Here is a 72,089-nt window from a genome sequence, read left to right as displayed (position 1 = left end):
TCTTTCTTTCTTTCTTTCTTTCTTTCTTTCCTTTCTTTCTTTCTTTCTTTCTTTCTTTCTTTTCTTTCTTTCTTTCTTTCTTTCTTCTTCTTTCTTTCTTTCTTTCTTTCTTTCTTTCTTTCTTTCTTTCTTTCTTTCTTTTTCTTTCTTTCTTTCTTTCTTTCTTTCTTTCTTTCTTTCTTTCTTTCTTTCTTTCTTTCTTTCTTTCTTTCTTTCTTTCTTTCTTTCTTTCTTTCTTTCTTTCTTTCTTTCTTCTTTCTTTCATTTTCTTTCTTTTTTGTTTTGGTTTTGGGGTCACACCAGCAGCACTCAGGTGTTACTCCTGGCTCTATGCTCAAAAATCGCACCTGGTAGGCTCCGGGGACCATATGAGATGCCGGAATTTGAACCATCGTCCTTCTGCATGCAAGGCAAAAGCCCTACCTCCATGCTATCTCTCTGGCCCCCCCAAAAACTTTTTTTCCAAAGTGTCTGACTCAAAATAAACTTCTACATCTATTATCCTCCATTCATCTTTATAAGAAATTTTCTGGTTTTGCATGAATTAAGTCCAAGTAATTTCTGTTTTCAATTTAACACTACATACAAAACTAAGGATCTCAAACTTTTGTCTCTCTGAAATAATGCAGAGAGGGGTTGCAAATAAGCTGCTGAAATTCTGTATACTAAGATTTTTGTGGGGGACCACACCCGGTGATGCTCAGGGCTTACTCCTGGCTATGCACTCAGAAATCGCTCCTGGCTTGGGGAACCATATGGGACACCTGGGGATAGAACCTAGGTTAGTCCTAGGTCAGCCGTGTGCAAGCAAATGCCCTACCGATTCGCCATCACTTGGCCCCAATTCTGGCTACTAAGAATTTTACTTTCTACCTTACTTTGAGTGATATGATGGGGATAAAGTGTCGTGAAGTTTTCAAATATTTTTGTATTTATTTTTTAAAATTAAATGTACACATTGGTTTTAAAAAAAGAACTTATCAGAGAAAAATCGAACATTGATGGGATATAGTCATGAAACAGTTAATTTTAAGATCTGATTGTGGTAATGTTATTCTGTTCTATTTTTGTTTTTGAGGGTACATCCAGAAGTGTTCAGGGCTTACTCTTAGTTCTCTAATCAAGTATCACTCTGGTGTGTCAGGGATCAAGCTTAGGTCACCTGGGAGAAAGGAAAGTACCCATAGAACTACCTCCCTGCCCTGATTACTGTCCATTTTAAAATATTAATGGATAGTATATAAAATATTTTAAAAGCATGGGTGGAGGTCCAGAGGAATTAGTAAGATTTCTCAAAAGATTGGTAACATATTGACAAGTGCTGAAACTGGTCATGTATATATTGAAGTTTCTTGTGCCTCTTTTCATTTTTGTGTGAATTTTTTCATAATAGAATATTAATTTTTTGCCTTCTTTTTATTTTAGTCAACTTCCTAGAGGATATGAACTTGTGTTTTCTTTTTATATTAATTTAACTCTAGTTGCCATAATAAACTGTTTCAAACTAAAGAGAAACAACTAAAATACTAATATATCATAATTTGGCGGCTAACCATCTAGAATCAATGAGTTAGAATACTAGTTTCTAAAGTCTATTCAGGAAGGATTTTTAAGGACATTCATTTGTGTGTATTTATTTTTTCTTTGGTGCCTTCATAGCTTCCCCCTGTCAAAGTTGATACTCAAATTATTTTTCATTTTATCTTTTTTTTTTCTCTTTGGTTGTTGAACTACACCAGGCCTTGCTCAGTATATTCAGGAATTAGTCCTGGTTCTGTACTCACGGATCACTCCTGGTCAGGTAGGGGGCATTACATGAGATGTCAGCAATCAAACTCAGGCCAGCTGTATGTAAAGTAAGCACCCTACCTGCTATATTATTATTCTAACCCACCCATAAATATTTAATTACTTATAAGAACAGCAGTTATATTGAATTAATCTCCATCCTAATAACCTTATTTAACTAATTTATTCTAATCTATTGAAACATTGTAAAGTACTGGAAATTGACTTCAGCAAGTGAATTAAGTCCAGAACACTATCATATTGCTAGTGCTTAGTACAAAGCCTAAAAATTAGAAGGTTTAAACAACTCTTCACTGTTTAGCTGCTTAGTAGCAAGGCTCTTCTCCCTGAATCCTTTAATATTGTCACTTTGCTTTAGTTTTAATAATGAGAATTCTTTAATTAAACCTTGTAGTTCAGAGCTGTGGCTATGAGAGAGATGATGGTAGGAAAACTGAAATGCATAGAGTTGTTTTATGGCCATACAGATCTAAGAGGCTATCTTACTTTCTGACTTCTAGGAACTTGATTTTATTAAAAATCAAAGCTATGAGGGCCAGAGTGATGATGCGTTTGCCTTTCATGCAGCTGATCCAGGACAGGTCTGGGTTCGATCCCACATCCCTTATGGTTTCCCAAGCCAGGAATAATTTCTGAGTGCATAGCCAGGAGTCAGCCCTGAGCATCACTGGGTGTGGCTTCCAAACCAAAAATAAATAAATAAATAAATAAATAAATAAATAAATAAATAAATAAATAAAGACTCAAAGCCATGAGAGAAGATTTGTGCATTACTCCGGGAAGGGTCCAATGAACAAAGAACCTAATAATTGTTATTCGGTAGGAAACATACCACTTGAAGGGCTAATGGATAGGACAGGGAAGGAAGCATAGGGTTTTCTTCTCTTACTTGAAAGCAAAAGCAAGAAACATGTAAATTTAAAAAAGAAGGCAAATAACCACTGTGATCTTTTTTATTATTAAGTGTAGCTATTCCAATAAAAATTTAGATAAAATGAATAAATAACTCAAAAGAATCCACAGATAAAATTAATGTTGAAATTGTGTCAACCTTTATGTGATCACTTTTCTCTTAATATCTTCTGCTTACTGGTAGCATTAAACCTGTATGTGGCTTGAATAGCAATGTTCTTTTGGTATAAGTAAAATGGTCAGTGCAATAAAAAGGATAATATTATGCCAATCCATTATATATATGGTTAAATTCTAAAAAATTATGAAGTCCATACTGTTGTAAAATTTTACATAGAATTCTATTTATCTTTACTATTTCTTAATTTTAATAATTTCTTTAACATACAGTACTCCATGAAACACATTTAATGTACTTAATGCACACATAACACACTGACATATATTAATATCCCTTTCACCAATAATTGTTTTTTGATTACAGAATATAATACTAAAATATAAACAAAAGTATATGATTTTTAACAAAAACAAACTATTTCTAAAATAAGAAGCATGTGACTATATGTAGGTCTTAATGTGAAATACTTATTTTAAAAAACAAATTCTCCAATCCCAATCCTTGATTTAAAGTTTTGAACTTACTGTGAGATATTATACTGAAATATCTGCACATTTACTGAGGTAGTTTTTTCAGGTAAATCTGTGAACTACAGTTTGAGAGACATTAACTGATTGTATTATAATTTCTTCTCATGTATCTATGAAATAAGCCAACGTTGATATAGAGCATTGATTTTTACATTCTCTTGCTGCTTGATATTCTATAAATTGTTATCTACACTAGGAAACACCATTACACCTCCCAACACCATCTTATTAAGAGCTCCAATAGACAAGCATCTACCTGATTTTTATTACTGGAGCCATGGTGAGGGAAAGTCCATTTAATTGCATAGTAATATATACTTGCTACACTAGCCCAAGTCACTAGAAGAACTTTATTACCTAGTAGTTTTGAAAGTGGACCAGTTCAGTTCAGGTCAAGTAATAGTTGAAAGTTTTATAATAACAAGTAAGTTTAGAGGGTATAAAAGCTGTAGAGTATCAATAGCAGCTCTCAGGTCAACATACTATATTTCTTTTGTTTCTGTTGTGTTTAATTTTATTTGTGTGCTTTTTATTTTTTGGGCCATGTCTATCCATGTGAAAGGAGTACCCCTGGCTTTTTACTCAGTAATCTCTCCTGGTAATATTTGAAAGTCTTCTGTGTTCCCACAAATTGAACTCTAGTTGGCTATTTGCAAAGCATGCAATTATTATTTTTCTGTTCCAACAACATACTATTTAATAAAATAATTTAAGTGTTATCACAAGTTCATCATTATTTATGTGTACAAAAATTTAGAAATTTGTGTGCATTGTTCTTTTATAAGTAAAACAATATTGTAATATTCAGAGTCCATGCATTCCTGATTTAATCCTTTCTGAATTGGTTTAGGAGAATTATACAATGTTGGTTCTAAAAAATTGATATCAAACATCTGAAAGGAAATGGAAAGAAAGGAAATTTTTTTCATCCAAAGAACAAACAATAATGTATGGTATTAATTTATTTTTATCTTCAAATAACATTATTTTGTCATGTAGTTAAAAGTTTTAAAAAAATTACATAATTAGTAAAGAAATATATTTTAATAGGCCTTGAATTTCATTTTGCACACAAATTAAATGAAGTCCTAATTATGTAAACATAGGAGAATAAAAATATATATGTATAACATTATATTTGAAGCAAAGAGTGATGTAGTCAATGTGTAATGCATGAGACATTCTTTTTTATTAAATATAATTTTTATTTTAATCATAGTGGCTTACATATCATTGACAATAATATTTTAGGTACATATTAACATAAAATCAGGGGAATTCCCATCACCGAACTGTCCTCCCTCCACCTCCATTCCTGTCCTTCTTTCCATATCCTCTTCCCTTACCCCCGGGGCTGCTAGAATAAGTGGTCCCCTCTGTGCCTAGCTTACTACTTAGTGGTCTTACACATATTTGGTCTTGGTACCTCCCTTATTCCGCCCCCCCACCATTGGGAGGCAGGACTAGATAGTTCAAGTTATGCGGTTCTGTTTGAAGAAAAGTAATAACCTGGAGGAAAAAAAAGAAGAAAGAATCAGATACTCCGGAAATGGGCAGAGTCCTTCTAGAGGCTTTCATCCTTGGTTTGAGAGACAAAGGGGAAAAAGAAGGTGAAACACCACAACAGTACATAAAAAACGGTCAAATAAAATACCCAGTGAGCGGGCCGGGCGGTGGCGCTAAAGGTAAGGTGCCTGCCTTGCCTGCGCTAACCTTGGACGGACCGCGGTTCGATCCCCCGGTGTCCCATATGGTCCCCCAAGCCAGGAGCAACTTCTGAGCACATAGCCAGGAGTAACCCCTGAGCGTTACCGGGTGTGGCCCAAAAACCAAAAAAAAAAAAAAAAATACCCAGTGAGCATTCCAAAAACAAACAAACAAACAAAACAAAACAAAAGGGTAAGCACCATATAAAAGCCATGGTATTGAGATGAAAAAATGTGGCAGAGCACATAAGAAAAGAAAAGAAGAAAATAAATAAATATAAATGGAGACATCCACTTCAATAGCCAAACCACAACAATGAAATCAACAAAAATAGATAAGTAAATAATAATAAAAAATTGTTTTGTGCTTTTTTTTTCCCTCCTGCACATGCACAGTAAATATTGGGGTCATTCGAAAAGGAATTTCCTTTGCCTAAGAGATACAGGATTTCTCCACCCTTGAAGTATTTTGTCATGGGATTAACTATAGACTCCGTTCAGGTTCATTTACTCTCCCCTTGGTGCTTTTGTGGTGTATGGAAGACTTCTGCTTCGTCCTGAGTGATAACATCAGACCTCTGTATCTAGAGGTCTTGGTATCTGCACGAGTCAAGGAGTTGAATTTATGATTATGTATTTCTTTGTGGATCTATTCTAGAAGTTCTGTTCCCTCAATGTCATTTTAATCCATCTTCTGTGGTTGGCGGCCCTGGTCTTTGCACTGATCCTAGGAAGGAGCCTGGGATAGCATCTTCCGTTATGTTTCCAGAGGTCCCTTCTGTTGCAATAGTCTCAGACAGACCTCTGGAACTAGGGATCATAGTTGTTATGCAGGTCGTAGCTCACACCCTAGACTAGGGCTTTTTTATTGGTCCCAGGATACATACAGTCTGGTCATGGTTCTGTCAGTCAGTCATCTGTAAATCGCAATCTTGGCATTTGGACAGACCAAAGGGTAACAAGTCTTCTGATTTTGTCTTATCGTTAGCTGGTGAGATAGGATAACTTTCTCTTAGGTCAAGTTGTTCCCATTTTCCTCATTACCTCAGGGTATCATATTAGGGCTGGCACTTGTTGGTGTCCGAGCACTATTAAGGATGTCTCAGTTGGGATTTGTTTTCTGTGGCTGTTGTGAAGAAGTGTGTCATTTCTATGTCTGTGGTCCTGGGTTCAAGGCTGGACGGTTGGTGTCTAATCACCTGGCAACTAAGTTGGGTCCACGTGACATATTTTCAAGGTGGAGAGATATCCCTGTATTGTAAACAAGTATGAGTTCTTATCCCTAATAAATAAGGGCTCGTTTTTATATGTAAGATTTTCCCCCATTTTTAGTGTGCCTTTGCGGGGAGAAATGGTGCTACATTATATTGCCGGTGCATTTGAGGGTGGAGAGAGAAGAAAACAAAAACATGTCACACACCCAAAAAAGATAAAAATAGAAATAAAAAATATGTGCTCATGTATATATATGACAAAAAAAAAGATTTTTAAGAAATGAAGTAAAAAAATCAATTAAAGGAACAAGGTGATGCAAGAAAGTTCTTGCATTTGGGGAAAAGCAGGTAAAGAGGTAGTGTGATACAGGTCTTATACTTATGATGGTAGTATAGGTTTCCCCATTGTCTTTTGAGATTTTTTTGTGGTGTGTGGGTTCCCGGGCGCCTTTTCTTCTCCCAACCTGACCTTCTTGAGATTGGCAAAAGATTTGCAACAGGGAGGACTTGGGAAGAGTTCATGCATTGGGAGATACTTGTAGAACTAAGTCTGGTTTCAAGTAACAGTCCACGTTAGGAAGGGTTGGTAAGGAGGACCACGCAGCATGAGTCAGCAGGGGAGTTGGTTGCCTTTTCTTGTAGGGGACGAGGTGTGGGTTTGACTGGTTGTCCCTTCTCTTGGGTGCTGGGTACTGGTTCGCTGGGTAGGAGGTCATTCTTGATGCCTAATGGAATAGGAATTGAGGGTGAAGAGTTTTAATGTGGGGAATCTGGATGGGATTGCGGGATGAAGGGATAGTCGAGTTTTCAAAGGGGTGAAAGGGGAAAGAATATGGAAGGGGCAAGAAATAAAAGAGAAAATAAATTAAAAATAAAAGAAGAGAAAAAGAAAAAAGAAAAAAAACAGTAATGAGACGAGTAGAGAAAAGAGTGAGGGAATGCTAGTTTGTTTGAGTGTGTTCGATGAGTGGGGCCTGTAGTATAAATCTATAGGTCACAGTTGCTGCTTCGGTGGTTTGGGTGGTCACATGCTTCAAGTCCTAAATGAAGGTATTACCTAGGGATAAAGGAAATGTTAAAGAGTTTTATTGGGACATTCTCATAGTGCAAGCTGGGTATGGTATATCGTGTGATTGAGCCCCGAAATGCAATCTTATTTTGTCCACACTTTGTAACCAGGGACGCCTGTAGACAGAAAAGCTGAGAGGTTATTTTAAGTATAAAAAGATTAAGGCATTAAAACATATTTTTATGACATGCTTCTATTGGAGTCAGTGGTTTCCCATGGTATCCTTTACCTGTAATTCTGTATAAGATCCCTAAAGGCTTATTAAGGGCCTTTGTAGTAGAAGGCTGATTAATTACCTGGTCTTTCTATGCTGCTGTTTCTGCTGTTGCTGGTTTTATTGTGGTATAGTGTGTAGTCAAGAGTTTGTGTTGTTCCTCTTTTATGTGTTTTGCGCACTGCTCTCCGGTATATGTTGACTGTTACAGTGTTTGGGGTTTCAACCCTGTTAAACCCTGTTATTAGATTGTTGAGTATTAGTTGTATATAAGGTGTATGTTCTAGGTGCTTCAGAATAGTGCTATCATTCTGTGCTTATCTTTTATCTTCTGGCTTACTTCATTTAACATAATATGTTCTAGGTCCATCCACGTTGCTGCAAAGTCTGTGACTGTATCATTTCTGACTGCCATGTAGTATTCCATTGTGTATAGATACCACATCTTAATGATCCATTCATCTGTTGTTGGACATCGAGGTTGGTTCCAAGACTTGGCTATTATACTGAGTGCTGCGATAAATAGTGGGGTGTGCACATACTTTGTAATGAATGTCCTTCCAACTTGGGGGTAGATACCTAGGAGAGCAATTGCTGGGTCAAATGGTAGCTCAATTCTGAGTTCTTTGAGAACTCTCAGACTGTTCTCCATAGGTGTTGGACTAGGGGGCATTCCCACCAACAGTGGATGAGAGTGCCTTTCATGCCGCATCCTCGGCAACATAGATTGTTCCTATTATTTTTGATGTGAGCCATCTTCACTGGTGTAAGATGGTACCTCATTGTTGTCTTGATTTGGATTTCCCTAATGATGAGTGAAGGTGAGCATGTTTTCATGTTTTTGTTGGCCATCTTTTGGTCTTCCTCAGAGAAGTGTCTATTCATTTGATCTTCCCATTTTTTATGGCTTTATTTGGTTTTGGGGGGCTCAGCTTTCTGAGTGTTTTTTATATTCTGGATATCAGCCCTTTATCTAATATGATGGGTGAAAAGATTTTTTTCCCCAGTCAGTTAACTGTCTTCTTGTGTTAAGTAGGGTTTCTTTTGCCATGCAGAAGCTTTTTAGTTTGATGTAGTCCCATTTGTTTATGTTTGACACTAAAGTACGTGTCATTGGTGCTCCATACTCAAAGACCTTTTTGATATGTAGGTCTTCGAGTGTTCTACCTATTTTCTTTTCTATAAACGTTATAGATTCGGGTCTAATTTTGAGGTCTTTGACCCATTTTGAGTTGATTTTTGTATAAGGAATGAGGTATGGGTCAATTTTGAATTTCTTGCATGTGGTTTTCCAGTTATACCAACACTATTTGTTGAAAAGACTTTCTTTGTCCCATTTCAATTTCTTGGCTCTTTTGTCAAATATCAGTTGACTGTATATCTTGGGGCTTATGTCTGGAAATTCTGTTCTAACCCACTATTCTGTGGCTCTGTCTTTGTACCAGTACCATGCTGTTTTGATCATTATGGCTTTATAGTATAGCTTCAGGTTAGGTAAGGAGATGCCACCCAGCTTCCTGTTTTTTAGTATGTGTTTGGCTATCCTGGGTCTTTTGTGGTTCCAGATAAATTTTATGATTGATAGTTTTAAGTCTTTAAAGAATGATGTCTGAATTTGGATGGGGATTGCGTTATCTATGTAGGAGTTTGGGTAGGATGGTCATTTTGACTATGTTGATTCCACCTACCCATGAGCATGGGATGTTCTTCCATTTACCAAGATACTCTTCAATTTCTTTCTGAACTGTTTTGAAGCTTGCCAGATATAAGTCCTTCACTTCCCTTGTAAGGTTGATTCCTAGGTACTTGATGTTTTTGATACTATTTTAAATGGAGTTGTATTCTTAATCTCTCTCTCCTCTACTTTGTTATTTGTATAGAGAAATGCTATTGTCTTTTGTGTATTGACTTTGTAACCAGCCACTTTGCTGTATTGGTTTATTGTTTCTAGGAGTTTTACTGTGGACTCTTTAAGTTTTTCCATGTATATCATCATGTCATCTGCAAAAAGAGAAAGTTATAATTCCTCTTTCCCTATTTGAATTTCTTTGATTCTCTTCTCTTGTCTGATTGCTATTGCTAGGACTTCTAAGACTATGTTAAATAAGAGTGGAGAGAGTGAACATCCTTGCCTAGTTCCTGACCTTAGTGGGAATGCTTTCAGTTTTTCACCATTAAGGATAATGTCAGCTGTGGGCTTTTTATAGATAGCTGTAACTATCTTGAAAAATCCTCCTTCCAGACCTATTTTGCTTAGTGTTTTCAACGTGAATGGGTGTTGAATTTTGTCAAATGCCTTCTCTGCATCAATCGATATTATCATGTGGTTCTTGTCTTTTTTATTATTAATGTGGTGTATGATGGTGATTGATTTGCACATGTTGAACCAGCCTTGCATCCCTGGGATGAAACCCACTTGGTCATGGTGTATAATCTTTTTGATGTAGTGCTGGATTCGGTTCGCTAATATTTTGTCGAGGATTTTTGCGTCTATGCTCATTAGTGAGATTGGTCTGTAGTTTTCTTTCTTGGTGGTATCTTTGCCCTCTTTGGGAATCAGAGTGATATTGGCCTCATAAAAGGACTTGGGGAGGATTCCTGTCTTTTCAATGGTTTGGAAGAGCCTGTGGATCAGTGGAAGTAATTCTTCTTGGAATGTTTGATAGAATTTACCTGAAAAAAACATCTGAACCTGGACTTTTGTTCTTGGTGAGTTTCTTAATTACTGTTTTAATTTCCTCGACGTGATTGGCTTGTTTATGCTTTCTACATCCTCCTTTTCTAGTCTTGGAAGCTGGTATTTTTCCAAGAATCTATCACTTTCTTCTGGGTTCTCTAGCCTAACTGCATATAGTTGTAACGCATAATAATTAAGATGGAATTATCCATAAATAATTTTATATTATTCCTGAATATTAGTTAATCATAAATTGTCCTTAAGAATATCTAGCAGAGCCCATTAATTTTGGCTATTTTTTATTCAAGGTATCTACAGACCATAAACTAGAAGTCACTCTATACATATGAACATATATTCACTTTTCTCAAATGAGATGTAAATCAAGCCATAAGTAATTATGGCTACACTGGTTCAGATAGCACTAATTTGGCCATCTTGAGCTGAGAATTTGAGCCAAGCCCTACCCTGCTAAAACTATATTTTCTTCCTCTATCACTCAGAATTACCATTTCACAAATGGCCCTGACTCATCGCGAACTCTCTAAAATTCACTAATTTGACCATACTTCAGGTATGCCTGTTTGAGAGCTATTATAATCAGGGCTTTTGAGATAGGGGAGACATTCTTTCCTATATCTTCCTTCTTCCAGGAGGCTAGGCAGCTGAGAACATGCCCTTAAAAGTTGTAGTATAGGAGAAATAGCATGGAGGTAAGGCATTTGCCTTGCATGCAGAAGGACGGTGGTTCAAATCCTGGCATCCCTATGGTCCCCAGAGCCTGCCAGTAGCAACCCCAGAGCCCTGCTGGGTGTGACCCAAAAACCAAATATAAAAAATAAATAAGTTGTAGCATCAGAAATAGTACTTTGAATTTTTAGAAAATTTTATTTGTTTGATATTGTCATGCCTATAGGAATACTTCCAATTGAACAGAATGGACAATAACAATAAGCGATTACTAAAACTTCTTCCATCATAATAATGACTTCAATGGTGATACAATAAATTTCACAAAAGTGCTTAAAACTATACTTTTTCTTTATTTACTTTTATTTCTATTCCATTTTCTTTTTACTTCCTATACTTTTTCAATAAATTTACTTTCAAATATTTAGAAACAAGTGTCATGAAAAAGTATGTCAAGTGTGTGAAAAAAATTTAAAATAAATAAAAATAAGTTTTAAAATGAATTAAAATTAAATATAAAACTACTTCTGTGTCAATACTGGTTTATTTAATTTCAAAATATCCTTTAAATCAGACAGGTTTTAATGTGTTATGTAGCAAATAAATTATTTTAGTTTTTATAATTAATATCTTTATTGAAGCACCATGATTACAAATATATTTGTAGTTGAGTGTTAGTTAAAAAAAAAAGAACACCCACTCACCAGTGCAACATTCCTACCAACAATGCCTTCCATCTCCCTCTTCCTAAACCCCCTGCCTATATTCAAGACAGGAATTCTATTTCTCTCACTCATCACCATTTTCATCATAGTTGTCACTGTAGTTATTTCTCTAACTGAAATCACCACTATTTGTGTTAAGCTTCGTACCATGGGCTAGTCCTTTCCCCCTCATCACTATGGTCTTAATGTATAATTACAATAATGCATTTTATTTTTCTGAAATTTTATAGACAAATGAGACTATTCTGTGTTTATCTCTCTCCCTCTGACTTATTTCACTCAGCATAAAAGTTTTCTTATCCATCCATGTATAGGAAAATTACATGACTTTATTTTTTTTGATGACTGCATAGTGTTACATTGTGTATATATACTTTTTTAAGCTACTCATCTGTTGAAGGGCATCTAGGTTGTTTACAGAGTCTATTTATTGTAAATAGCACTGCAATAAATATAAGTGTATAAAAGGCCTTTTTGGGCTGTGTTTTTGTGGTCCTGTGGTATATCTCTAGGAGTTATATAGCTGGATTGTACAGGAGCTCAATTTACAGTTTTTTGAGGAATCTCTATATTATTTCTCATAAAGGCTAGACTAAATGGCTTTCTCACCAGCAGTGAATGAGAGTTCCTTTCTCCACACATCCCCAGCAGCACTAATTATTCTTGTTAATTGTGATATATGCTAGTCTTGTGGCTTGAGATGGTGATACCTCATTGTTTTTTTATTTGCATCATCCTAATTATTAGTAATATGAAACATTTTTTCACTTGTCTTTTGGCCATTTGAGAGAAATAAACAAGGAAAAATCATCTAACCCCATCAAAAAAATGAGGAGAAGAAATGAACAGACACTTTCTCAAGTAAGAAATACAAATGGCCAATAGACACATGAAAGAATGCTCCACATCACATAACCAGAGAAGCAAATAGACCACAGAAAGCAGACTCATCTCTTCTTAGGCTGCAGAGTAACTTTCTACAAATTTACTAAATGGGTGATCAGAAAACACTATTGCAAGTTCCCTGAGTAAACCCTGAGCATCACCAGGTGTGGCCCAAAAACCAAAAGTAAAAAAGACACAAAATCCCATGACAATTATCTCTGAATGTCAATGGACTTAAATGCACACAGATGTATTAAATGTTACACAGAGTCACAAAATGAAAAAAAAAAAAACAACCGAATTCAACATTCTGCTGCCTACAAGAAACAGATCTAAATAGTCAGTACAAATATGGACTCAAAATCAAAGTTTGGAGTACAATCATCCAAGCAAACAATTCCCTTAAAAAAGCTGAAGTGGTCATGTTAATATCAGAAGACATAAACTTAGACTTAGAAAACTTATAAAGTACACAGATGGACATTTCATAATAATCCAGGGATATGTACAACTGGAAGAAATCTCACTCCTATACATATATGCATATAAACATATATGAGGTTTTATTCCTGGCATGCAAGGATGGTGTAACATATGTAAATCAGTCAAAATAATACACCATATCAACAAAAAGAAAAATTAAACCATATGATCGATCAATAGATGTGAAGAAAGTATTTGAAAATTTCCAGCACCCATTCAAGGTAAAATCTCTCAAAGGTTTAATAGAAGAAACTTTTCTCAATATAGTCAAGGCCACCTAGCACAAGCCAATGACAAATATTATTCTCAATTAATATAAATTAAAGACTTTCCTCTAAAATCTGGTATAAGACAAGTCTGCCCCCTCTCAACACTCCTATTCAACATAGTACTAGAAGTACTTGCCATAGCAATTAGACAAGAAAAACTATCAATGGACTCCAGATAGAAAGGAATAAGTTAAGCTCTCATTGTTCTCAGATGACATATACTATATTTATAAAACCCTAAAGACTCTACCAGAAAGTTCTAGAAACAATAGATTCATATAGCAAAGTGGCAAGCCACAAAATTAACATGCAAAAATCATAGCTTTCTTATACTCAAATAATGTAGAGAAGAAATTTATATTAAAAACATTCATTTTAATGCCTCAGAAACTCAAATACTTGGAGTCAAGTTAACTAAAGTGGTGAAGGACTTATATAAATAAATCTACAAAACATTGCTTCAATAAATAAAAGAGGACAAAAGGAAATGGAGACACATAACCTGCTCATGGAAGGGAAGGATTAACATAATTAAAATGGCAATATTCCCAAAAGTTTTGACATTTTTTATCCAATTACTCGCAAGGGTCTCAAACTCGCGGCCCGCAGGCCACAAATGGCCCTCCGTACAACATTTTGTGGCACTGCCCTAGAGGAATCTTTTTTTTTTGTTTTGTTTTGTTTTAGTTGTTTGGGTCACACCCCCCAATGTTCAAGGCTTACTACTGACTTTGTACTCAAGGATCACCCAACTTTGCCTCCTGTGGCCCCCAGGTAAATTGAGTTTGAGACCCCTGCAAAGAATACCCATGACATTCTTCAAAGAACGGATCAAACACTCCTAAATTTAATTTGAAATAATAAACACCCATGACTAGCAAGAGAAACCCTTGAGAAAAGGAATAGGAAGCATCAGTTCCTCAACTGCAAATTAATAGTCATTAATATTGCATTGTTTGGGGGTAAAGACAGAACCTCAAATACATGGAATAGACTTGAATATTCAGAGAATGTTTCCCATATATATTATCAATTAATCTTTGGTAAAGGGGCAATAATTGCAAAATAGAGCAAGGAAAGCCTCTTCAACAAGTTGTGATGGGCACCATAGTGGGAGTCCAGTGTTTCCAAACTCATTACGTAACTCTTTCTGTGGAAAAAAATCAATAGAATATTAATATAGAGGCCCGCCCCAGAGCCAGGGACCCCAAACCCAGCGGAGAGTGGACTGGTTGAGTGCCCCGCTCCCACGTGAATGCCCGCCCCAGAGCCAGGGACCCCAAACCCAGCGGAGAGCGGACCGGGGGAGTGCCCCGCTCCCACGTGGACGCCCATCCCAGAGACAGGGACCCCAAACCTCAGCGGAGAATGGACTGGGAGAGTGCCCCGCTCCCAATGGTGCAGCAATCCAAGCAAGCTGCCCCAGGGACCCCAAGCCCTAGTGGAAGGTAGGAAGGGGGAGGAGAATCCTTCACCTGCGCCGCTGGGACAGGCTAGCACCAACAGACGGGGTGAGATTGGGTCGGCCACTTGGACCCTTGGGTGACCTAGAGCAGTCCACCACACGCCCTGAGCCCTGGAACGGACCTGGGACTCCCCAAGGCTGAGGGCAGAGCCTGTGGGGTTTGGCCGAGGGAATTTTTTTCAGCAGAGGCTTGGAGGGGGCGGAGCTCCATAAACTCCCAGAGAGAGGAGGGAGGACAGAGAGCTAGGCTCAACAGCGCCAGCAACCATTGTGGCCAGGAGTGGAACTGCACCACTGACAGAAATAAGGAGCAGAAAAGTGACAAGGCTGAACTCTAAGTAGCAAAGGGGAAAAGAAAGAGCTAGGTTCAACAAGCTCACCCAACAGCCCCCTCTAGAACCACCCTCAGGAAAGGGACCCATCTTCACACCACAGGGGACCAAAGCAGGCCGAAATTAGAAGCCACAGCAGTCCAAAGCACACCATTAAATACAAAGAAATATGCGTAAATCAAGGAGAACCCTAATATCTGGAGACACCGTGACAAACTCTAGCAAGTTTCCAAGTCCACCAAAACGCACAGATCCATGGGAAGAAGACCTAAAAGCAGCCATGAAGAAGGAAATGCAAGAATTAATTAAAAAAAATCAAAGAAACCCTAGCTACCGAATATAAGAAATCCATGGATGAACGAATCAGCCAAATTAAAGAAGAAATGTCAAAGAACATGAGAGAGTCCATACAAAAAGAAATGAAGGAATTAAAAGACAAAGTAACAAGCCTTACGAGCAGAAACACAGAGTTGGAGAAGCACATTGAAGAATTCGAAGGAAAATTGCAAACAAAAAATGATCAAGAAACCAACAAAGAAATAAAAGGCAAAGCACTGGAAGGAAAAATCCAATATCTAATGAACAAGGACAAAAGAAACAATCTAAGAATTGTGGGTATACCAGAAGGGGAGGAAATAGGGAAAGGGGAAGAACAGGTAGTCAGGGAGATAATATCAGAGAACTTCCCCACCCTCTGGAAAGAAACTTCAGGACAAATCCAGGAAGCCAAGAGAATCCCTAATAAAATAAACCCTAATAAACCAACACCAAGACATATAATAATCCAAATGGCAAAAAAAAAAAAAAAAAAAAAAAAAAAAAACGAGAGAGAGAGAGAGAGGAACTCCTTAAAGCAATAAGAGAAAAAAAAAACCTCAAGTACAAGGAAAGGACATAAGAATCAAACCAGATCTCCCATTTGAAATAATTCAAGCAAGAAGACAGTGGAATGACATACTTAAACGACTGAATGAAAGAAATTTCCAACCCAGGGTCCAATACCCAGCAAAACTATCATTCATATGGGAGGGCAGACTAAAAATATTCTCAAACATGAAGGAACTTGAACTATTTGTGCAAACTAAGCCGATTTTAAACAACCTACTCAGAGACAAATTACACAATCCAAACCCCTGATTGTAACATCAACCACTCCACACAATACAACTGCACAACAGTCCTCTCTATCAATAATTTCCCTAAAGGTTAATGGACTAAACTCTCCAATTAAAAGACACATAGCAGAGAACTGGGTTAGGAAAAATAAACCAGACTTCTGCTGTCGCCAAGAAGCACACCTACAAATACAGGATAAGCACCGGCTTAGAATAAAGGGATGGAAAGTAATTATACAGGCCAATGGAAAACAAAAAAGAGCAGGAACAGCCATTCTTGTATCAGACCAAATTGCATTCAATCTCAAGAAAGTGATCAAAGACAAAGAGGGTCACTACCTACTGATCAGGGGAACATTAGATCAAGAAGTACTAACCCTGGTCAATATCTATGCACCTAATATAGAGCCAGCAAAATATGTGAGGCAACTGCTTGCAAACCTGGAGAAACACATGAAGGGAAATGTGATAATAGTAGGGGACCTCAATACTCCACTTTCACCACTGGACAGATCCACCAAACAGAAAAATAGCAAAGCAATAAGAGCCCTAAATGAAAAATTAGAATATCTAGGGCTAATAGACTTATATAGAGTCCTCCATCCCCAGAAAGCAGAATACACATTCTTCTCAAGTCCACATGGATCCTTCTCCAGAATAGACCATGTCTTAGGATACAAAGCCAACCTATATAAGACCACAAATGTAAGGATCATTAGAAGTACCCTATCAGATCACTATGCAATAGAGGTCAAAATTGACTTCAAGAAGAAACAATGGAGAAAAACTAATACCTGGAGATCAAACAACATGCTGCTCAACAACAGCTGGATCAAAGAACAACTCACGGAAGAAATAAAAATATTCCTTGAGACAAATGATAATGAGGAGACAACTTGTCAAAATTTGTGGGACACAGCAAAAGCAATAATTAGGGGGAAATTCATAACGATACAGGCCTATGTCAAGAAACAGGAAAACAATAAAATCATCAGTTTAAGCAATCACCTCAAGGAATTGGAACAGCAGCAGCAGAGAAACCCAACCAGGACCAGAAGGCAAGAAATAATAAAAACCAGAGCAGAAATAAACAACATAGAAACTAAGAAAACAATACAAAAAATCAATGAGATTAGGAGTTGGTTTTTCGAAAAAATAAACAAGATAGACAAACCACTGGCAAAACTCACCAAAAAAAAGAGGGAAAACACCCAAATCAGTAGGATCACAAATGAAAGAGGAGAGATTACAACAGAACCCCAAGAAATACAACATATCATGAGATCAAACTATGAACAACTATACTCAACTAAGCTAGAGAACCCAGCAGAAATCGACAGATTCCTAGAAAAATACCACCTTCCAAGACTGCAAAAGGAAGAAATAGAAAGCCTAAATAGACCAATCACCTCAGAGGAAATTGAAGATGTAATTAAGAAACTCCCTAAGAACAAAAGTCCAGGCCCAGATGGATTTACAGGTGAATTCTAACAAATATTTTGAGAAGACCTACTACCACTTTGTCATAGGCTCTTCCAAACCATAGAGAAAACTGGAATCCTCCCCAATTCCTTTTATGAGGCCTATATCACACTAATTCCCAAAGATGGCAAAGACACCAACAAAAAAGAAAAACTACAGACCAATCTCACTAATGAACAAAGATGCAAAGATACTCAACAAAATCTTAGCAAACCGAATCCAGCACTTCATCAAAAAGATCATACATCATGACCAAGTGGGATTTATACCAGGAATGCAAGGTTGGTTCAACATATGCAAATCAATCAACATTATACATCACATCAACAACAAGAAAGACAAAAACCACATGATCATATCAATCGATGCAGAGAAGGCGTTTGGCAAAATCCAACACCCTTTCATGTTAAAGACACTCAGCAAAATAGGCTTAGAAGGATCCTTCCTCAAGATAGTTACAGCTATCTATGAAAAATCGACAGCCAACATTATTCTTAATGGCGAGAAACTAGAAGCATTCCCACTAAGATCAGGAACTAGGCAAGGCTGTCCACTCTCTCCGCTCTTATTCAATATACCCTTAGAAGTCCTAGCAATAGCAATCCGACAAGAGAAGGGAATCAAAGAAATCCAAATTGGGAAAGAGGAACACAAACTATCTCTATTTGCAGACGATACGATGATATACATCGAAAACCCTAAATAGTCCACAATAAAACTCCTAGAAATAATCAACCAATACAGCAAAGTGGCTGGATACAAAGTCAATACACAAAAGACAGTAGCGTTTCTATATACAAACAACAAAGTCGAGGAGAGAGAGATTAAAAATACAATCCCATTTAAAATAGTATCAAAAAATATCAGATACCTAGGAATCAACCTTACAAGGGAAGTGAAAGACCTATACCAGGGAAACTTCAAAACACTTCAGAAAGAAATTGAAGAGGATCTAAAGAAATGGAAGAATATCCTATGCTCATTGATAGGTAGAATTAACATAGTCAAAATGACTATCCTACCCAAACTACTATATAGATTTAATGCAATCCCTATCCGAATTCAAACACCATTCTTTAAAGAAATAGAACAATCAATCACAAAATTCATCTGGAACCACAAAAGACCCAGGATAGCCAAACAAATACTGAAAAACAAAAATCTGGGAGGCATCTCCTTACCTAACTTGAAACTATACTATAAAGCCATAGTAATCAAAACAGCATGGTACTGGAACAGAGACAGGACCTCAGACCAGTGGGTCAGGACAGAATTCCAAGACATAAACCCCCAGATATACAGCCAACTAATATTTGATAAAAGAGGCAGGAACTTGAAATGGAACAAAGAAAGCCTCTTCAACAAATGGTGTTGGTACAACTGGAAAACCACATGTACAAAAGTGAAAATTGACCCATACCTCACTCCTTTACAAAAGTCAAATCAAAATGGATCAAAGACCTTGAAATCAGACCCGAATGTATAAAGTTTATCAAGAACAAAATAGGTAGAACACTCGAAGACCTATATATCAAAAAGGTCTTCGAGAATGGAGCACCAATGGCAAGAACTTTAGCATCAAACATAAACAAATGGGACTACATCAAACTAAAAAGCTTCTGCATGGCAAAAGAAACCTTACTTAATGCTAGAAGACAGTTAACAGAATGGGAAAAAATCTTTTTACTCGACATATCAGATAAAGGGCTGATATCTAGAACATACAAAGCACTCAGAAAGCTGAGCCCCCCAAAACCAAATAATGCCATAAAAAATGGGGAGAGGAAATGAATAGACACTTCTCTGAGGAAGACAGAAGGATGGCCAACAAACACATGAAAACATGCTCACCTTCACTCATCATCAGAGAGATCCAAATCAAGACAACAATGATATACCACCTTACACCAGTAAGGATGGCTCACATAAAAAATGGGGACAATCTCTGTTGGCAGGGATGCGGTATGAAATAAACTCTCATCCACTGCTGGTGGGAATGCCTCCTAGTCCAACACCTATGGAGAACAGTCTGGAGAGTGCTCAAAGTACTCAGAATTGAGTTGCCATTTGACCCAGCAGTTGCTTTTCTAGGTATATACCCCCAACTTGGAAGGACATTCATTCCAAAATACGTGTGCACCCCACTATTTATAGCAGCACTCAGTATAATAGCCAAGTCTTAAAACCAACCTCGATGTCCAACAACAGATGAATGGATCATTAAGATGTGGTATCTATACACAATGGAATATTACATGGCAGTCAGAAATGATACAATCACAGACTTTGCAGCAACATGGATGGATCTAGAACATGTTATGTTAAATGAAGTAAGTCAGAAGACCAAAGATAAACACAGAATGATAGCACTATTCTGAAGCACCTAGAACATACATCTTATACACAACTAACACTCAACAATCAAATAATAGGGTTTAACAGGTTAGAAACTCTGAACACTGTAATAGCCAACATATACTCGAGTGCAGCGCCCAAAATATATGAAAAAAGAAACAACACAACTCTTGACTGCATTATACCACAAAGAAAACAGCAACACCAGAAACAACAGCATAGAGAGAACAGATATGTAATCAGCCTTCTACGACAAAGGCCCACAATAATCCCTTGGAGATCGTAAACAGGATCACAGGTAAAGAATACCATGGGAAATCACTGACTCCAATGGAATCATCCCATAACATCATGTTTTAATGCCTTATCTTACTATATTTAAAATAACCTCTCAGCTTTTCTGTCCACAGGCATCCTTGGATACAAAGGGTGGACAAACCAAGATGGCAGCTCGGGATACCACATGAGATACCATACCTAGCTGGCACTACGAGATGGTCCCGAGAAAACTCTCTAACATACTCTTTATTTCAAGGTTATACCTTCTTTTAGGAACCAAAGCACGTGGCCAGTCAGACCACTGAAACAGTAACCGTGACATACAGACTTAATCTACAGACTATACTCATCGAACACACTCAAGCAAACTAACATTCCCTTGCTATTCTCTCCTCTCTTCTCACTACTTTCTTTTTTTATCATTTCTTCTCTACTCTTCTCTCTACTTTTTTTCTTTCCTCTTTTCCCTTTCTTGCTAATGTATTTTCTCTTTTCTCCCTTCCTACCCCTACCATATACCTTTCCCTTTCCCCCCTTTGGAAATCCAACTACCCCCTCATCCCTCATTCCCATCCATACTTCCCACTGTATTAACACTCTTTACCCTCAGTCCTTAATCTATTAGGCATCAAGAGACATACAGACTTAATCTACAGACTATACTCATCGAACACACTCAAGCAAACTAACATTCCCTTGCTATTCTCTCCATTCTTCTCACTACTTTCTTTTTTTATCATTTCTTCTCTACTCTTCTCTCTACTTTTTTTCTTTCCTCTTTTCCATTTCTTGCTAATGTATTTTCTCTTTTCTCCCTTCCTACCCCTACCATATACCTTTCCCTTTCCCCCCTTTGGAAATCCAACTACCCCCTCATCCCTCATTCCCATCCATACTTCCCACTGTATTAACACTCTTCACCCTCAGTCCTTAATCTATTAGGCATCAAGATTGACCTCCTACCCCAATGAACCAGTACCCAGTACCCAAACGAAGAGACACCCAGTCAAACCCACACTTCATCTCCTGCAAGAAAAGGCAACTTACTCCCCTGCGGACCCATGCTGCGCGGCCCTCCCTACCATCTTCCCCTAAAGTGGACTGTTACTCGAAACCGGACTTAGTTCCAAAAGTAGCCCCAATACAAGAACTCTTCCCAAGACCTCCCTCCCGCAAATCTTTTGCCAATCTGAAGAAGGTCAGGGGGTGTGATGGAAAGGTGCCTGGGAACCCACACACTACAAGAAAAACCCAAAAGACAACGGGAAAACCTGTACTCCCAACATAAACATAAGACCTGTATTACACCTCCTCTTTACCTGCCTTTCCCCAAATGTAAGGTAGTCTTTTGCACCTCTTTGGTCCTTTAAATACTCCGTTAATTCATTTTTTAATTTTCTGGTCTACATATACATATGTGAGCACATACATTTTTAATCCTATTTTTTTTATCTTCTTTGGGTATGTGACCTATTTTTGTTTTCCTCTCTGTCCACCCCCAAATGCACCAACAATATAACTTACTTTTATCCATTTCTCTATAATGATTTGAAACTGATGATAAATTGCATTTTTCAGATTTGTTTTCTAAGTCTGTGAATTGTGACAAATTGAAGTCTTATAGAGAAAAATTTACATGTGTATGTACTTTTATTCATTCGCTTGCTATCATAGAAAAAGTATTTCTAATGTATTGAAAGCACAAGTTGTAATTTCTAAATTTCTGTTCTTTTCAAAAAATCATTCTGTATATTGCAATGATTGCAATGAACCTTATTATCATCACTTATCTTTTCTTCTTTGAAAAATAATTTAAGGCAATTTTGTAATGTACATTTATCTGTATATGTCACAGGTAAAGAAAAAATATGTAAAAGTTTCAAATACCGAAGAATCTTGGTAGCAGGTGAAGCATTGACGTCTGAATTTGAACTGGCCTTTGTAAAGTACATAAATGATAGACTCATCAAACTGCTTGTGTTTCTGCCAGGTTTGTTTTGCATTTTTACTGTCCATTAGGTGAACAGAACTTCTCTTTAAAGATTTTTCCTGACTAGCAACTATTTCAAGTCCTTATGGAGTCCATCTCTGAGAATTATTAGTAGTTTATGAGGGTCTTGTCGATTATGTTCCACAAAGTGATCAATAAATCTTACCAATAGTAATCTTAGTCTTTAGGATTGATATACTTGTGATGTCTGTACCTCAAGGTTTTGATAATTATGCTAAATTCTAATGCTTTTTTGCCTTTATGTTTCAAAGAATTTAAGCTGTTAGTATCCTCCTTATAATAGTCCTAATAAAAAATAATCAGTCAAACTTGAAATATTACACAGGCATTGTAGTATTGAGTTTATGTAGCAGTGTTTCCTAAATGTTGAAGTCCAGTAAGAGCAGAACTTACTCTATCATATTCTGCACTGAGGTTTGAAGACCGTTTATTCCCATCCCTAATAGTCTCAGCCTGGTTGTAAGGTGTGAGTTCATTGTCTCGGTTACCTGTTAGGAGGTCTCAGCAATTGTTCTTTTGCTCTTATCCTCTCAAGTAGTCTAGATTAGATCTGAGGAAGTTTGCATCTACCATTGTCTTAGGTTTTTTTTTTTTTTTTTAATATTAGAAGCTGGTTTCTGAGAAAATGTAGTGGAACCCAGAATTTCTTGGCAGGGTTATCATCTGTGGCAACATAAGCATATTCTTTTTCTCTAATGAGTAGGTTACCAATAATCCATTTATCATCAATTTTTACCCAAATAGGTGAAACAATTTTTTTGTACCTGAGCATTCTCTTTGAAGTGTCTCTCAGCAGCTGTGTAGGACTGTCCTTGGAGGTAAATTTAAGTAGTTTAGTATAAATAGAGTTAAGCTTAAAGGGACTTTTTGTGGTAAGACTCTTTTCCTGTATTTAATAATTGAGTTTTGGGATTTCTGTGCACCCTTTCAATTATGCCTTGTCCTTGAGGAATATGGGAAATTCCATTGATATGTTTAATTTGTCACTCTGAAAAAGAATTGAAAAGTTTTACTGGTCTAGGCAGGGACACTATCTTTCTTAATGCAATATGGAATTCTTATCACAAAAAAAAAAATACACTGCAGTAAAAAGATGCAAACTTTTTTAACTCTCTCTGAATTCATAGGTATGCCCCATATAAATCAGCAATAAGTGTCCACAACCACATGGAAATAGAGTATTGGAAAAAAGTCTATATGGGTAATATCCATTTAGCCTAGATTTTATCAGCCCTTAATAATATGATTGTTTTCTTTATGGGTACTGCATTAAAATTATGTTTTGGGTAGGTAACACAACCACTTGTTGCATATAACATAAAAATATATGTTCAAAACCTTAAAGATCACACAAAAATCTCTTAGAAAAATAATTCAACATAGTAAAATAGCAGACTAAAAAGTTAATATATAAATTTATGTAAAATTTATATAATGAATAGAAGAAATAAATATTAAAAGGTAGTACATTTTAAGTAGTATCCAAGAACAATAATTTTATGTGAAAAAAGTGAATTATATAGTAAAATTTATAAATCTCTGTTGAAAGAAATAGAAAATGCCAGAAAATGGAAAAATAAAAATTACATTTTGAATGAAACATTTTTATAGCAATGAGTATAAAAATAATGTTTGTTTTTAACACTATTAAGCCCAATATTAAGCTCAATTTCATTCTGTCCTAAATCTTTCCTGCACTATTTGGATTCTAGACACAAGAGAATTGTTCATAACAGTTTCATACATATAGAAAAGAAAATTTGTGTCAACATCAAAAGTTAAATGCTTGCATAGGGACAAATAAAAGATAAACTTGTCTCCATATATTTAATTTACTTTCCTGATGGAGGACAGTACAGGGCTTTATTTTAAAATCATGTAATTGATGGTCAGATTTTCAATACATCAACATTTTGTACTTGGGATAATGAAGTGCATGATTAAGTTTTATCTCAAGTAATAAAACAAATAGACAATAAATACTTTATCTAAAAACTTAAGGGATATGGGGCCTGTGAGAGGTTCTCAGTGGTGCTAAGAAGTGCTAGGCACTACAGCAGCCAATGTTTGTCAAGCAGCACCATTGGTTCAGTAATAGCCCAAATATGTGGAGCTGCTTTTGTCCTGCAGTGCACATCACACCCAGACTAACGCTTTTGTTGCTGGCTGCCATAAAGACCACACTCAAAGGTTTTTAAGGAGTTCGTGGGTTGTACAAAAAAAGATGTCTCAAGCTACCTAAATTTTGTTGGTTTAATACACTTTTTCTTACAGAAACATTTATTTTTAAAATTTTTAATTATCAAGTGTAATTTTTCCAATATACATGCATATCTGTTGCACTTGCAAGGAACAAGTGACTAGAGTTTTGTTAGCTTGTCACCTTGCTGGAGAAATTATAAAATATTATTTGGGGTAAATAATTACTTAACTTATTCCTTAATAAATCAAAATTAGATAAAAATTGAGTAGAAAATGTTTAGACCAAGTAGGATGTCTTAATTTTATTTGTCATTCATAACTTTTTGACAGTCTTTTTTTCTGAAGAGTCTTTTGATGTGGAATGAGTGAGAATACTGAAAAGAACTTTAACAAATTTATGGCGTTATTATCCTTGGAAATTATAAAAGTTTAAAACTTTATTACTAAAGAGCAAAAGCTACTATACTGCATATGTTAATAAGTACAGTAATACTTCTAATTCTGATATTAAAATATATCTTTCCAATATTAGATGAGAGACAAGACTTCTAAGAACAAACTCACAAACTCCTGCAAACTGCTTTTCATAATTAATCTCCCATATACACTCCCAAAGAAACACTGTACTTTATCTTCAAATACTGTTTGACTGTCATAGTGAATTTATTCGTGAATAATCAAATAAACACATCTTTAATATTAATTTTGCTAAACAAATACCAAGAAAATTAAATAAGATGATTTATAAATTAATCACATATTTTAGGTGATACACTGTATCATACTTGGTTTTGATAAACCAGACACAGAACAAATATTTAATTTTTTTCAACTTCAGTAAAACAAAGCAGAGATATATACAAGAAAGACTGCATAGTTGGTGGCTCAAGTTTTACTTGTTATTACTGTAAAACCAAACACTGGCGATCTATTTTGGTTAAATTTACATATTTAATAAAAGGTTATAAACTCAATATTAATAGAACTGCAATGAATTTACTATTTTCAAGTTATTAAGACAAACCAAAATCTTGTAATCCTGCTATGTCTGAATTATTGATAGTGTTTATTTATTTTCTTAAATATTAATTATGAACCATATATTCTGTCTGAAACAAATCTACATCTGAGGTCAAATTAGAAATATTTAAATAGTCTAGTGTCTAGTATGGTCCACATGGTTTGCATCAAGAAAGTGCAGACATAAAAAATCAAAGGAATTAAATATATTTATAAAATGTCTATGTGCTTGATATTCTTTATGTTATAGGCAACTTTATTTTTATTAACTTATTGTCTTTATGAAACCTGATTTCTGTGGATATCAAATCAGTTCTTATAACATGCTTATAGTTCCAAATTAAGTATAAGATCTGTTCATAATTGGAAGCCTTATTTTCATACAAATGTGGACCTTGAGTGATTATTAAGATTACCACAGTAAAACAAGTGCTGAAAAACTTGATTCATACAATTAGTTAGATAAGAAGAGTGAGAAAAGATGACATTCACAGCCATCAATGTTCTGTAAAAAAACACTTTTACAGTAAGTTCTACAGCATCATTTGATTGAAACTCTTACTAAAGACTAAAAAGAAAACTAAACTAAGCTAAACTAAAATGAAACTAAACTAATGAAGCAACCACATTTATAATTTCTGCACTTAGATATTACTCCTGGCAGCCTCAGGGGACAATATGGGATGCCAGGGATAGAACTTGTGTCAGCCACATGTAAGGCAAATGCCCTACCTGCTGCTTTGTCACTCTGGCCCCAGAAATGTATTTTTCAATCAGAAAAAACAAAACTCTGATATTTCAAATGTCATAATTATTTAGTTCTAAACAGGTTTTAATCTTTCTTTAAAAGTTTTCTGAGGTTGATAGTACCTTAGGCAAGATAAATGCATTGCACGGGCATCTATCCAACTTCATTCTCAGCATTCTATTTGTTCTGCAAAAGTACCTACAGAAATACTTCCTTAGTACAGAGCAATATGTAAACCCTGAGTATCATTTGCTGTAGAACAACAACAACAACAACAAAAAAAAAAACAACCCAGAAATAAATAAGTGTAATAACACTAAATATTCAGTTATATTATTGCTAATTGGTTTTCAGTAGCCAGCCTTTGCAGATTCAATTTTTTACTTTATTAAACTTTTTACTGAATTTAAAGATTTATAAAACTTTAGCATATCTGTTACTTGTTTCTCATAATGCATTCATTTCTGCCACTCATTTTTAAACAACAATACAACCACTAATGTAATATTCTCTCCACCATTGTTCCCATATACCCACCCATTCACAAGCCTACTCCCTTAGCAGGCAGGGAATAATAAATTTTATATTACTTGTTTAAAGGAAAGTGGTAATAATATTAATTTAAGAAATGTAAAAAGGAGGGAGGAGTGGGAAGGAAAAAATTGAAAGACCCTTTCTTTAGCTGAAAGTGCATGCTCCTGAGCCCAGAGCAACCAACTATTCACACCATTCCTTGTTTCTACAAGCCCAGCAAGTAGCCAGTCCTTATATGACTGCCTTCCCATCTCAGGTGCATTGCTCTTAAGGAGAGAATTACTTCTAGACCTAAATTTTCACTCCCAAGCTCCAAATAGCTATCCAATAGTCAAATCTCTCCCCTCTTCCCAAAGCTCGGGCCAGATGTATTAGTAGCCATCTTTAGTATAATCAGCTTAATAGATCACTTTTTTAAGTAACAGAGAACAACAAACTCCAATATTAAAACTTCCAAAATGCAAAGAATAATGGGAAACTACAAAGTTCAACTGCAATTGCAGACAGGTAGAGAAAGCTAGGCAAATTTCACATCAAAATGCTTGAGCATGTTCAATAAAAACTACAATTGACAATGCATAAGCAACTAAAATCAAGGAGGCTGTAGCCAGCAGAATTAATTAATCAATAGATGAACAATTCAATCAACTCAAAGAACTTTCAGATAATAAGATAATACTCACAAATGGAACTTAAGGGACTAAAGAAAAAGTTAGCATGCATAGTAGAAGAATCATAAAATAGAAGTAGAAGCATAGTGGAACAAACATGAAAATATACATGAATATTTTATATTCATATATACATGAATACATGTATACATTAACATGAAAACAAATTACAAGCCCGTTTTGAATTAAAAAGGTTAAAAAATTTAAAAAAGAATAGAAGAAAATTTAAGATACTCAATGAACAAAAACATGAGGAAAACTCATTATATAATATAAAATATAATATAATTATAGGAATACAAGAAGGGGAAATGAGGAAAAGGTAAGAACATATTGGGAGACATAATAGCAGATAACTTCCCTACTATTGGGAAAGAGGAAACTGCAAATTCAAGAGGCCAAAAGAGTAGCAAACAAAATAGACTCAAACAGAACAACACCAAGACATAAGAATCAGAATATTAAAAATCTAAGAAAGAGAGCTTTTTAAAGAAGTAAAGAAGAGGAAAAGCAAAGTATGAAGGAAAGAACATAAGAATCACACCAGATCAAATCTATAAAATGGTTCAGGCAACAAAATTACAGAATAAAAATTTCAGGAAACGAAGCAATAGCACAGTGAGTAGAGCACTTGCTTTGCATGCAGCAGACCCAGTTTTGATCTTTAGCATCCCATATGGGTCCCTAAACCAGGCTGGAGTGATTCCTGAATGTAGAGCCATGAGTAACTTCTGAGCTGTGGCTCAAATACCAAAATATATTTTTCAACCAAGAGTCCATTACCTAGAAAATCACTCATTTATATGGAGTGGAGGAATAAAACATTGTCAAACAAAAAAGACCTTGCAGCATTTGTAATATATAAATTGAGTCTAACTGAATTATTATTAAAGGTCACTTATATAAATCAAACAATCAATTGTAATCAACAGCAACAATACAGCAGCCCTTTATGTGAACAGTTTTCTTAATTGTCAATGGACTAAAATATTGTAAGTCTCAAACCCAAAACAGAAAGTAAATTTGTGACAATTATTGTATCTTATAATGAGGTCATTAAGTCACTGTCAGAAGGTTTATTATGTTATTTTCTACGTTTATTTTACTTGTTAGTTTTATATTTGTTTTGTTTCTGAACATTAGGTGGTTTCAAATTTATGTTGACATTAAAATTGGTGTGCTCTTACTAGGATGACAATTATTTAAAAAAATGGAGTTGTGCACAGCGACAAGTCCAGAAATTCTAAGCTCTGTCACTGCTATTACAATTTTTGTGGGGCATGGTTTTGGCTTCCAGGACTTCCAGAGTATGAGAAAGCAGGGATGTGATATCATCCCAAATCCCAGCATAACTGTAGATTTTTTCTCTTTGGAGTCTATGCAGAGATCAGTAGTGAAGCTGAGCCGTTGATGAAACAGAGACTACAGCTACAGAAGCTACAGCTGGTATGGCTTCTGGGCAAGGTAGGGACTCAGAGTACTTCTGAGATGATCTATTTTCAGCTCCTTGGTCATGTACCCATGATGTGTCACAGTTTGGTTTACGTCTCTTTTGAGAATGGAGTGAGTCTGTGAGTTGGCAAAATGCAGTTATTGCAGCTCTGCATTTTGAACATCTAAAATACTGTTTCTTAGACATTTTTAGCATATAAATGATAGATTTTAATTTCCAAATGGTGAATTTTAAAATGCCTGTATTTTATTGATAATTGTATAAAGTAAAAACATTATTTAAAGTTGTAACTGAAGAATAAATGTCAAGTAACAAACACTTTAATATGATGTGAGAAAATTTTTGAAGATCAGGTTTCTAACTATAAGCTAAGTGCATTTACTTAACAAATATAGCTACATTAAAATATATCAAGATGTAGTTTAGCACAAAACTATCATTTACTTTGAACAAAAATTAAATATTAGTTAAGTATAATAATGTCTAAAATATATCTTACAATAATTCTAATTTTTGGAGAAAATTAATTTATCAATAATTATATTTATAGTTTTTATGAAGAGAAATTTGACAAAATCTAAGATCTTTTATGTTCTAGTAATATAGTTGTGTAGGCATCAGTTCTCCTAAAGCTCCATCAATACACACAGAAATGCAAACTATTCTGAAAACCTTGTATCATTTAATTGTTATTAATTAGGTAATAAAACTTTTTATTTTTATAAATTTTACTTACCTGTATGTAATTTTTGTCATTGTTTTAAGTTTTTATATTTTATAAAATACAATAAACACATGTTTATGATTCAAAGTTTCATCATGAGCTATTTCCCATTCATGATATAAGCACTTAAGTATATTTTACCATTCAAAGAAAAAATAATGTACCTGATTCTTAATAAAGAATAAGAAATATAGTTATGCAGGTCAATGTCATTGGATGGTACAATTTTTTCATAACTACAAAGCATTTGTATTTCTGAAATCAGTCTTGTATAGGAAATGACTGTGATCACATGCCTTTTATAAGTGTGGAAAAACACAGCAAGCAATGAATGTAGCTCTGTTCATGCTCTATGTGAAGAATTTGTTGTAGAGATTATGAAAGGAGAAAAGTAAGGAAAACATATTGTGTATTTCCACAAATAGTCAAATGCAATGTTTTAAAAACTGGACGAATATCACAATCTTCTGAGAAGTTTTTTTAACATACTAGTATCTATGTCATTCCTATTTATGCTACAGAGTCTTATGTACATGAGAAGTCAGAATTGTTTTCACTGGTATAAGGTCAATTTTTTAAGTAGACAGAGATGTATATTATCAACATTCAAAAATTAGTTAATAAGAACAGTAGTAATGTTTACTTTTATAAAGCTAACACATGAAAGGACACTAGGATTCATATTATGAATCACCATTTCTTTATTTATTATTTTTGCTATCATGTCAGAATTACTCAAGCATTGTAAAAATTAATGAACTGCAAACCATAATAATCATAAAAAAACCTGGAGTTTTAAAAACCACAAAATTCTAGGGCCTTACCACAAACCTACTGAACAATAATTTTTATGTAAATATCCTGGAAAGTTAGGGAAATTTGAAAGCACATCCCTAATTTTAAGGTGACCTTTTAAACTGTGAATGATAGTTGTGATCTAGCACTCTATGAGAGGAACAAAATGGGAAGATTTCCCTTCCCTATTTGCATCTCCCAGATTTTCATAATTTCCTAAGTATCCAAACAGGGATGCTCTGTGAGAAATAGCCAATAGGGAAATTCTACACTTACCCTTTAAAAGATTAATGTTTTGACACTTTCTCTAAAGTATCTTCACAGCTCTGGGCCAGGGAGATAATACAGTGGGTATAATGCTTACTTTGTACACTACTGACCCAAATTCCATCCCTGGCACACCAAATGTTTTCTCTAAGCATCATGAGGAGTGATCCCTGGATGCAGAGCCAGGAGTAAGCTCTGAGCAAAAGCTTCACAGCTGTGCTAGACTACTTTTGCAAAATCTCTTTGATCCATTAACTTCATAATAATCATTACATAATTTTATAATTATATTCAATTTTGACTCCTACAGTAGATAGTAAACTTCTGCAGAGGAGGGCAGAGCTTCCCTGTTTAAAGTCATTTCAATATTTTACAATAGCCATACAGAAAAAAAATTATGAATGAATAAAAGTTATAGGCAGTAGTATGGAAGATGGAGACATTTACTGCACTAAAGGGAATATAAGCAGAGACATAAAGATTTCCTAAGGAGGGGAGGCTGTGCTGGCTCTGAAGCAGAGAGCAAGGGGTCTGGCACAGCAGAGAAGAGCGGAAACAAGCCAGGTGGGCGGAAGACGGCTAATGCCCTGGAGAAAAGAGAAGCATGTATGCGTATGAACAAGGAGCCAGGCAGCTTGAATTAAGCAGAAAGTACAATCAGGCTATGATGAATGTCGAGGACAGTTAGATTAAGAGTGACTCATGATCAGTTTTGATTTGACGTAAGCAAAATTCAGATGCTGCAGGGTTCAGAGAAGGAGAGATGATCAAAACAACTTGCAAGGAATGACTCATGTTCTCTGTATAAGACTGAATGAAAGGACAGAACTAAAGATACTTGAAACCAGAATGACAGTGCAATCAAACTGTAGTGCAATTAGGCATCAAAATGCATGGTCTATTTAATTTACTGTGTCCTACTTAGAGTTGCAAAAATGTTTGACGCATCTAGGTAGAAATATAACACCTGTGGATCAGAGGGAGTGATGAGGTCCTATAAAAATACAGTTAAATTTGAGCTTTTATAGAGGAAAAAAAAGACAATGAAGATACTAATTAATGCTTTGGTGTGCAAAATACGTTAGAGAAATATAAAGACAGGGAACTCCTGGAAACAGGAGAAATGAGCTCTGCTCTTAGCACGAGGGCCATCATGACATTTAAGAAAGCTTATCTTTTATTCAATGAGGATTACATGAGAATAGGAAAATCTGTTGCCTCACAGCTACAGTCCATGATTGTCATAATACTAAAGGAAATAGCAATACATTTCAAACAGCAAGTTTTACAATCTCTTATTCTTTATAGATTGTTCTATTTCATTATATTCCATGCATTCATAGTCATTTTATTCTTAAGCCCTCCACTTCTTGTATTTTTTCTTTCATTCTTATAGAATACTTAGTTTAACTATTTTCATGGGCCCATTACATATCTCCAATCTGTCAAAATATTTGAAAGACACTCAACCTATCAAAAAAGCATAACACTATGCTTCAACTAACCATTCTGTTTTTACTCATCTGTTATTTAAAACAGCCTTTCTACAATTTCATACATATCCAGCAGTCATCATGCTTTCTCATTTTAATAATTCATATGTATTTTTCTGCCTAAAATCATTAAGAAGCTCCCAAAATCCTTCAGGATATAGGCCATAGAGATTATTCAGAGTTAAATGATTTTAATGTCTTCTGCCCTTGGATTCTTTATCAATTTTTATTTTTCACTGTCACTGCACCAGTAATCTCTTAATATATATAAAACATACATGCTCTCTCCTCCCTCCCTACCTTAGTAAATGATGTTCTCTATATTATGTTAATGTTAGCATCATTTTTTCTTCTTTTGTTTTGTTTTTGTTTTTGTTTTTTTTGGGGGGGGCTACACCCTTGACACTCAGGGGTTACTCCTGACTATGCAATCAGAAATTACTCCTGACTTGGGGACCATATGGGACTCTGGCATATAGTTAGATCCGGGGATCTAACTACGGTCTGTCCTAGGTTAGTGCGTTCAAGGCAAATGCCCTACCACTTGCACCGCTGCTCTGGCCCCAGCATTATTTCTTCCGTTAGATTTTACTCATTAAAAAATCTGTTATCATACTTATCTGGCAGGGGATACCATGATCACCAAGGTGGTTACCCCAAAGCTAAGCATCTGGCTTACACTCCAGATGCTGAACACTACATGTGCTGAACACTGTGATTTCAATGTGGGAAACTTGACTGCATAATTTGTGGTAGTAGGGGACTGTGTTTGTGCTTGTCCCTGAAAAAAAAACTGTTACCATTATCTCGATGGTGTCTTCCTTGATGGTTTCCAAAACTTTTCTATAAGCATACATAGCTGATTCTAACTTGCCTGGACAGATTAAAATAATTATTGTGCTAACTTTTTTTTTATTCTAATTAAGTATAATCCTTAGTACAGCATGTCATCTCTTAACTCTCTTCACTCTATGCTTAGTATGGTGCAAACCGAATTATATAAACAACGTGAAGTGAAGGGAAAGAACAAAGGGAAGATGGAGGAAGAAAATAGGAAAGAACTTTTCCCTCCAACAAAAATGTCTTCCAAAGAACTGAAAAGTAAAAGAAGAGAAAGTATTAAAGCTAACCTCAATCCAAACTGAATGATAGTGAGTGAATTAAGTGAATTTGGAATCACAAAACATATTAACATTATCATAATTCTTTATAGTTTTGAAAATTCCATTAGAAAAACTGCATTAATTACTGATGCCAGGTCTAGTATACTGTAGAAAAATTAGTATGCTTCAGTGCATGTCCTAACCCTTCACAATTCATTTGGTGAAGCTTTCACATATTTATTACATCAGTGACTGATCAAGACACATACAAAACAGAACAGTGAACATCCAAATATACAGGTAATTCACAGTGCTCAGGTGATTCAAAAGGTCAGATAATTCAAAAATAATGGAAATAAAGGAAAAGCATTCTAGAGATAGGATCAAAGATCTTAGAGAAAGGTGGGGAATTTGGAATAATTATATTTGGCCAGATAAGTTTTTATTATACTTTTCAGAGCTTAGTATAACTGACATATTAATATATAGTATTATCTTCCTCCTCATATATTCCCAGACACATTAATTATATCTGTCTCCTTCCTCTCTTTTCTTCATACTATGTTTTAACACTAGATTGATAATTCCTTCTCTCTTCATTTCTCAATATTTCTTTCACTGCAGATCCAGTGAACTTAATCATTATCATCCCACTCATTGCTCCAGGAAATAGTGCAGTCTTCTAGTTCTAGTGAATCATGTTCTAGGATGCTAAGATAGTATCCATTATCTTCCTTAATATGAAATAATGTGTTCAATACTTAAATTTGTATCCAGTGGTTTTGGTCTTTCACTCACTCTCAAAAGTAAAAAGAAATTTAAGAAATTATTCTGGTAGCTCAAGGAAGTTATAATAAAATAGTCAAAATACTCAAACACAGACCTTATCATATATCAACATTAAGAAGCTATCATTTGTATCAAGTAAGACATATTAAAAACATGTTCATTTAATAATAGTCATTGTTTTGCCCTTGATAACTCATCTAAGTGAATTTATCTAAATTAATGGTAATTTTAAGATTTGAGATGAAAGACAAGCAGATATATTCACTGCATTAGAAAGTTACCCTGGAGCCGGAGAGATAGCACAGCAGTAGGGCATTTGCCTTGCATGCAGTCGACCCAAGATAGATGGGAAGTTTGAATCCTAGCATCCCATATTGTCTTTTGAGCCTGCAAGGAGCGATTTCTGAGTGCAGAGCCAGGAGTAACTCCTGAGCACCACCGGTGAGACCCCCAAATAAAACCAAAAGAAAAAAGTTACCCTTATACTCAATTACATATTATTCTCACATTTGTAGCTCGTTTCTCTCAAATTAGTCATAAAATTATCAGCTGCTTGAGCTGCTTGTATATCAATAAAAATTGTCAAATGTTAGCCCTACCTTGGAGTTTGCATTTTAACCAACTCTTTTCTTTCCTTCAGAAAATATTTAATGAGATACACAAAATTTATAATTGATCTATCAAAATATTTCTATTTGGTTACTGCTTTGCCATATAATTTTATTATTAATGACACATTACTATATAGAGAGAAAGAAATGGTAGATAATAAGATTTAAAATGAATTTATTGGCGGTGATTTATTTAATCTGAAAGAACTATAGAAGTCATTGAAAATTTGACAATCATTCAGCTGCCTAGCACTGAGCATATTACTTAAATGTGAATGACTGTTTTTTCATTTTCAGAATTATTCTGTGATGTCAGTGCTTTTATATTCCTACTGTATGGAAAATTATAATTTTAATAGGAATAATAACTTACCTTAAATTGCAAAACTAGACAATGAGTGGTGTTTATATTTAAATAGGGATTCCTTTCTCTATAATTTTCAAGTTTCTCATTGTACTCTTTCCAGCTAGTTAACACAGAGTCTATTCTGGTTCATTTTGAGAATCCTACTACATAATTTTCAGACAGCAAAACAGTAAAATAAAAGGAGACATGGATTATAAAGTCTTCGTAAAAATACAGAAATATTTTCTCTGCAATAGTGTTTTCTGATTACCCATTTAGGAAATTGGTAGAAATGCTATTCTGCAGCCTAAGAAGAGACGAGTCTGCATTTTGTGGTCCTTTTGGTCCTTTTGGTTCCCTGGTAATAAAGCCTCATCCAGGTCCAAGAAATTCATAATATGCCCATATCCGGACTTTGAATTCAATTTCTTCTTGTAAATTTGGCTTACGGCATACTTTCTATAAATTCTATCCCTGGTAGGATATTAAGATGCTTTTCCCTATTTATTTTGAAATGTCACTGACTATATTCCAGAGTTGAAGTCTTATATTCTGCCTTGCCCATATGCTTTACATTAGATCGGAAAATTTCCTCATAGCAGTCAGTCCACAAGTGATATGTTTGAATAATAACTACTCATCTGCTCTATAGTTTACTTATGAGTTTAATTAAATTTATACACATCTGTAAGTATATAAAACAAATAATTTAATGTTAACTGATTACATTTTGGTATACTGAAGTTGAAAAATAATTTTAATCATCTTACACTAACAGTATCACATCAATAATATTTTTATACTTCTGTTAGTTAAAATAAAGCTGTTAATATTAAAATTCAAAATTATGAGGTTACTATAGCCTGGATTATAGTAACATAAATTACAATAAAACTAAAACCCACTACTCTAGGGGAGTTAGCTATATAATTTATCTTTTATCTATAATAATTATATAATATAACTATATTCCATTATATTTATTATCTATAAAGATTTCCTCACAAAACATGCCAATTTTAGTTTCTAAGTGATACATTAATAAATATTTAAGCCACTGCTAAAAGATGTGAGGACAATCTGCCTGAGACATCTGTCACTCCATTGATCACAGTATTGATTACCCCATTGATCACCAGGGCTGATTCGTCTGATATGACTAGGCGGGTGTCCCCTTCCTCACGGTTCCATATGCATCACTCCCAAACATGTATGCTCGCTTGGTTGAAGAGGTTTTCCTCGACCTCTTCTACCTCTTTGACAGCCTTCCCCAATAGAGACAGACCATTCTTCTGTGGGGGGTATTAGAGTAGCGGCACTTCCCTATTAGAACGTCCAAACAAGTTCTGAGGGTCCATTTGTAGGAGAATGTAGGATAATCAAGCTTCAAACATCCAAATGAGGCCCTGCACATGGCAATCTTCCTTCAAGAAAAAAAAATTAAAAAGCACTATTAAAATATCTATGAAGCTTAGTAAGCTCAAAATTCATAGCACCTATCATTTAACATGGCACATTTTATTCACAAAATGTTTTGTGGTGTCACATAAATTCCTAAGGGATATTATTCTGTATATCATAGAGAGTACCATTTTATTTCTCCATAAATAGTACCTCTTTGGGAATTAATAGTGTGGGTATGACTTAGCCTATTTTACAGTAATTCAGATTTCTATTTAGGACTTTATAGAAAAAGTAGACCTTAAGTGACCACTATTAGTAGCTAACATGTTTCTTATCAAATTACACCTTCAATAAATTTTTTAGAGTTTCTTCAAAAATAAATATGTAGAGATTGAACAAAGAATAAGATAAAAATACAGACTATTTATAAAGGGAGGAGATGATTAAAAACACTTACTTTATGAACTTCCCTGGAGCTATTTCATCTATAGGACTCCACTTCTCCCTTAGCATGATTTACCTCACTAACCACTTCATCACTATATAGATTGACAACAGATCTTGTGACATCCAGTATACTGTTTCTTTTAAGAACATAAAGTAAATTTTAATGTAAGGAGGATAACACTGAAGACTGTAAGGATTGAGTGAAAAATACATTTATATGTTTACTTCAGTGGTCTCAAGAAGCTAACTACAACTATGACATGGTGATTAAAAATAGCATTATAATAAAGGCATAAAGAATAAAGAAAAATTTAAGCATGGAAATATAACACCAACTATAGTTTATAAAGCTATTTGTTTTTAAAGCTTGGAACAGTTATTCTACAATAGAGTTATAAACCATAATTGTTTTAGATATCCATGAAATTCTTTCTGCAGTTATATGATCCCCATTATATTTGCTTGAGGATCAAATGGTTGTGATCACTTAACTTTTTCTAAAATAATTTCCATCAAGTTGAATTATTTTCTAATGATTTTTGACATTTTACTCAAAATTTATTTTGTCATTTTCCCCACAATATAGTTTTAAGCTCAGTATTTTTATAAGATAAAATTGAAGATCATTTAACAATTCTTACTCCTAAGATTGTTTAGACTTGGAAAAAGCTGTGGGTTCTAAAGTTGGCATAGACTCACAATACTTTTGTAACACAAGAGGCTCCACTCCATTGGACTTTCATATTTCTTACTATTGTAATAAAAAAAAACATTTTTTTACCCTCAGTTCTTAATCCATTAGGTGTTAAGATCGACCTCCTGCCTCAATAAGTCAACACCCAGCTCCCAAGCAAAGGGACACCTACTCAGCCCCACATCTCATCACCCAGCAAGAAACCACAACCAACACTCCTGTTGACTCATGCTCTGTGGCCTCCTTTTCTCCCCCACAAGTGTGGACTGTTGTTTGATACCAGATTCAGCTCCAAAAGGACCCCCAGTACAAGAACTCTACCCAAGCCTTTTCAGCAACAAATCATTTCTCAAACTCAACAAGACCAGGGTGTGTGATGAATATGTACCTTAGATACCACCCCCCACAAGAATATCTCAAAAGACAATAGTGACGCTTATATTTATTTCCTTTATGAGTAGAAGACCTCTTTAATATTACCTCTTAAACTGTTTATCCCCAAATGTAAAGTAGTCTCCTGTATCACTTTGTTCCCTTAATTACTTTTTTAACTCATTTTTATCTATTTTTCCTTTATATACAAGTGTTTGTGTGTGTGTGTGTGTGTGTGTGTGTGTGTGTGTGTGTGTGTGTGTGTGTGTGTGTGTATAATCTTGATTTTGTTTTCTTCTTTTCCTTCCCTTCACCTCTTTCGGTTCTGCTAGGTACAAATACCTACAAAAACAAGTTTTAACTGGGATAAAAGGTTAAAACCAGGATACAGAGATAATGGATCCTAACACTCTTACCCCCAAATGCACCAGCAATATAATATAGCACCATTTCTTTTTGCAAAGACATACTAAAAAGGGGGAAAATTTGCATATAGAAACAAGCTCTTATCTACTAGGAATAAGAACTAAAACATTTTACAATACAGGGGTGCCTCCCAACTTGAACATATGTCATGTGGTCCTAACTTAGACAGTGACCATCCAACCTCAAACCCTAGATCTCAGACACAGATCTGCCATGGTTCTCTGTAACAGCTCCAGGAACCTAACTCCATCTGGGAAATTCTTAATACTGCGGGCACCAATATGCGCAGTTTAAATATAATAACCTGACAATGAAGAAATGTCAACAATTAGGTCTAAGAGCAGGTTTCTTACCTCACGACTTAACAATAAGATAAAATCAGAAGACACGTCATTCTTTGATCTGTGCAAAAGCCAAGATCACTAACTATAGAAGATTGACTGTGACAACCATGATTGAGCAGAACTTATCCTGGGACAAATAAAAGAAGACCCTGGTTTTAGGCTTTGGTCTACGACCTGTACAACAACCAAGATCTTTAATCCCAGAGGTCTAGCTGAGACAACTGCAACTGAGCAGAACTTCTGGAAACATAATGAAAGACTCTATCCTAGACTTCATACCAAGATCAGTGCAAAAACCAAGACTGACTAAAATTACAGTGTTAGAACAGAACTTCTAGAAACGTAAAGAAAGAGTTCACTCTAGTCACCGCCATCCAATGACTTGTGCAAATACCAAGATCTCTAGCTACTGAGGCCAGATTTTATCATCCACAACTGAGCAGAAAGTTTCCAGACAGTACAAAAGGACCTAGGGAAGAGAAAAAGAGCATGTACAGAGCCTATCGTTATTACCATGACAGTATGCTCCAAGAGCAGAGAAATACTTTATCTCTTAGGCCAAGGAAATTCCCTTTCTAATCTCCCCAATATTTACTGTGCCTATACAAAAAAAAAACACAACTTAATATTTTTTGTTATTGTTGTTATTGTTGTTTTTTTTCTTTTTAGTGTGTGCTTTGTTTTGTTTCTATTTCAAGACCATGGTTATTGTTTGGTTGTTGTCTTTATTGCTGTGGTGCTTTTCAGGCTCTTTTGGTTGATATTTTTTGGTATAGGTTTTTATGTTTTTCTTCCTTTTTCACTTTTTCCTTAAATTGATACTTATAACCTCTAGAAGGACTCCTTCCATTTCTATCTTGTTTGAGTTTTATCTCTCCCTTTTTTTCTCTTTCTTTTTTATTCCCCTCCAAACAGAACCACATAGCTTGAACCATCTTGTTTTGTCCCACAAATTGAGGGGGAAATAATGGAGGGTACCAAGACCAAACAGGTGTATGAACATTGAGTAGAAATAAAAAATGATCATACATAAACACCAAATCTAAAGCCAACGAGAACAGAATCGAAACCCAATCTAAAACAAGCTAGACACAGAGGGGATCACTTACACTAGCAGCCTGGGGGTCAAAAGTGGGGGGTATGGGACGCATGCTGGGAACAGGGGTGGAGGGAGGATATCACTGGTGGTGGAAATGCCCCTGATTCAATGTCACTATATACCTAAAATATTACTGTGAAAGATTTGTAATTTACTTTGGTCAAAATAAAAATTATTTAATTAAAAAAAAGAAATTCTGATTGACACATTTTGATTTATGGTAGGACAAATCACACATTCAAAATAATAAAAATCTTATGCTCCACATCACTAATAATCATGGAGATGCAAATCAATACAACAATAAGGTATCATATCAAGCCACAGAGACAGGTACACATCACAAAAATAGTAATAACAAAATTTGAAAACCCAATATAGATATAATTTCTTGGACTTAGTTTAATAAACCTGGAGTGTATAAAAGGAAAAAAATTGAAGAGGAAAAACTCTAAAAATGATCATTGACTCTAGGATCTCAAAAAATTTTTGTGCTGAAAACTTATCCAGTGTGGGAGACTTTTTTTGGAGTGTCTTTGAGGAACAACTAGTGCATAAGAATTGTGGCAAGCCATTATTAAAAATAATTAGATTCATTGTGTCTGCCACAAGGTATGAGACCAGCAGAAAGACAGAGATAACTAAACAAAAAGTATCTCTCACCATACAAATTTTATTTATGACAAATACAAATACTGAAAAAAATAAAATCCTAATGTAATCTATTTATACTCTGGTATTTGTTGTAGGGGCTAAAATGGACTAACAACTAGGCAAGAAATCATTTTTCATGACAAACAACAAAAAAAAACAGTGAATAAATATTTCAAATGTAATTCTTGATATGTATATCCCAAATTCATAAAAGTAAGTAAAAGTGAAATGTTGTAAATAAAATATGTATCTATTTGTTTTAGTTCTTTAAAAAGAATAACACACAAAAACAAAAGATGACAAAAAGAGAGAAATTCTTGATTTGTAGGTTGTAGTTTAGTAATTTAAATAACCATATATTGAACATTTAGTATATATTAGTATGCAAATATGTCTGCTTCTATTGACTAGTCCTTATTTTTTAAAAAAGTTAAATATATAATGAAAGTGAAAAGTAATAATTGAATTGCATAGAATTAATAATATATTACTGATATTAATATTCCCATTTAAAACCATTAATATTTACTTTTTAAAAACATCATAGTCTTGAAAGGGGAAAAATATGGTGGACAGACAATGGCAGTAGTAGTGACTAAGGCAGCAGCAGTACAGAGGAATATGGAGACCCTAAAAGCAAATCATTCACACTTAACCCTGTGCATAAAACCCTTGAAATTTCCCAGCTCAGTAGTGGGGCATCTACCTCCTGGAGGCAATGCTGCTACCTGGCACCAGACCAAAAATCGTGCTGCTGAGCAGACTGCCACAGAAAAATATGACAGCATGGCAGCTTTAAGCAACAATAGCAATGTTAGAAGCATCTACACATGATGTTCCTAAAGACAGAGTCTGGCAGGAGTGGCACCCTGACTCGTCCCAGGGAGGGACTGGGAGCTGTGGAGCACAGCGATAGCCAAAACGCATAGAAAAGCACTTGGACACTGACATTAGGAGTGCAGCAGATTTAAAGTTAAATAAGGTAGGAGGCCCAGCTATTACTACTCCCCTTCCTGAAATACCCAGGCAGAGCCTCTGTCCAAACCTGTTTTTTTAATAATATATTTATGTAAGCACCATAATTACAAACATGATTGTAGTTGGGTTTCAGTCATAAAAGAATACCCCCTTCACCAGTGCAACATTCCCACCAACAATGCCCCCCATCACTATCCTCCCCAAACCCTGCCTGAGTTCCAGACAGGCATTCTACTTCTCTCACTCCTTAACATTGTTATTATAGTTGTAAATGTAGTTATTTCTCTAACTGTTCTCACTACTCTGTGGTGAGCAAAGGCCAGGTCCTTCCTGGTCTCATCTCTATTGTCTCTGGGCATTATTACAATAATGTCTTTTTTTTGGGGGGGGGCACACCCGTTGATGCTCAGGGGATACTCCTGGCTATGCTCTCAGAAATTGCACCTGGCTTGGGGAGGAGGGAGTATATCCATCCTAGGCTAGAGCTTGCAAGGCAGACATCTTACCTCTTGTGCCACTGCTTTGGCCCCTTCTTTTATTTTTTCTTAAAACCCATAGATGAGTAAGATTATTCTGTATCTATCTCTCTCCCTCTGACTTATCTCATTCAGCATAATAGTTTCATGACCATCCATCCATGTATAGGACACATTTCATGACTTCAAATCTCCTGACGACTGCAAAGTATTCCATTGTGTATTTGTTTCATTAGCCATTCATCTGTTGTCGGACATCTCAGTTGTTTCCAGATTCTGGCGATTGTAAATAGCACTGCAATGAATATAGGTGTGATGAAGGCATATTTGTATTGTGTTTTTGTGTTTCAGGGAGTGGTATAGCTGGATCATATGGAAGCTCAATTTCCAAATTTTTGAGGAATCTCCATATTGTTTTTCACAAAGCCTGGACTAGATGGCATTCCGACCAGCAGTGAATAAGAGTTCTTTTCTCTCCACATTTCTTTTTTTTTTTGGGGGGGGGGTACACCCTGCGTTGCTCAGGGGTTACTCCTGGCTGTCTGCTCAGAAATAGCTCCTGGCAGGCACGAGGGACCATATGGGACACCGGGATTCGAACCAACCACCTTTGGTCCTGGATCGGCTGCTTGCAAGGCTAACACCGCTGTGCTATCTCTCCAGGCCCTCTCTCCACATTTCTAAAAGCACTGATTGTTCACACTGATGTGTGCCAGTGTCTGTGGTGTCAGATGGTACCTCATTGTTGTTTTAATTTGCATCTCCCTTATGATTAGTGATGTGGAGCATTTTTTCATGTGCCTTTTGGCCATTTGTATTTCTTCTTTAAGAAATTGTCTGTTCATTTCTTCTTCACATTTTTTGATGGGTTTTGTTGTTGTTGTTGTTGTTGTTTTGTTAAGATCTGTCAGTACCTTGTAGATCTTAGATATAAGCCCCTAATCTGATGGGTATTGGGCAAATAGATTCTCCCATTCTGTAGGTGGTCATTGTATCTTAGTCACTATTTCCTTTGAGGTGCAGAAGCTTCTCAGCTTAATATAGTCCCATCTGTTTATCTCACCTTTAACCTGCTTTTTTAATTTTTAAAATTTTTTTTTGGTTTTTGGGTCACATCCGACATCAGTCAGGGGTTACTTCTGGTTTTAAAAGGCTATAAGACTGAAAAGTTAATTTATTAATAATCAAGTATATGACATTAGGAAGAAAACACATTTCAAATTAAAAACTCCCCTATGAGGGGTCATCTTCACAACTGCTAATAGACTTAAAGAAATGAGAAAATCTGAAGATTTATGATGAAGAATTAAGTAAGAGGACTATAAGAAAAAACTATGGTTTGGGGGTTGTGTGTGTGTGTGTGTGTGTGTGTGTGTGTCTGTGTGTGTTATTAGAAAGACAATGAGAGGTAAAATGGTGGTTTATCACTAAGTTAAGTGATATGTATATCTAAATTTTGAACAACTCCACCCACTCACATGTTAGAAAATTACATGTTAGAAAATGTTTCAAAATTCCCCTTAATTCCAATTTAAAAGGACTCTGGGTTAAGAAAGCTAGAATCTTAAAGGTTGTAGCCTGGAGAGTATGATAATCTCTCTCTCTCTCTGACACTCTCTCACTCTGTCTCTCTGTCTCTGTCTCTCTGTCTGTCTCTCTCTGTCTTTCTGTCTCTGTCTCTCTGTCTCTGTCTCTCTCCATCTCTCTGTCTCTCTCTGTCTCTCTGGATCTCTGTTTCTCTCTCTGTCTCTCTGTCTCTCTGTCTCTCTCTCTCTCTCTCTCTCTCTTTTTGAGAAGATGCCTCATTAAATTCTATCAGCTCAGCACACCCTTTTGACACTCAGGGATTACTCCCAGCTATGCACTCAGAAATCGCCCCTGGCTTAGGGGGACCATATGGGATGCCGGGGGATTGAACCGCTGTCCATCCTAGGCTAGCACTTGCAAGGCAGACGCCTTACCTCTAGCACCACCTCTCCAGCCCTAAGATAAAATCTTAAGAACATTTTTATAGTGCAGAAAAATCTCAATGTTTGTTTGTGGGCCACTCCTGGCAGTACTCATGGGTAACTATCAGAAATTATGTCTGGAAGGTTTTGGGGAACATAGAATATGCTAGCGATTGAACCCAGGTCAGTCACATGCAAGGGAAATGCCCTTCCCACTTGCTATCATTTCAGTCCCCAGTTTTGTTTTATTTTTAAATATACTTTTTTTTTCCTGGGGTAGCAAATATTGACTTTGGGTCCTCCACATTTAAGATACATGCTCTCTACTGTTGTCATGTCCATGTGATGGAATGATGTTAAAGTGAGGGAAACTCTGGTGGAGGGAGGTCAACACTGGTGGTGGGAATGGCCCTAATTCACTATTACTAAATGCCTCAAATACAACTGTGTAAGACTTTTGATTCACAGTGGTCTCAAAAATAAATAAATAAATAAATAAATAAATAAATAAATAAATAAATAAATAAAATTCAACTAGCTTCAAAAGTCTACCTCTGCCCAGATTTATTCCACAATTTCAGCATTTATTTGGTCATATTTATTTAGTCTTTTCATGAAGGTCAAATGAAGGTTATTTAATAACTATTTTTTTCAATATCTAGTGTTTTAGTATAGTAGGAAAAAATCTCAGAGAAGCTAGATGCTTCATGCAGCGAAGAAAAGACCAGGACCTCCAGCTGGTATTATCAAAGCAGTTGCCCAGATCCCCTCTATTATAAAAATGTTTTCTTTTTCTGATTATCTAGCCTAAACAGAGCATGATGATCCAAGTGTGAAAAGTATAACTATCATATCCTTAAAACCAATTATTTTCCTTGGGCAAATGTTGTGGTTCTTTTTATTAAGCCCATTACCTCTAGCTATTTTTAGTTATTGGTTTTCATGTGACTTTCATGTTCCTCAAATGCAGAGCAAATTTACTGAGTTTCTGTAAACACAATATTTTAAATTGAAAATCAAAGATTAAATAAATAGCCCCAGTTTTTAATTTATCAATCTATACTAGAATAATATTTTTGTTTTTTCTAAATATATGATTGATGGTAATTAATTTTCAAGTTGGATAGTATATTAATTTACCAAATAATAATTTAATAGTTTATTCTAGAAATAAAAAGCACTATCTTAATTATTCAGTGTTTGGAAATTAGTTAGGCTGCATATATTTCTGTTTTAAATATAAAGATATTTACATTTTACTATGAATAATTTTAGTTCTGATGACCAATACTATTATAGCAATAATTATTTTAGTTTAGAATATATGATTATACTAGTGTGATATTAATGGCTTTGATGTATACAATTGCCTCAGCTCACCATTACAAACATGATTGAGACTTTCCCTTTTATTAGCTCATCATTTCTACCTTGCTCTTCCTAAACACTTACAATCAAAAGGGATAATAAGAATTATTGATAAGTTTTTTACTATTACTTGCAGATAAAAATTGTCTAGACATTAGTTTCACATTGTAAATTTGACGATTTCTGGACATGACTCATATGTTTTACTTAAGTTTTATATAATTGGCAAATAATTTGAACTGTTTTTCAATTATATCCTAGAGACAAAAATATTTTTGGGAGATGATAAAGAGGATTATTTGCTATACCATTTGGAAAGTAACTACAACAAATCCAAACACATTTACTTAAAGTCAACTCAGAATCTAGAATGAATAATGTAAGAAGTGTAAAATTATAATGAATATTTATAATTAATTATCTTATTTTAGCTTATTTTCCATTCTTAATAGTGACTCTACATTTCTCTGCTTCTATTAGATATTTGTTAATAAGTTTCTCCTGTATTTCAGGTTTTTTTATTAAAGTTTTGAGAGACAGATAATGCAACATTTTGCCTTTTAATGTCTGTTCATAGTTTTTCTTGGAAAATAGTATCTATGTTTATATAATGTTATGTGACAAGAGGTAAAAATATGGTTAAATAATTCTAAAGGTTAATCAAACTAACAAGATACTCTTTTGGTCACCATACTAGCTCTGTGTTCAGAAATACATTTAACATCTCATGGTTTCTAGAATACTTTTTAAATTTTACTAAAAACTTACAAGAAAGCTCTAATTTTGTTTGAGCTAGTTTAGGTGATTTTTTTATTCTGTATAAATAATCTATTTCAAAATAGATTCTAACAATTTTTCCAAAATATCTTACTTCCATTTTTTCTTGAAGAATATAATGATTATTATTACACATCATTTTATCTCTAAAACATATGTTTTCTGGAGAAATTTGAAAGTAAAAATACAAACTAGTTATAAAATATAAGTTGCAACTACAGCATATTATAAGTGAAGCAATTGAGCACAATATAAGAAAAGTAAAGTAAAAAAGAACCAGAGAAGAAAATTGAAAGTTGAATTTCTTTTTTTTTTTTTTTTTGGTTTTCCAGAAAATTAAGTACAAAAATAGTTTAAAGTGAATTGCAATAGAGTATGTGAATACCTGAAGTTAGAACTATTAGTTTCAAAAGATAATTTCTTAAAATTTAGTTGAATTTGAGGTTCAATACTTTGCTCTTAAATTTGGTATAACTTCAGCTTTTAGCTAGTTATGTTAGGTTTATATACTTATTCATTTATATTAAAATTTTAATGTTTATATATAGTATGTATTTAGAGTAAATAAAGAAGTATACAGATTCAGAGAACATTTACTATAGTCTCTGAATGAGTAAAAAGTAGATATACAGTCACCCTGTTTGATCTCAACAAGGGAATCTTAGGACCAAATGAAGCAACCTTCTCAGTTGCCCAAGGCATGTTAGCTCCTCTTTCTCCCAGACAAGGGACTCACAATTGCCCAAGGACTGTCTATACAGGTATAATTCCTCCCTCAAAAATTTTGTTTGGGAGAATTTACATTTTGTTTTTACTCCTGAGTTTGTGTACAGAAATTATTCTTAGTAGTGCCCTGGGGGGTAACATGCAATGCCAGGCATCAAACTATGGTCCAGATGCAAACCAGATGCATACAAGGAAAACACGTTAACCTCTGTACTGTACTATCTCCTGACCCCAACAAATATTTTTTTATCATCTCAAAGTATTTATTTCTTTACTTCCTTATTACTGAAGAAAAGTCACTTAAATGTTCACTGTACTCTAGAATTGAAAGCACCAGGGTAAAAGTGTTTGAAATGATTCATGACAGGAGGCAATATGACCTTTTTCTCAATATCTCTCTGAAAAGTCTGGAAAGCTATAACTTAGAATTGCCTTAGGTTTCTGACATGGTTTGAAGATCTTTTTCAATCTGTAATGTTCTGAGCTCCAAATTCTTGCCTAAGGTCTTCACTTTAATAAGAATATATGTGATCTTTCATAACTCTTTAGTTCTACTTCTTTTGCTTATATGACACAAGGGAAATACTTTGTTTACTATAAATCAACACTGGTTTTAAATAGAATTTACTACTTTATTTCCAACCATTTCTTAGTTAGCTGGATTTTCTTGCTGAACATGTTTTTTTGGGTGGGTGGGTGGGCCACACCTGGCTGTTGCTCAGGGATTACTCCTGGTTCTGCATTCAAGAATCACTCCTGACAGTCTTTGGAGATCATATGGTATGCCAGGGATCGAACCCATGTCTGTCCTAGGTTGTTAGTGTGCAAGGAAAGGACCCAAATACTGTGCTATCGCTCTAGCCTTGCTGAATGTTTTAAGGTTTATTTGAACTTAGACTTTTAGATATTATCATACCCAGAATAGAGTTCTAATACCCAATAATTAATTGGGATTGATAACAGCATTATAATTATAGATAGATATTAAAGCACAAACTAAAAAATATTTGAGTTGTGACTACTAAGTTTAGGGAATTATCCTAGACATTATAAATTGCTTACTTATTATTCTTATTAAAAAGATACTTTAAGGGGCTGAAGTGGTGAGGCAGTTGTTAGGGTGTTTGCCTTGCACTCGCTAACCTAGAATGGACCATGTCATTCCTATGGTCCCCGAAGCCAGGAGTGATTTCTGTGCCCCCAAAACAAAAACAAAAACAAACAAACAAGATACTTTAAGAACTATGAACTTCATATTACAAATAAATAAACCGATGTTCTGAAATAATAATTAGTTGATAAAACATTATCAATATATATACATAGCTATACAACACACACAAACACACACACATATATATATCAATTGCTTTGAGGCCACACCATGTTGATCATGGGTTACTCTGCTCTTAGGAATCCCTCCTGGTTGGTATGGGGACCTTATTGGATATCAAACCCAGGTCTGCCATGTACAAGGTAAGCATCTTTCCTGCTGTGCTATTGCTTCAGCACCATGATGAAATTTCTTATTCTTCAACACATAGAATAGCATGGCATAATTGTTTTTATGACACACATATTGTTTTTCTGTTTATTTTAATTGAGTTTTTGTGATGAAACAAGTCATATTTATTTCTGTAGATGAAGATTAAATTTTAAGATGAATCAGAGTGTGCTGGAACTAACATTCATTGGGAACTATAAAAATATTATTCATATATTTTTAATTTTAGTTATGTTACAAGGAGAAATTATATACTTACAAAATTTTGGTTTAGGTATACATTGACTCAAATTCTAAACCAGTACTAACTAGACTATAACTTGGGCCTAATTAATTGACATTTCTACTTAAGACCATATATAAAACTCTAAACATAAGATAATAAAAAATGGATGTATTAAACACAATGAAACTCTAAACATAAGATAATAGAAAATGGATGTATTAAATACAATGTGTCACTCAATGTATAACTATTTTATTATTGTATTCTTTCAAAGCACCCATACCTAATTTTGTGTTCTGAATTGAGGTAGCAGAGAGTTGGTCAAGTAATTATTTAACATTGACATAAAAAACACAAGATTGAAACTATAGTTATCTTTTTTTTTTCATCTTCTTTTCTGTCACCTTATGCAAAAAAAACCCCACAATAATAGAAGGTTGCTAATCTCTTGAATTAGCACTCTAATTCTTTAGTAAAAGTTAAGCTATTGAGATAATATTTGAGATATTTAATAAGTAATTACTTTGGAATTAAGGAAATGGTAAAAGGACTTTAATACAGATATCCCATTCAACCCATGCAGTAAGAGACATGAAAGACAAATGAGAACAAGCTATCTAAATACAGAACATTTTAATTTAAATAATTGATCTAGACTTTAACAAGTTATCTTAATATTCCATTGCGTATTACTTTTAGCCACAATTATAGGGCCACTTTTCAGATTGATTTGGCTTCCAAATTGCTTTGTAAAAACTATGTGTATATTGCTAATGGATTGGGAAAATTAGCATCATTGAAATGGCAATATTCCCCAAAGCTTAGTACAGGTTTAATGCAATTCCTCTAAGAATACCCATAACATTCTTCAAATAAGTGGATCAAACATTCTTGTATTTTATTTTGGAACAATAAGCACCCACAAATTGTTAAATCTACCCTTAGGAAAAAGAATGTGGGAGGCAGCACTTTCCCCAACTTTAAATTGTACTACAAAACAATAGTCATTAAAACAACATGGTATAAAACAGATCCTCAGATCAGTGGAATAGACTTGAATATTCAGAGAATGTTCCCCAGACATACAATCAATTAATCTTTTATAAAGGGGCAAGAAAAGCAAAATGGTACAAGAAAAACCTCTTCAACAACTGGACAACTGGTCAGCCACATGCAAAAAAATGAACTTGAATCTCCATCTAACACCATGCACTAGGGTTAAATCCAAGTGGCTTAAAGACCTGGATAACAGACCTGGAATGATAAGGTATATAGAAAACACATAGGTAAAACACTCTATGACACCGAGACTAAAGGCATCTTCAAGGAGAAAATAGTACTATCTAAACAAGTGGAAGCAGAGATGAGACGATATTAAGCTGAGAATCTTCTGCACCTAAAGGTAATAGTGAAGAGTATACAAAGGCCACAGAATGGGAGAAACTATTCACCCAATACCCATCAGATAAGGGGCTAATATATAAGATATACAAGATACTGACAGAACTTAACAAGAAAAAACAACTAACCCGGGGCTAGAATGATAATTAAGTGGTAGGGCATTTGCCTTGCACACGACTGATCCAGGAAGAACCTGGGTTCACACCCTGGCATCCCATATATTGCCCCAAGCCAGAAGCAATTTCATCCAAGAGTAACCTTTGAACATCACTGGGTGTGGCTCAAAAACAAACAAAAACCAACTAGCCCCATTAAAAAATGGACAGAAGAAATGAATAGTCAATTCCTCAAAGAAGAGATACAAATGTCAAAAAGGCACACAAAAATGTTCCATATCATCAGGAAGATGCAAATAAAAGCAACAATGAAGTACCATCTCACACCAGTGACTGGCACACATCACAAAGAACAAGAACAATCACTGCTGACAGAGATGTAGAGAGAAAGAAACTCTGTCACTGCTGGTGGGAATGTCATCCAATCTATTCTTAATGGAAAACAATATGGAGATTCCACAAAAAACTGTAAATTAAGCTCTCATATGATCCAGCTATACACAGAAACACAACACAAAAATACATCTGCACACCTATATCCATTGCAGTGGTATTTACAATAGCCAGAATCTGGAAACAACCCAGATGCCCTTCAACAGATGAGTGGCTAAAGCAACTGTGGTACATATACACAATGGAATACTATGAAACCATAAGAAAAAAGGAAGTTATGAAATTTTCCTATACATGGGTGGAAACTATTCATCTGAATGAAATAAGTCAGAGGGAGAGAGATAGACACATAATAATCTCACTCATCTATGGGTTTTAAGAAAAATAAAAGACTTTATATGGGGGAAGCAAACCCAGTGATGCTTGGGGTTATTCCTGGCTATGCACTCAGAAATCACTCCTGGCTGGGGGACCATATAGGATGCAGGGGATCGAACTGAGGTCTTTCCTAGTTCAGCCATATGCAAGGCAAACGCCCTTCTGCTGTGCTATTGCTGTAGCCCCAAAAGACATTATTTTAATAATACTCAGAGTCAATAGAGATGAGGGCTAGAAGGACCGGCCCTCAATATGAAGCTTACAGCAATGAGTGGTGAGTACAATTAGAGAAATATCTACACTAACAACTATCATTACAACTGTAGTGAGTTAGAGAAATAGAATGCCTGTTTCAAATATAGGCAGAAGTGGGGTAGGAGGGAGATGGAGGGCATTGGTCGTGAAAATGTTACACTGTTGAAGGTGTGTAGTTATATTTGTATAACTAAATCCTAATTACAAACATATTTGTAATCATGGTGCTTAAATAAAGGTAAATTAAAAAAGAAAAGGAAAAGAAAAATGATGTGTATGTTATCTATGTTATCTTAGTAACTAAGTAAATTCAGCTAAGGCTATTACATTATGTCGGCCTTAAATTGCTCAATTCATAAAAATATTTTTGCATATTTACTGCCAACAACTTTTTTCACTGAATAAATATAAAAAAGTTATGAACATTTTAGTGTAAGTCATTTGTTCTTCATCCCTGTTATTCCAGTATTATATGCTGTGAAGTTGATGGCTTTGTGACTATGGCTCTTATTTTCCCTTCTGTTAAAAAACATTTTAAGGGGCTGGGCGGTAGCGCTGGAGGTAAGGTGCCTGCCTTGCCTGCGCTAGCCTAGGACGGACCGAGGTTCGATCCCCCGGCGTCCCATATGGTCCCCCAAGCCAGGAGCGACTTCTGAGAGCATAGCCAGGAGTAACCCCTGAGCGTCACCGGGTGTGGCCCAAAAACCAAAAAAAAAAAACATTTTAATATTATTTGACTTATTTGTCTGTTAATAAACCTCTTTCTTATAATTATCTTAGTTCTTAAAACAGTGTCATCTTTGCATATGTCTTTATGTTGCCATGTAGATAAATGAAGTTTATAAGATTCTTTGAATCTTTTTATAAGTTCTTTGAAAAGTAAAGAAGGCAATCCAATCAGTTATAATGGTCCCATTATAAAATTAGAAAATATTTCAGAGTGGTCCATGTTTATATTTTGTAAGCAATGTTCTAAATCTATTAACTCACATATCTACTGGATTTTCTAGCTGGTAATCATTTAGTTTGTCCTACTGAATTTATAAGTTAGCCATTCCTCTGTAACACATAAGTCAGAGTAGTCAATGTGAAAATAGTCTTTTTGTGGCACATTCATCATCGTACTGGCTCATTCCAAACAAGGATAGTTTGAGTTGCTATTCTAAAAATCTTGTAAAATACAGAACCACTTTTTCTTTTATACTTCCCCACCTGTATATTAGAGTCCCTTGTTGCCAACCCTTCATAAACCACCTTGCTACACATATCTAAACTATATATTTTAAGATATCCCAGAAATATTTAATCTTTTAAATATTTCATTGTTTTTCAGTACTTCATTTCTCTTTATAAGTTCAGAATTTGAAAATATTTGCATAACACAAAGGGTCAAAAGTATATGATTCATTATAACCTGTGCAAATACCAAAATCGCTAGCTACAGTGGTTTGATTTTCTCACACACAACCAAGAGAAAACTTTCCTGACATCACAAAAAGGGTAATGAGTAGATATGAAGCCAGGAGTTGATCCCATGATGGTATGCTTCAAGGATGAAGAAAACCTGAATCTCTTAGGCAACGGGAATTCCCTTTCTTCCCCAATGCTTACTGTGCCTATGCAAAAACAAAACAAAAAAAAAAGTGGGGGGAACGCCAAACCCTACCACTCCAGCACCCATACTTTTTCTTGTTTTATTTTGATTGGTTAGTTTTTTACTTTATTTTCCTTCTCTTTGTTCTTCCACTTTTCTCTTTCTTTTTCACACTTGTGGTTATTATTTAGAGATTTATTTTTATTTTTATTTGCCAGGTCCATTTTTTTCTTTTTTCTTCCATTTTACTTTTATTTTTCTTTTCTCCTTTCTTTTTTTGGTAGTTGTCACCAATTTTTTTTCTCCCCTTTTTCTTATCCTTTTTATCTCCAATGATGGTGGAATGGATGCTCAAACTACAACAAACTGTAAAGTGGAGACCAGTTGCACTGGCATACTGGGGGGTAGAGGAGGGAGATGTGGGATGCATGCTGGGAATAGGGGTGGAGGGAGGACAGCACTGGTGGTGGGAATGCCCCTCATTCATTGTCACTATGTACCATAAACAATGCAGTGAAAGATTTGTAATGCACTTTGGTCACAATAAAAATTTAAAAAAAAGTTTATGATTGTGTAAAGTTCTTATGATAAAAATGTCAGTAAAATGCAATATAAAATACCAGACTCAGGAAAATAGTAATCTATTTTTGCTTCCATTTGAAAACTTGTATTTAAAAGAAGTTATATAAATTAATAGTCATAGTCAATGATAACATATATTTAATGAACTATTGCCATATTCTTAATTTATTGTCATTCTTAATATTTTTAAATTACTAATACAGAATTAAAATTAAAAAATTGCATTTAAAATGATTAAATGTTTATGCCCTATTTAAAAATTATTAACTTAGGGAATGGTATCTGAATGAAAATTATGGTGGGTTAGACTAAATGTGGTCAACTTGATTTTGATGCTAGCATCACAAATGGTACTCAAGAACTCAAGAGCAATGTTAGAAATAATCCCTGAGCAAAGAATTAGGAGTAAGACATGATCACAGCCAGATATGTTCTCTAAAAATAACTTTGGGCACAGGAGTATTGTAAAGGGGTTAAAGTACATATCTTACAGACAATCAGGGTTCAATACCCTGCACCACAGGGCCCTCTGACCATTATTGAATATAGCTCTGAATGCCCCTAAACACTGCCTTCTATGTTTAGTGGTCCCTAATGTTCTATAGTCACACAGAAAGTCTCACATTCTTAGACTCTCACACTAAACCACAGGCCTGGTGGTTGAACATCACCAGACGTATACTCTGGACCCCTATTTGGAACTACTTGAAAGTTCCTTCAAATGAATGACTGAATTTAAAATTTAACAATGACATACACTATTTCATATATAAAAAATATTTTTAGAAATCAAGCTTAGTCCTTTAAATACATCAGAATATCACAGGTAGAAATCTATTAACTATGCTGTGAACTAATAAAAGTTTTTGGGGGAAATTGAATACAGTACACTGATTTATAAAGTAATTTTGCTACTTTAGAGTATATGTTATATATGGTTTTTATAACAACAATATGTGAAAAATGTTCTAGAGATGAAAGCAAGTGGACTGGGATGATCGATACATCAATGTGTTGGAGAACATGCTGTAGACCTGGGTTTGGTCACCAGGAGTACATGGTCTCCGGAGCACAGGTAGAAATGATTCTAATGCCATCACACGAGTAGCTTTGTGACATGGCTAGAGGTAGCTCATAAATAAAATGAATTAATTAATCAAACGATGTACACCCTTGTAAAACCATTGTCTTCTCCCTGTTATGTTTTCAATTCTCTAAACCAAATTCCCTTTTCTGAAGGAAACGAAACCTTCATTTAAGTTATAATATATAGTCTACAACTGCACATTAAAAAGAAATAAAAAATGAGGATTTTTCTTATATTCATGAGAAAAGAGCAGCTCTTACAAATGCATAATAGATTTAAGTATTTTAGACTCCTGCATTCACTTATTTGTAACCCTTGAAGTTTTGTTTCTTTCAAAATTGATGACAGACTAAGGGATAAGAAACCAACAGACTTAGGGTTAGAAAAATAACTTAGTGAGCTAAGGGCACAAACAAATTATGCATTTTACCTGGATGGCCAGGTTTGATTATTGAGTAGAGCCATGACACACTTGTTAAAGATAATCAAAAACAAAAACAAACAAACAAAACAAAAGTGAAAAGGTAAAAAAGAAACAGCTAAATAACACGGACAATTTTGTTTTGATTTGGTGTTAAGACATATCCAATAGTGCTTAGGGTTTATTTCTAGTTCTACAATTAGGGCCCACTCAGGTTGGGGCTTGAAGATCATATGTGGTGCTCAGATTTGAAAATAGGCAGATTGTGTTCAAGCAAGTACCTACTCTTCTCTGACTCTAAAAGATCTATTTCTTTCACAGGAAATAAGATCTAATTTATTTTGAGATTGTACTGTGTTTAACTCTTAGAAATTAATAAAATACAATATTATTAGTTTTGGTTGAGGGTCCACACCTATCTCTCAGAAACCATTCCTAGAGGGGCTTGGAGGGGGTGCATATGTGGTGACTGAGATCAACTGCAGTCAGCCCTGAGCAAGATAAGATCCCTATCCATTGTACTATCTTTATTTTTCAATCTTGACATATCCAATAAAACACATTAATTTAGACCTCTTAAATATACCCTTTAGCTAGATTTTATCTTATTTTGCTTCTGGATGTGCATACAATTTCAAGCAAAATCTATTGCCTTGGGTGGGGGAAAGGAAGTCATATGAAAACTGAACCCCTAGTGGTCAATCAAATGGAAAGATGTTTAGAAAATAATCTCACTGAAAGAACTGATAGATCAAAGATAAACTGTGGCAATTACATGATTCCCCAAATGCTACAAATATAATTATTTTTACTAGCAAGTATTTAATACCCAGAATACGATTTGTCATTTAATGGGTACTTGGTACATAATAAATATATTCTTAAAGATACGAATGAAACTTATGAGCTAGAAGACTAAGTGTGAGTCAGATAATACAGGCGGTAAAGCAATTTTTTCTGCAATGTGACTCTTCTAAGTTTGTTCCTCCACAGTTTATATGGTCCCACATGTACTTCCAAGAGAGATCTCTATTTGCAGAGCCAGGAGTATTTCCTGAATACAACTGGTTATAACACCCAAATCCTACTGACAAGGAAGGAAGGAAGAAAGGAAGGAAGGAAGGAAGGAAGGAAGGAAGGAAGGAAGGAAGGAAGGAAGGAAGGAAGGAAGGAAGGAAGGAAGGAAGGAAGGAAGGAAGGAAGGAAGGAAGGAAGGATGGATGGATGATGAATCAAATGAGACATACATATTTTTAATTTGTTTTGTTCTATATATTCTTCAAAGAGAAATGGGAATCTAGCAAAAGTTTTAAGTCAGAGAGTGACATAATCACATGCAGCTTTGAGATTCTACTCTGGCTAGTAAGAATAAATATAGAGAGTAGAAATAATATTCTGAGAAATGAGGTTAATTAAGAGGGATTTTTACTAGACAAAGAAAAAAGTTAATGGAACAGAACACTAACCAGTATTTAAGCTTCTTTGTTTAGTTTGTGAAATCTGATAAAATTTCAAAAACTTTAGCTATTTAATTAGTAAATTGTTTACAATATAACTCTGATATATTAAGATATGGAGTATATCTTAAGCATTTATATACTTTATGTTTATTAAGAAAGCATGTTAAATATTACATTTCTTTAATAAAATCTTTGAATAAAAATTATAGGTAGGGCATACATATAAGATATAACTAAGTAATGAAAATGGTTCTACATCTCTTTGTTGCTATAACTTGGTTGTTTTTTATTTCTGAGAAAAAGTTGAAATATAAGATTCTTTCATATTGTTTTCATTCTGAAAGTATGACATGAGTTTTTTCTATTCCACTCTAGATTTAAGACACTTTAATTGTTTATTACTAAGAAAATAAAGAAATAAATAAAAGTAAGTAAATAGGGAAAAGTAAACACAGAATACTGACCTCTGGGGAAGTATAAAGCACAAACTATATGCCAGGGTAAAAAAGATAGAAGGAAAATGAAACAAGCTGCATGAGTGAACAAACAGTAATTCCTTCCCAACACATTCCTTAATTTTGTTAGGTATTTCTTTTCTTTGTTGGAAATATTCTGTCTATATTATTACTTTCTTCCTTTAAAAGCATTTCGACTTATCTAAATCTATGATTATAGAGAAATATTTTAATACTGCAATCCTCCTTATCACTCGTTAGAGTTGACCTAGGTTTTACTCTTCAAGGTTTGAATATGCATTAAAATAAAATTTCACTTTTTAATTTGAATTTGTAAAACAAATATTCTGAAAAATTAAATGGTTATGTTGTTGATATTTAAAACAATAAGAATAGAGCATTTTAAAATCACTCCAGGACATTGAGACTAAAGGCATCTTCAAAGAGGAAACTGCACTCTTCAAGCAAGTGAAAGCAGAGATTAACAGAGGGGAATATATTAAACTGAGAAGCTTCTGCACCTCAAAAGTAATAGCGCCCAGGATACAAGAGCCCCCCACTGAGTAGGAGAAACTATTCACCCAATACCCATCAGACAAGGGGCTAATCTCCAAAATATACAAGGCACTGACAGAACTTTACACGAAAAAAACATCTAATCCCATCAAAAATTGGGAGAAAAAATGGACAGACACTTTGACAAAGAAGAAATACAAATGGCCAAAAGACACATGAAAAAATGCTCCACATCACTAATCATCAGGGAAATGCAAATCAAAACAACTATGAGGTACCACCTCACACCCCAGAGATTGGCACACTTCACAAAGAATGAGAACAAGCAGTGTTGGCGGGGATGTGGAGAGAAAGGAACTTTTATCCACTGCTGGTGGGAATGCCGTCTAGTTCAACCTTTATGGAAAGCAATAGGGAGATTCCTCCAAAAACTGGAAATCGAGCTCCCATACGACCCAGCTATACCACTCCTAGGAATATACCCTAGGAACACAAAAATACAATACAAAAACCCCTTCCTTACACCTATATTCATTGCAGCACTTTTTACCATAGCAAGACTCTGGAAACAGCCAAGATACCCTTCAACAGATGAATGGCTAAAGAAACTGTGGTAAATATACACAATGGAATATTATGCAGCTGACAGGAGAGATGAAGTCATGAAATTTTTCTATACATGGATGTACATGGAAACTATTATGCTGAGTGAAATAAGTCAGAGAGAGAGAGAGAAACGCAGAATGGTCTCACTCATCTATGGGTTTTAAGAAAAATGAAAGACATTCTTGCAATAATAACTTTTAGACACAAAGGAGAAAAGAGCTGGAAGTTACAGCTCACCTCTTGAAGCTCACCACAAACAGGGATGAGTTTAGTTAGAGAAATAGCTACGTTTTGAACTATCCTAATAATGAGAATGTAAGAGGGAAATAGAAAGTCTGTCTAGAGTACAGGCGGGGGTTGGGTGTGGAGGAGGGAGATTTGGGACATTGGTGGTGGGAATGTTGCACTGGTGATGGGTGGTGTTCTTTACATGACTGAAATCCAAACACAATCATGTATGTAATAAAGTTGTTTAAATAAAAAAATAAAAACATATCTGATGATGACTATTTTTTTGTGAGTTTGGTACCCAAATAAGCAATGTTAAATTAGAAGATTAAGAGCTTCTCAAATTATGACTTATTATGTTAACTTCAGGATTACAGGTGCTATACTATAACCTTTATTCAAGCAACTAATGTTTCTCTAAATTCTAAGACATATCTTCAAGATATAACATAAATTTAGTTAATTTTAAATAAGAATTAAATTGAAAAAGATGACAATATGTGAAGTCACCCCAGAGAGAGAGAGAGAGAGAGAGAGAGAGAGATAGCCTTGCTAGTTATGCAGGTGACTGTTTCCTCATCTGAGGAAGAGAGAGACCAACCACTTTCTCTTTGTGTAAACCCTGGACCTGGCTCACAATTGGGCATCACCCCACCCAGGTGATGAGAGGACTAGCAAACAAAATAGAAGGAGTGCGGCAGCTCTTCTCTTTTCCACAGCAGCATATTTTTCCTAGTTAATGAACCCCAGCACTCACCTAGAAAATATCACATTGCAAGTAGGATGACGAGCAAACAATGTGGACCTCCGCCATGCTTACAAAAAGAAGATGGTAGCTCTGAAGACCTGACACATACCAACCATCTAAATAGCCTCTCAGGTAAAGAATTAAGAGAATAAATATAAAGGATGCTCAAAGAACTCAAAGAAAGCATGACAAACTGAACAAATCACAACCAAGACTAAAATGATATGAAAGTAAAAATGAGAAAATTTCAGACTGAAATAATAGGGCAGAAAAACGTGGTAGCCAAAATGAAAATCTCTAGGAAAGCCTCACCAGCAGGATAACAGTGACTGAGGACAGAATCAGTGAGCTGGAAAATGAGCTTCATAAAAATCCCATACAACATAAGAAGTTGTAATAGAGACTTAAAGTAAATTATCAGACAATGGAAAATATATTCACAGAATATGAGCAGAGGAAAACAGACAAACTCAATATAGAAATTATTGAACTCCCAGAGGCCTAGGAAGAAAACCCTAGGTCTAGGAAGAAAAATCATGAAAAATTAATTGTGAAGACATCATTGCAGAGATGTTTCCAGAGCTAAAGAGTGTATGCACCACATCCTGGGTGCCCAAAGAGTAGCAATTAAAAAAAAATCCAAAGAAAAGCACCACAGGGCCCATCTGAGACACAATGCACACACAGATACTTTCTTTTACTACAGATAGGCAAAGAATAATGATAGCAGCACGATCAAAAAGGAAATTTATAGACAAACATGTATGGTGAAATATGAAATAAATGATAACCACATGCAAGTATTGTATATGGGGACCCGCATCTTCTGGCATATGTGAGACAAATTTAATCTTCCATATTGATAGTATGTATACAGGGCAGAACCAGTCTTAGGCATAAAAGGAATTCCCGCATTGACAAAAGGTGGGAATCATAGAAAAACAGAAATATTAACAGCAGGCCCTGCTAAAATATACATATCAAACTAGGTGATTCAGGTGGGAAGGATCTTTCTAAGAAGTCCTGAGCTAGGAAGGAGGAAGTAGCATAATAAAGAGAAGGGAGTGTAGCTGGATTAGAAAAGAGAATCTTATGACAAAAGATGAAGAACTTGTTTTGCTGCAATTTGGGGGCTGTGCCCAGATGGAAGTCTCTGTAAGCTAGCAGTGAAGGTAAAACTGTTTTTTTTACTATTAGAATCTGAAACCAGAAAGACAGATTGTGTAAATTAGCTGGCTGATTTGCTTTTAAGATGTAACTTTTTGGCAAGATGGAAACTTTTCTTTGTAACCTTTGGTGCTGGAATTTCTCTGAGCAAAAGAGTTTGACTGAGTCAGTATTTCGGCCCATGATTTTACAAGGCAGAGATATGCCAGATAATATGAAAGAAATGTAATGTCAGTATCATAGCATGAATCTTAGAAATATTGCCAGTAATTCATGTAGGAGGAATAACATCTACAAACAGGCCTGCTGGACAAATATTTCTTGAGGAATTATTAGCTCTCCACTCTAGGAAATTACATCTGGTAGGTCTGTTGAATTCCCCTTAAATGGAGGTGCCTATGCACAGCATGACAACTTTACAAAAAGTGTCTAGAAATAATAGAATTGTATAGCAAGGTGGCAGGCTACACAGTTAATACAAAAAAATCCATGCTTTTCTTTTGTATTATTTTTTAAGTTTTATTGCGACCATTGTGAATTACAAGCCTTTCAAAGTTGTATTTCAGGAATATAGTGACAGTGAATTAGGGCCATTCTCACCACCAGTGTTGACCTCCCTCCACCATAGTTTCCAGAATGTATCCCATATTTCCATCCTTGGCCCCATTGACTACTAGTATAACAGGTCTATAGCTTTTCTAAGCACAAATAATGAAAAGGCAGGAACTTTAAAAAAAAAAGTCCCATTCACATCTGTGCCTCAAAAAACACATACATTGGATTAAACTTAATTAAAGAGCAAAAGGGGACCAGAGCAGTGGCACAAGTGGTAAGACAAAAGACATAAAGTTCGATCCCCCAGCGTCCCATATGGTCCCCCACAGCCAGGAGCGATTTCTGAGCACATACCCAGAAGTAACCACTGAGCATCACCAGGTGTGGCCCAAAAACAAACAAACAAACAAACAAACAAACAAAATAGTTGAAAGATCTATATAAAGAAAACTACAGGTTTTTGGCTGGAACTTATGCTGAGTCTTTGGACTTCAGTCTTGTCCACCGAATAAAGCTAATATTTCCACACAAAAAAAGAAAATTACAAAACACTATTTCAAGAAATAAAAGAAAGCAGAAGATATACACCCTGCTCATGAATTGGGATGATAAATATAATTAAAAGTCAATACTTTCTAAAGCAATGTACAGACTTAATGCAATTTCTATCAAAATTCTCATACATTTCCAAAAAAATGGATCAGATGATCCTGAAATTCATATGGAGAAATAAACATAAATGAATATCTAAAGCAATCCTTGGGGGAAAATATGAGTGAATACTTTCTCCAAATTGAAAATGTACTATAAGCAGTAGTGACTTAAACAGCATGGTATTATGACAAAGGCAGACTCTTTGATCAATGGAATAGTTTTGAATCTCCAGAGACAGACCCAGAGGTTTGTGAACAATTAAATTATGAGAAAGGAGAAAGAAATAAAATGTGGAGTAAGAAAGCCTCTTCAACAAGTAGTACTAGAAAAACTAGTCAAAAATGTGAAAAAAAATACACAAACCTCTTCTTAACATCATGCACATATGTCAAATCAAAATGTTTTAAAGAGGGACCGTGTGATAAAAGTGGTGGGGCATTTGCCTTGCATGTGGCTTACCCAGGATGGACCTGGGTTTGATCCCTAGAGACCCATCCCCAAGCCAGGACCAATTTCTGAAAGCAGAGCCAAGAGTAACCCCTGAATACAGCTGGGTAAATAAAAATAAAATAAAAAGAAGCAAAAATGTTTTAAAGACCTTGATATCATATATGAAACCCTAAGATATATAGAGAAAAATGTAGGCAAAACATTCCACAGCATTGAAGCTAAAAGCATCTTTAGAATAACCTAGCAAATCAATGTACTCCATGTAAAGTATTTCTCAGAATAAAATTTTAGTATTAGTTTAACATAATGATTTCACTATAATAAATGTCTGTGTATTTTTTAGAAAATACTAATGAAGAATATGAATATAAAGTAATAATTTTAATCAGACACGAATTATATTTATTTATAAGCAATTAAATTAAAATGTTGTTTACTTAAAACACTGCTAAGGAGAATCTGTAAATATAAGTTTAATTGAAACATAATGAAACTAACTAAATAAATTGAATTATACTAAATTTATAGTGAAGCATACTAAACTTAAGAGATAACTACACTGTAAGAAATGTTTCTGTCTCTATTAATTGTTAAGGTCACACTTATAAGTATTTAAAGGAAGCTAGATTTTTAAAAGTGTTTATATCTCTAAGTAAATACAATTTTCTCCATTTAAAAGAGGTCCTGTAAGCTAATCAAAATAATATATAACATAAACTAAGAAAAATAATAAAATTTGTTTATATTAAAAAACAATGCTAATTAAAGTATATGTTTCATTTTATATTGCATTTTATTCAGGCATACTAATTATATTACTATGAAACTTTCAGACATCCATCTTTCTCTAAAAATATCTACCATAAAATGTCCCATTTTCCTACACATTTGTTTCAGTGTTCTCTCATACTCACTTCTCTTTAAATTCTAACCCTGGTAAACTCAATTCTCTGGATCTGTGGATCATTCCTCCAGTTCTGTTGCCTTTGACTAATATGTGCTCATTTCTTGAGTACCTTTATAACCCACATATAAAATAGATATATCTTTTCCTTTCCTTCTGACGGACTTCATTCCCCAAGATCCCCATTATTTCATGCAATAACAATTTGATTAACTAATCAGCTTCTTGATTAATTCATCTGTAGTTAGATATTTGGTTTTTTTCCCATAGTTTTGGTATTATAATAAGTGATACAATTAACGCAGGTGTGCATAATTCTTTTGGGTTTGTGTTTTTGTGCTTTTAGGGTTCAGAGCTGAAGGGCAAGACCACACAATTATAACAAAGTGATGAAAAATATTATTTCGTCTAGCAACAGTTCCAAAATAACCACCCAGAGTCAACCCTCAGAAAGGAACCTCACCCAAGGGTCACAAGCTAGGTTATATAGGACTAGAAGCAGAAAGTCTTGACCTTTAATTTGATTGGTTATTGTGTAGGGTGTTTCATAATGTTCTTTTATGGATAGATGCCTAGGGTGCAATATTGTTATTTATAGCAGCCTTGGATCTGTGGCATTGTTGTTGGGCAGAAACTTAGCACTTAAATGAAAAACACCCTTATTAGCCTTAAATGAAAAGTTAACATTAAACTGACAAAATGGATTCCTTTCTGTTCCAGGTTTCATATTGCTTCGAGGGAATGGATGCCAAAAGGTAGTACCATTTGGTTGTATAAGAATTCTATTCGGGGCCGGGGAGAGCATGGAGGTAAGGCGTTTGCCTTTCATGCAGAAGGACGGTGGTTCAAATACCAGCATCCCATATGGTACCTCGTGCCTGCCAGGGACGATTTCTGAACATAGAACCAGGAGTAACCCCAGATTGCTGCTGAGTGTGACCCAAAATCTAAAAAGAAAAAAAAAATCCATTCACCTGTTTTGAAAAGTCCTCGTTTGCATTTTATAAAGGAAGAACCAGGTGATATTCTCACCAATAGTGAATAAGGGAAACTTCCTGAGCAACAGCATTTGTTACTTCCAAGCCTTTTAATCTATGTCATTTTCACTGTTGTGAGATATTTTATTCTATTTTAATTATATTATTTCTGAAATAATAAGTGAAAACAGACAATTTTTATGTCTATTAGCCATTTCTATGTCTTCTTCATGGAATTATCTGTTTATGTCTTCTCATTTTTGGATGAATTATTGTTTTTTGTTGTTGTTATGCCTTGTGTGTGCTACATATACTTGGGTATTAGCCATTTATCTGTTGTAATTTCTCTCCCATTCAGTAAACTGTGTTAAGATATTGTATATATTTCTTAGGTGATTTTCATGGTATAGATTTTTCATATTTTTATTAAGTTGCTTCCTAGATATTTATATTGTTGGATAGTATTTTAAAAAGAATAGAACATTTTCTATGTATAATAATACAACTTACTTTTGTGTTGAGTTTAAGGCAAAAGTTTGATTTTGCTCTATTGATTTGTTTTTAGAAGACTTTTTAAATATATTTTATTTTAATCATAGTGGCTTAGATATCATTGACAATAATATTTTAGGTACATATTAACATAAAATCAGGGGAATTCCCATCACCTAATTGTCCTCCCTCCACCTCCGTTCCTGTCCTACCTCCCATATCCTCCTCTCTCACCCCCAGGGCTGCCAGAATAAGTGGTCCCCTCTGTGCCTAGCTGACTACTTAGTGGTCCTACACCAGTTTGGTCTTGGTACCTCCCTTATTTCCCGCTCTAGTTGGGAGGCAGGACTAGATAGTTCAAGTTATGTGGTTTTGTTTGAAGAAGAGAAAAGTAATAAACTGGGGGAAAAATCAAATATGCCGAAAATGGGCGGAGTCCTTCTGGAAGCTCTCATCCTAGTTTTGAGATATGAAGGGGAAAAAGGAGGTGGAACACCACAACAGTACAAAAAGAAGTGTCAAATAAAACATCCAGTGAACACTCCAACAATAAAGATAAGCACCACATAAAGGCCATGGTCTTGAGATAAAAATCATGGCAGAGCACATAAAGGGAGAAAAGAAAAGAAGAAAAAAATCTAAATATTAACGGAGACAATAACTGCTATAACCACACCAAAACAAATAAATTGGCAAAAACTAGATTAAAAAATTGTGCTTTTTGCCTTCTCTTTTTTTTTTTTTCTTCCCTCCTGCACAGGCACAGTAAATATTGGGGGCATTTGAAAAGGAATTCCTGCGACCTAAGAAAAACAGGGTTTCTCCACCCTTGAAGTATATTGTCATGGGATTAACTATCGACTCCTTTAAGGTTCATTTACTCTCCCCTTGGTGCTTTTGTGGTGAATGGAAGACTTCTCCGTCCTGGGTGATAAAATCAGACCTTTATATCTAGAGATCTCAGTATCTGCACAGGTCAGGGAGTGGAACTTATGGTGAAATCTTTCTTTGTGGTTCTAGAAGTTCTGTTCCCTCCATGTCATTTTAATCCGTTTTCAGTGGTTGGTGGTCTTGGTCTTTGCGCTGATCCTAGGACGGGGCCTGGGATAGCGCCTTTCATTATGTTTCCAGAAGACCCATTCCTTTGCAATTGTCTCAGACAGACCTCTGGAACTATAGATTATGGTTGTCGTGCAGGTCGTAGCTCAAACCCTAGACTAGGGCTTTTTTATTGGTCCCAGGATGCATACAGTCCGGTCATGGTTCTATCAGCCAGTCACCTGTAAATCGCGATCTTGGCATTTGGACAGACCGAAGGGTGACAAGTCTTCTGATTCTGTCTTATCCTTAGCTGGTAGGATAACCTGCTCTTAGGTCAAGTTATTCCCAGTTTCCTCGTTGTCAGGATATCATATTAGAGCTGGCACTTGTTGATGTCCGAGCAGTCTTAATGATGTCCCAGATGGGATTTGTTTTCTGTGGCTGTTGTGAAGAGCTGTGTCATTTCTATGTCTGGGATCCAGTGTTCAAGGCTGGACAGTTGGTGTCTAATCACCTGGGGTCTAAGTTGGGTCTACGTGACATATTTTCAAGGTAGGAGATGCCCCTGTATTGTAAAGAAATATGAGTTCTTACCTCTAGCAGGTAAGAGCTCATTTTTATACGTTAGATTTCCCCTTTTTTTAGTGTGCCTTTGCAGGGAGAAATGGTGCTACATTATATTGCCAGTGCATTTGAAGGTGGAAAGAGAAGAAAACAGAAATAGGTCACACACCCAAAAATGATAAAACTAGAAATAAAAATATATGTGCTCATATATATATATATATATATATAATGTGTGTATAAAGAAAACAGATTTAAAAAATAAATTAAAAAGCGATTAAAGGGACAGAGTTTTTAGGAGACTTTTTAATGGACACATTATGGTATTCCATATATAATATGTCATCTGCAAATAGTGGAAATTTGAGTTCCTTTCTAAGTTGAATCACTTGATTTGCCTTCACTTGCCTGATTGCTGTAGTCAGTGCTTTTACTACTATATCAAATAAAAAAGTACACAGTGAAGCTCCTTGTTTCTTTGTATAATCCCACAGGAAATGCTTTCACATTTTCACCATTAATGATACTTTCTGGGGACAGAGTGGTGGCGCAAGTGGTAAGGCCATCTGCCTTGTGTGTGCAAGCCTAGGACGGCCCATGGTTTGATCATCTGGCGTCCATATGATTTCTTATCCAGGAGCGATTTCAAAGTGCATAGCCATGAGTAATTCCTGAGTGTCACTGGATGTGGCCCAAAAGCAAAGACAAACAAACAAACAAACAAAAAATATACTTTCTATTGGTTTGTTATAGATGGCCCTCACTGATTTGAAGGAAGTTCCCTCCACCGCTATATTTTTCTTTTATTTATTTTATTTTCGTTGTTATTAAGGATGGGTGTTGGATCTTGTGAAAAATATTTTTTATTAATTTATATGATCATATAAGTTCTTATTCTTTATTTTATTAATGTGAAGTATTGTGTTATTCATTTATGTAGAAGCAAACTTGCATCACTGGGATGAATCACACTTACATGCAGTGCATGACCTTTTTATGTATTATTGGATTAAGTTAACTAAGATGAAGAATATTGAAAGAGGCATCTATAGTTTTACGTCAGATATTTGACTAATTTCAAAACAGTTTCTCTAAACATAAACATAATTTAGCTAGAAATCAAATTAACAAAGGTTATATAGTTATATAGCAAAAATTATAAATCATTTAAAATAAAATTATTTTATTAATAAAAAGGAATAAGATACTAGAAAATATTTTAAAATATTTTTATAACAGAGGAGGCAGCAGAGGTAGAGAATTGTTGCTGGTGCCAGGGATCCAGGCAGAGACTGAGGCAGAGTAGCAGCAATAGAATCTTAGGGACTTTAGCTACAGTAGTTGTGGCCCTTGGGCCAACCAACTGGCAGGAGAACACATGCCCAAAGGACATAATTAGGGCACATATTGTTTCAATTGCCTGTAAAAAGCACTGCATCTGAGGAAAAAAATGAAGAACATTATTCATGAGTAGTGCCACCAAAGGTAGCATAACTGGAACATATTCTGATCTACAGAATTTAGCTTCACATAGGGTGGGTGTCATCTCCTCTGAATCTCAGTAAATCTTGGATGCGAGACAGAAAAACTGGCCACCAGCAGCAACAGAGGTGACTGTGGGTGGTGGGCATTTTTTGGAATAAAAAAAATTCATTTTTAAATGGGAAAGTAAGGCCAAACCCCACAACAGTTATTGAACAATGATGAAGACCAACTAGTATTAGCCACTTATATAGTCTCTCTAATAAGGACATTAGGAAGGAAATTTAGAAGATGTTCAAAGGATTTAAAAAATTGAGAACAAAGAGCCAAGAAGAACAGACCTCAAGAGGATATAAGAGTATAAATGAGAGAATTACCAATAGAGTTTTGGAAACAAATGAAAATAAAGACATGGATTATCAGAATTTGTGGTGCACAGCAAAAAATGCACTAAGAGGAAACCTTATAATTTTTCAAACATTCATCAGGAATGAAGATAGGGCCCACATATATAACTTAACTATCCAGATAGAAATTAGAAAATGACCAACAAAATGAGCAAAAGCAGGAAGGAGGAAGGAAATTGAAAAATTTAGAGTAGAAATTAACAGGCTCAAATAAGTCCAGAATATCAAAGAAAATAAGATTTTGTACTTTGAAAAAAATTTTAAAATGATAAACTCATTAAATCTTACAACATAGAATGTGGTGGGAAAGTTGCACTGTGAAGGGGGTGTACTTTTTATGACTGAAACTCAACTACAAACATGTTTGTAATCATGGGGCGAAAATAAATATATAATTTAAAAAAGAAAATTGTCTAAAAATACAGGTACCCCTGTAGAATAATGAACAAATTATATCAAAACATGATCACTATTAGTTATGCAAAATACAGTTAAATTTTAAAAATGTAATATTTCACAAAAATTACAATGAAACACATGAAAATAATTCAAAAGACTACTTTTAACTGCTTGTAAAATCTAAAATATGAACAATATTTTCTGTAGTGGTAATTCTTAGGAAAGAACATTTTTGTTTATCACTATAGTAATATAAAACTATGAATAAGAATTGACAATTTGAAAATATGTCAAACATGACTTACTTATACATTATTCATTATGATCAAAATTACAGACTGGCAAATAGAAAAAACAGTCTTTAGCAAGGTTGTTATTTATGTCACTAACTGAAGATTCATCAATAAGTAATTAGTTGAATGTCTGATGTATATCTACACAAGGCAGTACTGTGTAGTTGTAAAGAACATAATCTTGACAGAAAATAAGTAAACAGATAACTCTAGAATATAGTTAAGTAAGAGTTATTATATAGTCACAGACTAGTACTCTAAGAAAATAGGGCTATACATGAATTTCTTTCAATGCTTAAATAGGTAATATAAAAATGGCATATAAACATTGAAAAACAGTTTTGTGTATGCAAGACTAAGAGAATGAAAAAAGGAAGAGATAATACTTAAAATTCCCTACTTACTTGAAGTTACATAAATGTTTTATATATTTTAGAAACCACTTTAATAATTAAATGTCTAAAATTGCAAAACATTCTAAAACAGCAGCTGTCACTTTGTGAATATTAGATTATATGACTAACAGGTTATATAGATTCTCTGCACATTTACTTTGGTGACCTTTATAAATGTTTATGTATTTCTATAAATTTTTATTAAATGTTAGAAATTAAGGCTGCTAAAAATTAAAACACATAGTTTTGGAGGTATTTCTCTGATTTTGTAATCTTTTCCTTCATATAAGATTTGTTACTCAAATATTAATTTGACCACATTGGTTGTCTGAACCAACTGATGGCTTAAGTTTCTTTACATAATTAAAAAATACTCCATAAATTGGACTTTATTGTTTTTTTTCCCATTTCTATCTTTGCAACTTATGTATCTGTCTTTGTCCTCTCTAGTTTTCACATATTATCAATGCTCTTTTTCATCAAAGATTCTACTTTGTACTTAGGCTAGTAGTTTTCCAACTTTTTTCTGGGGAATTATTTTCATCAGTTATCATTTACTACACAAAGTTGTAAATTCTATAATTAAAAACCTATCATTTCTATTATTTTGATGTTATTTTCAATAAGATGGGCTAAACACACCAAGAATGTGAGGTTGCAGTGGCATCCCAGACCTTCTTTGCCTCTGTACTTTCAGAAGTTCTTGCAGTGATGAAACATGGTCCAGAGTTGACAACCATGAAAAATGGACTCTTTTAACCTTGCAAGCAGAGGCAAAACTAGCAGCAGGAAATCATGGATTTAAAGCCAGAGCAATAGTTTAGCAGATAGGGCATTTACGTTACATATGGCTGACTAGGGTTCAATCCCCATCATCCCATATAGTCACTTAGACCTGCCAGGAGTAACCCCTGAACACCGCATAATGTCGTCCCAAAACAAAGCAAACAAAAACACGTCACAGATATACTAGCCTCAGAGCTTGAGACCCTCAGGAGTGGTGCATGGCGAATAGCTTGCCTTGCTGGAGTACTGGCAAGTCCATGCACAGACTCATGCTACAACTACTCACATGTCAATAATCCAGTTTCATTGCTTTTCTACTAATCTCTGCAGAGACTCCTAACAGCCCAAAAATCTATGTATACTGGTTGTCGCTGACATCTTCAGTGATGGTTTGGAGCCAGGACCTGGCCACATTCCAACTGTACCTCTGTATTTCAAAAAGTCCTGGCAGCCACGCCCACACACCACTGCTGGCACTTTAAGAGCTCATGTCTGTCCAAGTGACCATTTCATCAGATCCTCAATGTTCTGAACTTCTCATGTGGCTATAAAACATAGAAATCATTTTAATATTGGCTTCCAAGTAAGAATATAACAAATTAGATGTGAATAGTTTATAGAAGATATAAATTCAACAAAACCAGCAAGAGAATGTTCAACTAGTATAAAGAGCTTAGTTAACCTTCAAACAAAGGTTAATGACAGCACCATTTAAATATATGACAATTTTTATGAATTTTCTTTAATAAAAATTTTCAATTATATTACCATCTAGTTATAGAAGGCAATATTATGTAAATTATTTTTACCTGCCGAGGCACAGGCTTTTGAGAGTTTGGAAAATTGGTGACAATATTAGAGAAAATGGATCAGTGGTGGTGGGATTTATGTTAGAACATTAAATACCAAATACTGTATTATGAGGAACTCTGTAAACCACATGTTTAAACTAAAGAATTTTAATTAAAAATAAAGATTGTGGGGGTCATGCTAAAAGACAGATCAGGGGAATTGACTTGAGTATTCAGAGAATGTTTTCCAGCCATATAATCAATTAATCTTTAATAAAGGGGCAATCAAAGCAAAGTGGATCAAGGAAGACCTCTTCAAAAAGTGTTGTTGGGAAACTGGTCAGCCACATAAAAAAAAGCAAATTTGGACCACCTTCTAACAGCATGCACAAAGGTTAAATCCAAGTGAATGAAAGACCTTGAGATTAGATCTGGAACCATAAGGTATATAAAAGAAGAGATGGGTAAAACACTCCATGATATTGAGACCAAAGGCATCTTCAAAGAGGAAACATCACTCTCCAAACAAGTAAAGTGGAGATAAACAAATGGAACGATGTATATTAAACTGAGAATCTTCTGCTCCTCAAAGGAAATAGTGACTAGAATACAAAGGCCACCCACAGAATGGGAGAAACTATTCACCCAATACCCATCAGATAAGGGCTAATATCTAAGATATACAAGATACTGACAGAATTTAACAAGAAAAATAAATCTAATCCCATCAAAAACTGGGTAAAGAAATAAACAGACAATTCCTTCAAGAAGAACTACAAATGACCAAAATCACATGAAAAAATGTTCCACACTGCCAATCATCAGGAAGATGTAAATCAAAACAACAATGAGTTACCATCTCATGTCATAGAGAATGGAACACATCATAAAGAACAAAAACAATCAGTGTTGGCTGTTTGGCGGGGATGTGGGGAGAAAGAAACTCTCACTGCTGGTGGGAATGTCGTCTAGTCTAGCCTTTATGGAAAAAAAAATACAGAAATTCCCCAAAAAACTGGAAATTGAGGTTCCATATGATTCAGCTATACCACTCCCTGGGATATACCCTGGAACACAAAAACACAATACAAAAATGCTTTCTGCACACCTATATTTGTTGCAGTGCTATTTAGAGTTCCAGAATCTGGAAACAACCCATATGCCTGAAAACAGATGAGTAGCTAAAGAAACTGGTACATATACACAATAAAATACTATACTAACATCAGGAAAAAATGAATTTTTATATACATGGATGGGCATGGAAACTATTATGCTGAGTGAAATAAGTCAGAGGGAGAGAGAAGGACACAGAATAGTCCCCCTCACTTATGTGTTTTAAGAAAAATAAAAGACATTTTTGTAATGTTACCCAGAATCAATAGAGATAAAGGGTGGAAAGACCAGTGTGGAAGAATCCACAATGAATCCTACCACTATGAGTAGTGAGTTAAGTTGAAGAAATATCTACACTGACAACTATTATGCCAATTGTAGTGAGTGAGAGAAATAGAATGCCAGACTTGCATACAGGCAGGTTTTCAGGGAGGAGGGTCTTAGGGGTCATTGATGGTCAGACTGTTGCGCTATTGCACTGGTGTTGCAACCCAACTACACACATGCTTGTAATCATGGTACTTAGATAAAGATATTAATTAAGAAAATAAAAACCTCACTGGAAAGCCTATCCAACAGAGTAACAGTGGCTCAAGACAAAAATCAGTGAGCTGGAAGATAAGATGCATAACAATTTTATACAATGGAAGAGGTTGGAAAGAGCCTCAAACCAAATTATTAGACAATGGAAATGTCCTCAAAGAATGGGAAAAGACAAAAAAGTCTTTGATAAATCAAAAACAACATAATAATCATTGGATTAACAGAAAAAAATTACCATGAAGTGTTAACAATCAAGGACATCATTGCTGACAAACCCCAGAGTTAAAGAT

The 72,089-nt window shown here is 34.9% G+C and overlaps 1 non-coding gene across 1 annotated transcript; it reads left to right on the top strand.

Moving 5' to 3' along the window:
* The first annotated feature begins 32,862 nt into the window (after positions 1-32,862).
* LOC126008118 (U1 spliceosomal RNA) lies at positions 32,863-33,034 on the top strand. Its single transcript, XR_007495513.1, has one exon. It is a non-coding gene; the product is annotated as a U1 spliceosomal RNA (small nuclear RNA).
* The last annotated feature ends 39,055 nt before the right edge of the window (positions 33,035-72,089 follow it).

Source organism: Suncus etruscus, chromosome 4, assembly GCF_024139225.1.
Source record: "Suncus etruscus isolate mSunEtr1 chromosome 4, mSunEtr1.pri.cur, whole genome shotgun sequence".
NCBI classification, from domain to species: domain Eukaryota; kingdom Metazoa; phylum Chordata; class Mammalia; order Eulipotyphla; family Soricidae; genus Suncus; species Suncus etruscus.
Note: the sequence above shows the minus strand (reverse complement) of the source record. Positions and strands in the feature narration are given on the sequence as shown.